This window comes from Rhinopithecus bieti, unplaced genomic scaffold (genome assembly GCF_001698545.2).
Source record: "Rhinopithecus bieti isolate Rb0 unplaced genomic scaffold, ASM169854v2 scaffold_5948, whole genome shotgun sequence".
Classification (NCBI taxonomy): Eukaryota; Metazoa; Chordata; class Mammalia; order Primates; family Cercopithecidae; genus Rhinopithecus; species Rhinopithecus bieti.
The window spans coordinates 1,601,250-1,673,338 of record NW_016805422.1 but is presented as its reverse complement, the minus strand read 5'-3'; the positions used below and the strand labels follow the sequence as shown (position 1 = coordinate 1,673,338).

The following is a 72,089-nucleotide window of genomic DNA, read 5'->3' as shown; positions in this document are numbered from 1 at the left end:
TTATCATTGTCCAAATAATTGATGACCTTTCAAGTGGAAAGCATATGTAAATATAGGGACAGGAAATCAGTATATCAGTATATTTCCTTGTAAGGAAGAAAAAAGAAAAGGCATGCAAAAAAAGAACAGGAGGGTGGGAAAGTTCTGTGAAATGTCAATTACAATTTCGGAATGGTGACTTTTAGTTTACCATGTATTTTCCCATTATATGCACCATCTCATTTGCTCTTCAGAGTGTCACTATGCCACAGACAGCAGCTGACACTGTTACCCACGTCACTGGTATGCCAGTGAGAAGTTAGCCAGTGGGTCAACACTTGGTGAACCAACAGCATTCAACAAATGGAAGGTATTTATATGAAGATCAGGATATGTATATTCTAGTAGAACATTTTGTGCTCCTCATAACAAGGGCATCTAATGCCTGGAAGTAACCTTTCAAGGAAGTATTCAGCTTCTGGGAAACAATGATCTGCTTAAAAACTTAAAAAAAAAAATTCAAGAATCAGTGACTTTTTAGGTTATCAGGCTCCATGCCCTTGTTTATTGATGAGTAAATGGAGGTTCAGAGAGGTTACGTGGCTTACCCAAGGACTGGAAGCTGTGATGCCTGTAGTGTTGTTTTTACTACAACCATATCTTGCCTGGAGAGCCTCAGAAAGCATGTCCACACATTGCTCCTCTTTAGTCAGTGCTAAAGTTACCTTAAACTGTGTCTTATGTTTAATATAAAGATCCAACAATTAGATGATAGTGGCAGACATTAGGTTGACTGACAGGAACCTCAGGGTATGTATCGAAGAAATAATGCACTCCCCACATACTTGGTAAGCCCAATTAAATTGAGGTTTGAGATTGGAGTGGAAATTGGGGTGCAGTATAGGGTAGGGGTGGGGAAGCTGAGGGCAAATGAGCACATTTCTGGAAATGGCAGCTGAAGGCCTTTCACAGAAATTGTTGGGTTGTGTGACCTCAAAGCAACAATTAATAGTTGATTTTTTCAAGAAAACCATAACTCTTGCCGGACCTCTTTACAATAGAACACAAGTTTATGATTTAACTTTTTATCTCAGTTCATAATGTATTGTTAAGACAAGGCAAGGAAAATAATTTATAAAATAATAATATTCCACTAGGAAATGTCTAGACGGCTGTTTTTGCTCTTTTCCTTCTCTCCTTTCCAATCATCCAAGTTTTGAATGTGAGAAAGAGACTGAAGACCTTCAAACAATAGGCCCAATAAATGTCTTTCACATTCTGGAAGGGAAAAAAATGGGTCTCAGGGGCCCAGTAAACTGAGTCTAAGTTGGCCTTGAATAGCCACATACTTTTTGTTCTCTGGACTCCTCATGGTCCCTACCAAATTATTTAACTGGCCTTGAAAACAAGCTCTGTGACATTCTGGAGGCCTTTATCTTTTATAGAGATTTACTGTATCCAATGCAAACCTCCTCCAGGGCTCAGGGAGTCTCAGCAGCAAGGAATATGGAACCGCTCAAATCAGGACTAAATGGGGACTTTGAAGATATGGTAAACTGTGTTTTCTTGTTGACAAAATAATCTGAAGCTTTTGTTGTGTGTTTCCATAAAAGACTTCCCAGGCATAAATCAATATGGCAGCACCAACTCCACGAGAATAAGAAATGATAAGTATAGTTTTCAGCACCCCGTAACCACTCATTACATTTATTTCCCAGTTTTCTTTGTTAGGCCTTTCCTGTTCAAATCCGAGCCAGCACATTTTTGGCTTCCCAGCTGAAGCAGGAGGCACTGCCAATCAGCAGGAAATATAATACAGATAAGATTCATATAAACTCTTTTGAACTGGTAAAATAACTGGATAGGAAATGGATGTTAAATTGTTTACGTTTGGCACGAGAAGAAAACGTTCCATTTTTAAATTCAAAGCCTCTGCACCTTTGTAAATGAAAACAAATCACATAGGTCATGTAGTGTTCCACTCTGTAAAAGCCATCAAGCAACTGATAAAAGCTTTTGCAAATCACTCACTTTATCTGGGACTTGCTCAAAAGAGTCATTGCCCAGATTAACATGATGTGGCCCATATCCTCAGTCTCCAGAAAAACCGCACATCAACAGCTGGCTCCCAGCATACTCTGAGGAGTGTTCTACAAATAGTGGCAAGTTGCTTTCATGGGGTCCAGAAAGCTTTGGGGAGATGCCTATGAATTCTTATTTTTTTACCTTACTTATTTCAAAAATCCTACGAAGGTGTGATAGCATGAAGAATTCAAATATGTGGTCTGAGGACATTAGCATTGAGAAAAAGCTTTCATCTTGGCAAACATTGGTGCACCCGGCTGGGTTCAAGAGATAAAATCAATTTTTGAAAATAGAAACTGATTTAAAAAAATGGACTGTTCAATTTCATGAAACAACCAAGTAGTTATCCCAGAGAATGATAAATTCCTGCTTTGTCTCAATTTCTGTATGTTTCAGCCATTTGATCTTATTTCATCTAAGCATAGTCTAGACTGTAAATGATGTAAAAATGGTTCAGAATGTGTTTAATAGTTAAGTGAAAATAATTACAAAGCTGAATTAGAGGCAGATGACTGGCTGGCAAGTCCTTTGTCATTGGTGGGATGCAAAGCCTGGAATATTTCATCACTGTGGCCACCCATGTGATCCATCTATGTTTTTATATCATGGTTAAGTATATTTTAGAGTCAACCATATGGACCAAGGAAAGGGGACAGACAGCAGGACTATGGTTACATGAAGTTACACACTGGCCTGAATTTTACATTGATAAACCATCTGGTTCTCATTATTAGAACAAAGCTGGCTTCAGAATGAGCCAGATAGAGGAATCTCTGTGCATCTCTGTGCATCGTTTTAGAACCCTTAGGGCTCTTCTGAGACGGGTTTCTTTTATTCATCCATTCATTCCATAGGGAAAATCCTAAGCTGCAATTAGGAATATGAGACTAAAGATAGCTATCTTTGTCAATGTTGACTTCTCATTTATACTCATGTAATTTAATAATTTGTGAATCAGAAGATTCTTTTCCTTCAAATTACAGGGTAGGCCCAGTTTTCTGAGATTTCAAAATGGTGAAGCTTGCACAGGCAGCGGAGGGAGGTGTAAGTGCCTTATATGAAGGTCCTTCCTTTGTAGCCATTCTCCTGCCATGCTGCATCTGATTACTCATGTTTGGAAGATGACTCATTGGCAAGATGATACCCAGTTCCCCTGTCTCAACTTGGTTTTGTAATCATTCCAGAAAGAAGGTTTGAGACCAGACACTTGTCTCTCCTTGCCACCGATTGAGCTTCTTCTAGCCAGGCACCCCACAGATTTCAAACAAGTGCTGAGCATGGAGCAAAGTCAAGGAATCAGAACATGGATGAGTCTCTGGCCTTCTGAGTGATCCTGAAAGGATACTTTGAAGTCAATAGGCTCAATGCGAAAATCAAAAGGAAGCCGGTGAACGCAAGGAAAAATGAGGATCATTTTCTTTAAAGTGAACTTCACTAGCATTCCCCAGGGACTCAAGAGCTGTTGGCAGCCCTCAGGTTTGCTGATACTGCCACGGTCTGGCGCTATCTATTGCTGAGATGAAAGAGCCTAGTGTTACATTAAAATAATGATCATGTGAATGCCCAAATTAGAGAGCGCTGATGGGACATCATTTTGAATATTCAGAGAAGTTACTAACACTCATAAACCAACAGTTTTGTTTGATACTTGAACAACTTTTATACCTGAATTGAACACAAGCTTCCATTAGCACCAATGATTTGTATTGACTGCACATGTACAAAAGTAATAAACAAATCGAACTTCTGCTACTGAAATTCAAGACGAAGGAATCACCAAACATGTTGAGGAGTTATATAAAGGTGTTCTGAAACACTTATTTTTACAAGGATGAGAAATGAAACCATATCTCCATCAAGGTTTGGAGGATTTCATGGAAATAAGGAACTAGGGCTTAGCAAAGCTTGGAAAACGGTGACAGTGGTATTAGGTAGACAGGTGAAATAGTTCCTACCCAGAATTACAGAGGGGTCTCTTGAGAGGAGCAGCAACAAGCAAACACTGGGATTTTAACTAAATTATTAACAGACAAGCCTCAGTTTGAAAGTTCATTAAAAATAATCATCTGGGATCCCCAGCCTTGATGTAATCAAGCCCAATTTATTACTGGAAAGTACTGGGTCAGGGAGAGTACCAGGGATGCATGGCCTCCCCTTTTCATATTTAGTTATGGCATTTTATTGAAACAGAGGCTGTACTCCAGTGATAGACATTTAGCGCATTTGCTGATAGAATGAATAGAACATTATCATAGCGTAGCTGTACTAATGATACTTGGCATTGAGTTTAATAAAGGTGAGTGAATAACAGGTGTTTTCCTGATGAGGTGATGGCTTCTACAAATCAGGCAAAATGTGCTGAGGCTGGGTTTGTAGCCTTTTCCTGGTAATTTTCGTTTATTGCCAGCATTAGAACAATAGCACTTTATAATTTTAATCTGATTTGGATGTTGCTGTAGAATGCTGCCTCTGAAGTTTATTCTCAGAGATTTTTCTTCTTCAAAGTGTATCCCTCCAGGATAGCTGTTAACTGTCTTAGTCTAGGATCCATAAGAAGAGGACCCTGAGGCAAGGATAGGAATACAAGTAGATTATTTGGAAAGCAATCCTAGATAGGATTGCCAGATTTGGCAAATAAAAACACAGGAGTTAAGCTACACTTGAATTTCAGATAAGCAATTTTTGAGTATGTTATACTCCATGCAGTATTTGTGGTATACACTAAAAAACAAACAAACAAACAAACAAAAAACTTGTTGTTTATATGAAATTCAAATTTACTTGAGTATCCTTTATTTTATCTGGCAACTGCAGTCCCATGAAGTTAAGAGAGTACAGATGAGACCAGCAAGGGAAGGACACTGATGCAGGGTAAATTAATGAGCAGGTTACTACTGTGTGCAGTCCCCAATTCCTCTGGGGACTGTGGGAAACTGTATGGAATATAGTTCAGAGATTTCCTATCTGGGGACAATGGAAGTTTGGGGCATGTACCCACCATCTCCGTTCATCATTGGTTAAGGGTTGATCCCAGGGCCGTAAGTCTCCCCACCCTTTCTATTTTCCCTGAGTAAGGTGGGGCCAGGGTGGGGATGGGGAGCACATTCCTGCAGTCACAGAAAGTGCTTGGCAGATAATTGCAGGTACTTGCAGTAGAACAGTTGCAGGTTATAGCACATGTTGGAAACTTGCATAAAAAGGGATATGAGCAAAATCCTGATAGTGTCTTGTTTGGTGACTTTGGACAACTCATGGCATCTCTTTTTGTCTAAATCCTCAACTTCTTGCATGTCTCCCTAGAGGCTCTTTCTTGAGGACAGTGAGTTACTGGTATCTTCTCTAGGAGAAGCTCCCTGTGTTCCCAGCATGGGACAGAGAGGTGGGACTGCTGTTCACCCAGTTTTTCATAATATCATTCCTCCAGCATTTTTTGAAAACCCTGCTTCTGTGAGATGCAGAATAGAATTCTGTGAGCATTTTTTTGAAAACCCTGCTTCTGTGAGATGCAGAATAGACAGCAGAATAGAATTCTGCTGTCAGTTCATTAGAGCCTAATACAAGGTTCATAGTCTTCCATCATGCCTCATGTCTTAAAATCCTCCTAAGCAGTTTCAGCACCTTTGTGGATATCTCCCGTGACACCCAGGACCCCTCGTCCAGAGACGTTTACTTCTATGTCACCTCAGCCATCTGTTCCCCGGGACATACACTGCACTGGGTCATCATCAGGAACTGCTCCCCTATCCAGGGTAAATGTGCATGCTGCCTCCACCAAGTCTTATCTTTCAGTTCTCTCAATGAGTCACTCTTTAGATTTTCTCTTTCACCCCATTGAGACTTGGAATGCAATGAACGCCTCTACAGGCCTCACCCTGACTTCACTGCTTTTCTCATCCAGATGAGACTGCATGCCTCACTTATATCTTCAAATTCGTTTTTCACCTGTGATTCTTCTAACATGCCAGCCTAATAAAACCCCCACCTCAGTTATCCATCTCTCCATTTCCTGTGTTGATGCCTGTGCAATGGAGTCCTGTTGCACAACATCACCGGATTATAGAAATGATGCCTCTAAAAAGTCATGAACTTTTTTTTTTTTTTTTTTTGAGATGGAGTTTTGCTCAGTCGCCCAGGCTGCAGTGCTGTGGCGTGATCCTGACTCACTGCAACCTCCGCCTCCTGGGTTCAAGTAGTTCTCCCACCTGTCTCCCAAGTAGCATGGATTAAAATTCATGATCTTAAATGCACCCTCAATGCTCCTGGCAATCTTCTATTTCCTAATGTGTTCTCTATCTCTGGATCTTTCTACTAACTGTTTCCAACTTTCCTTGCTTTCCTCAAATCTTTTATCTCTTTCATACAACCCTCCCTGTTTGTATATCCTCAGCCCTTCAATTTTCTTCCTCACTCTTACGATGTGATATTACCTTTTGCCTCCTACTTCAGTAAGAAAACAGAAACCACTGGATGAAAATTCTCACGTTCTTGTCATTAAAATCACACATTTTCCATACTCATCTTTTCTTCTTCTGAAACAAATGGAAGAAGGGTTTCTACTTCTTCCTATAGTACATCCTTTCACATATGATATCAATTTCATTACCTTCTATCTCTGGGATCTCAGTTACACCTTTTTTCTTTATCTCAAGCTTTCTTTTTCCACTGGCTTCTATCCATCAACTTCTTTTCTTTTAGGATGCTTTGACCAACATATCCTGTCCTGTCCATCAACTGTTGAAATGCTCAAGTTGTTCCTATTTTATGAAAAATACTTTCTTCATGATTGCTTTCCCAGCTGTACTTTTTGAAAAAGCTGTCTATACTTGATGTCTTTACTTCTTCAACATCCATGTTGCTACTAAACTCACTGAAGTATAGTTTCTGCCTCTACTGATCAATTAAAATAGCCATTGTCCGAAGTCACCAAGGAAATCTTAGGTGCTTCATCAAGTAGACACCTTTTAGTATTATCTTACATGAATTCTTAGGAGCGTTTGCAATGGTTGACCAGCTGCTACCTTTTGAAATGCTCACTTCCCTTGATTTCCTGATCCTGTGTCCTTCTGAGCCTCTTTCTTTGGCCATATTTTCTCAATTTCCTTTGGGGTCTCCTATACCTATAGTTTCCCTGTGAATGTTAAAGCTCCTCAATTCTCAGTCATAGACATTTTTTCACCCCATACTGTGTTTTCCTGGGTATCTTCCATGGTTTTAATTCCTATCTATTAAAAGCTCTCTTTGAAGATTTTAATTATCTGATATATGGATAACTTCTAGATCTTCTTTGTAGGAGTTCCATTTGATTGTCCCATAAATAACTCAAAATTAACATGCCAAAATGGAAATAATCATTTGTCTTCTAGACCTGTTTCTCCTCCTATATTCGCTACATCAGTAAATGACACTATCTTTCAGCTACTTGTTCTAACTAAATATCTGGGTCCCATGTTCAACTTCTCTCTCCTCCATCTCTCCTCTCACAACTTATTAATCACTCATTGTCCCTTACCAGTTTACATCCAGAATATCTCTTAAAGCTCTGAACCATCGTTATCACCATTGCTTTAGTTCTGGTTCACCCTTATCACTAAAGTGTTTTCCTTCCTCTTGTCTTGATCCTCTATATCTATTATTGATTGAATTTATTTAACTACTTGTAATAAAGAATCTGACTCCATAATTTAAGTTTGACTGCGGACAGATTTCAAGCCCCAACACTCCCATTTCCCTTTCTGTTCCACATCTCGGCAGGCTGAAAACAAAGGCAGGTGATCCCTCGTTTGGTGCTGGTGGGAACTTGCACAGAACCCTTGATCTGGCCCCACCTCACAACCACAAAAAAGCCAAACCACTCTCTCTTCCCTGCTCTTTTAAGCCATTTTTGGTCATCCTTGGGAGCCTGCCCTACTCTCCTCAGGAAGCCATGGCAGGTGAATAATAAACCTTTTTCATACCCTCTTGGCGCATGTGTGTTATCATCGGTCTTGACATTGAACCAAATGTCAATGGTCATTCTTTCTCTGCTGGATAAGCACAACATTCCTCAGGTGGGCCACATGCTTCTTGCCTCTTGTTGCTCCCTGAACTTTCATCAATCTCTCCTTATCACCCCTTCTAGTTGCTTTGGTCATTTCCTTTGGGAAGCCTGGTCTGTTCCCTTCTCACCCTTACCCCTGTCTGGTTTAGGTATCCCACCCATGTCCTCTGAGGGTATCCTGTCTCACTCTTAGCCTTGTCATGAGGACACAATAACATGGGAGTCACCCACTACCCCAAGCCATAAGTTCTAGGACAAAAGAGACAATAGGTCTGATCAGTTCAGAGTTGGGGTATAATAAATAGGAACAAGATCCTGTGGAATGCTCAGCAGTGAGACAATACATTGTACATTAATGTTACTCAATGAGCCAGACTGTGGTGGGACAAAGAGTTGGAGTCCTGATGAGCAGGTAAAGCATGAGTAATGAAGAGCTCATCATATTTCTTACTTTTCTTTAATTTTATATCTCCATAGAAATGCCCCCCAACACTGAACAGCTTAAAAACTTGCCAAAGTATTCTTATAGTATTTTTAAAAAGAGGAGGATGCAGATTAAGAACACAGGAGATCATTGTACCTAATGCTTGGGATAAGGAATTCGGCACGGTGTTTAGCTCTGAGCTTCCTGGCAACTAATGCAAAAAGGAGAACTCAGTGTGTCATTCTCATTATTTGAATTATTTAAAATACCAGATGTTCAGATAGTATGTGTTTGTGGCAGTACATTCTGAAAATAAAAAGAAAAAGCAACCAGTAAACGTGTCAGGGATCATGGATTATTACAAAAGGAACATTAACGCCACAGTGGAAAATGCCTCCTCAAGACAGTGAGCACCACAATATTCTTTCAATTGGTTATATTTAGAACTATTTTTCCATTTTGAAGGTTACAAAATTAACAAGTCATAGGTACAGAATCAGAATGAGACAAATACAGACTTCATACCTAATTCCCCTCTGCTGGACATTTCTCTCTGGTACATGGTGGTCCAAAACAACACAGATCCAGATCTCAATAGAGGGATTGGGGGTGCTATCTATCACTTTAGCACACTGCTTTAGTCCATAAAATTCCTGGAGACAGAGCTATCTTTATGAGCCATCACACAGTTTTAGTAGGACATTTGAGGTTGGACTAAGTCCATGTTTGGCTGCTCATATTAAATTGTCATTCCAAAATTGGATGTATTTCAACAGGGCTGGCATGGGACACACTCATCTTTGCTATCACAAAGCCAGTGAACCCAGACCTGTCTCTGCGTTTATGGTGCCATACCCACCCCATTGTTCACCCACGGTTAATGGCACTAAAGGTGGCTCAGTGGAAAAATGAGTACCTGAAGTATTCAGTCACTGTATTCTAAATTCAGATCATTTATACACCAATGTATTTTTCATTCAAAGTTGTTTTACCACATAATTTGTCTTTGGTTTGACTTTATATAAATTTTCATTTTGGTTCTGTAGTTTAGGCTGAAATAGGGGTAGACGTTCCAGGATACCAGGTGAAAGGCCAAGATAAGTATGCTATCATACCAACCAGAAAATAATTAAAACCTCAAAAGAGAATCTTTTCAGCTACATCTTCCCTGCTCTTTCAAAAGCTGACATGAACCGGTCTTAACTTAAGTGACTGATGGAACTATAAACTCTGCTTTATTAAGCATATGCCCCGTGGTTTCTGACGACAAGCCAGACGCTAGACTCTGGCCTGCCAGCCCCTTGCAGAAGACTGCTTTTTAAATCCCATGTCACATCTCCAGATGTGTTTGCAATTCAAAAACCTCGACAGCTGCCCCTCTAATTACGATCCAGCCCAGCTGTGGCCAGAGTTTACCAAAGCCATTTATGCTCCTGTTAGTATGAAATGAGTTTGCACCTTCAAAATGGAGGAAATAGAAACAATTTCATGTAAACAACAGTTGATGTAACTATCGCTAAAAAGCAACAATGACTCCCCTACCCACCTTCAACTATCAGTACTGTGTATGACTCCAAATATGTACATTTCCTGCTAGTGTCCCTCTTCAGCTGGCCAATAAAAAAATTCCTTCAATGTCCTGCTGTGAGTTCCACATCACTGCAACAAAACACAAACTCACCATCCCTCTTGGAAACCAGCTCTAGCTTCTGATATTGACTCCCTCCATTTTTTTTCAAGAACTAAATTACTGTCTTTAGATCTGGGTGAATTCCCTGTACACTCAGCTCTCTGTAAGCAGGAGTGTACAAAATCCTACTTCTACCTGCAATTCTGAGGTAAGTTAGTCCCTTACTAATATAGAAGAAAACATCTAAGCAACTTTCTCACTGGGGCAAAGCCTTCCTCAACATCTTAGTCTGTTCTGGGCTGCTATAACAAAAATATCTGAGAATGGGTAATTTCAAAGAACAGAAATTTATTTTCTCAGAGTTCTGGAGATGGGAAGTCCAAGGTCAATATGCTAGCATCTGGTGAAGGCCTTCTTGTTGCATCATCACATGGCAGAGGAGCAGAAGAGAGCAAACCCACTCCTGCAAGCCCTTTTAATAATAGCATAATCCATTTATGAGAGCACAGCCCTCACAACCCAGACACCTACCAAAAGAACCCCCCACAACACTACTATACTGCGGATCAAGTTCCTAACACATGAATTTTGGGAGATGGATTCAGACCATACCACTCAATATGCAGCAGATACAGATAAGTACATTTAGCCTCACTGACAACTTCATGTTCTGCTTCCATACACGTTTTCTCAATCACACCATAGAGTTAGAAATAAAAACAGTACTAGCCAGTTAAAAAAAAAAAAAAAACCCTATTGTGTAAGGAATCCTATAGCATTGATTTTCCAGTGATATATTAATGTTAAATTTCCACTTTTGTTTTGGTTTTTTTTTTTCTTGTCTTGGTGCTCCTCCAGATGTGCACACTCCCAAAGAAAAGGCTTCATCTGCCTTTGTGAGGATCTCCAGCTGGCAGTATCAATGGCTCCTTACTGCTGGGCATCCACATCTGTTGGTGCTCTCTTAATTGAATTCCAGCTTCCCTGCTCACCAGATGCTTCTTGTTTGCTGCTACTTAGGTTGCAGGTCTGAAGAGTCCATTCCAAACTCTCCATCTTGACCATGATCTGTACCTTTTCCTTTGGTGTCTGAGCCCTCTTGGCCCCTGGTTCTCTGCTGGTTCCACCCACAGTTTTGCCCTGATCTTCAATGACTAGGCTCACCTCAGTTCTAGACTATTTATCTGGACCCTTGATCATTCCTGACTGTGAGCTCCTGAGCCATCCCAGAACCCTCTGGTCTTGGACCATGCCTTTTCCTCTCAGTGTCTCCTTGATCTTCCTGCTATCAGTTCTGGCTCCCATCTCTGATAACCACCCCTGCCTGATGCCTTCTGAAATCCTTATTTGAAACCTAGGAGTCATATTCAATGTTTGTCCAGAATCACTTGCACAACACTCTTGGCTTCTCATAATATCTGTAGAGATCATTGTTTTCATGGGAGACTCCTGTTATAATTTTATTTTTATTTTTATTTTGAGATGGAGTCTCGCTCTGTTGCCCAGTCTGGAGTGAAGTGACTGGTCTCAGCTCACTATAGCTTCTGCCTCCAGTGATGCGATCCTGGGTCAGTGCAACCTCCACCTCCCCTGTTCAAGTGATTCTCCTGCCTCAGCCTCCCAAGTAGCTGGGATTACAGGTGCACACCACCACACCCAGCTAATTTTTGTATTTTTTGTAGAGACAGGTTTCACCATGTTGGCCAGGCTGGTCTCGAACTCCTGATCTCAGGTGATCTGCTCGCCTCGGCCTCCCAAATTGTTGGGATTACCAGCATGAGCAACCACGCCTGGCCCCCTGTTATAATTAATATTAGCCTAGTCCAACCCTGTGTCAGTCCCTACTATTTCCCATACATCTGAGACATAATTACCAGGTTAATCTTCTGGGAAATACTACTTTGATTGTAATAATCCACAATTCAAGTACATATCTATATTCTTTTTTGTTGGCAAAATAAATTGCAAACTCTACACATAGCATTTTAGAAATAAGCCCAAACCTATTTTTCCAACCCATATTTACCTATACTATTTACCCTATTCAACTGGTCAACATGCCATCCCCAAAATACACTTCATGCCTCTGTACCACTCAGCTTGTTCATACTGCTCTCCTTTCCTAAAATACTTCATGCCACTGGCAGCATGGTTTTGAGTAAGTTAGATAGCTCATTAAGAGCTCCAGAGTATTGAATGTAAAATGAAGTTATGAGACAAGATAGTTTCTTTTTATTTTTGGAAATGGTGTCTTGCTCTGCTGCCCAGGCTGGAGTGCAGTGGTGCTATCTCGGCTCACTGCAACCTCCGCCTCCCAGGTTCAGGCAATTCTCCTACTTCAGCCTCCAGAGCAGCTGGGATTACAGGCACGTGCCACTAAGCCTGGCTAATTTTTGTATTTTTAGTAGAGACAGGGTTTTACCATGTTGGCCAGACTGGTCTCGAACTCCTGACCCCAAGTGATCTGCCTGCCTCAGCCTCCCAAATTGCTGGGATTACAGGCATGAGCCACGGCACCCAGCCAGACCAGATGGTTTCTAAAATCCTTTCCAGCTTAGTAGTCCATGATTCTCTCTTCATCTGTATCCTTCAAGACCTCCAAGTTATCACTGAAGCCACCTGTGTCTGCTTTCACCCACACTGAGTAACTCTTTCCTGACAGTATTTTGTTCATCCTTTCTACTGTTCACTTGGCCCATAAACATATTTCTTCTCATATTCCTATTTAACTTGCCATGTGCCTGTATCTTTTCTCTAATTCCTGAATCATGGGACCCAAGTATCCCACCATCACCTTATAGTAGTGAGCACCCTATCATTATCCATGGACAGATGTTGAGCGAATCAAATCATTAGTGAAAGTTGCTGGAAAAATAAATTGGAAACATAGGTACCACAAGGGGACTCATTAAATGTACTCTCACTGGTCTAATTGCATTTAATTAAGTCCCTTGGGGAATAATTGCCCCTTAGGCCATGTCATCCAAGGTCAATGTGATTCATTTTAATCAGAGCTTCTCCTAGGGGTGATGGTGCAATTACACAGCATTTGAGGACTTGCATCTATGATTTGGTTAAGACATCAATTTAATTTTGAGTCTGAAACATCTGAATTCTCAAGTGTAGGAAGAAGACTTCGTAAATTAGGCCAAAGAACAGCCATTAAGGCCTACTTATACAGTCATTCCAGATTGCCTCCCTTGCTGTGGGCTTTCTTCTCAGAAGCCCTGGACTCAGGTCAGATGACATAATGACCTTGGGCAAACTGGGTGTGAGAGGTAACTGAGGTTAAAGTGATATAGTTCTTTTAATAAGTATAGTTGTGCTGTTTTATCTAAGACTGTAAGGTAAAATAAATTACTGTGTGGTACCTCTAAGTCACCACAGTGGCATTAGCCTCTGGACATGTTAACCAAGAAACTCATAAATATAATAGACTGATATTCAGGTTTTACTTTTTGGACACATTTTTTAATCATTACAATTATGGGCTGTGTCTTGAATCCACAGGCATCTGCTCTTTGATGCCAAGTGTATAGATTTCATGATCAAAGAAAATGTTCACAGGAATTGTGGTACAACTCTTGTCCATTTTGTCCCTCAAGTCTCCAGGAAATGTTTAGGTTGATTTAAAGATTTCTCACAGCTTTTTATTATTTACTACAAAATCTGTTTTATGTAGAAGTAAGTGAACATTGTTGTCACTGTGTAGTTATTATAAAGAAGGAACTGGGCCACTCGTTGAATAACAAAATAAAAATACTGAACAGCAATTTTGGAAACTAGGGATATGAATTCTTTTTATCTGGAGTAGATGTGGAAGAGGGTGTTGGGATAGTGATACACAGTTTAGAAAAGATGGGCATAGAGGGAGGGGAAGAATCATGGGGCCCAGGTCAGCATCTGGGGTTTCATCCCAGTTCTGCCCTTAACGTGGTCTTTAACCTTGAGCTCATCATTGATGTTGCTTTACCTTAATTTCTTCAACTATAAAACTGTAATCATAACTATTCTATCTACTTTTACTGAATTATTAAAATATTTTTGAGATAATTTGTAAAGGCAAAGAAAGCAAATTGCTATACATGTTTAACCTACTAATATTAATTCTTTCTAGTTGCATTGAGAGTTGTTCTTTGAGCCACTCGGAAATAGCTCATCTCAACCTCATTTTTATCCACCCAGTTTCAAATTGCTATACATGTTTAACCTACTAATATTAATTCTTTCTAGTTGCATTGAGAGCTGTTCTTTGAGCCACTTGGAAATAGCTCATCTCAACCTCATTTTTATCCACCCAGTTTCAAAACCTAGTCATTTGACATATAAGGATAATAACCAGCAGCTCTAAGGACAGTGTTGAGGCACTGGCTGGCGATTCCATGATTCCTATTATCAAATGCATATGAAACTTCTGACATATACTAAACACTTATAAACAAGACAGAACACATTTAATTCATTTGCTTGTATCAAGAACGAAATATAAAAGGTCTTATCTTCTAGCTGTCTTGATGGTGGTGACCTCAAACTGATTTTAGAATGGGAATAATTCAATTCACATTAAAAGAGTTATTTTCTATGTGCAATTACTATCTCTAGGATGCCTCAACAATACAAAGGGGTAATGAAAACAAACAACAAAACAGAAATGAAGAATAAAGATTAGAGTTTTCAATCCTGGACTAAAATCTGAAAAATATCAGCCACAGCATAGTAAACACCAGAAGTAACTTTAAGGTCTGAACTAATCTAGGGATGGTATTAAAGAACAGCCACCAGCTTCAAATAATAGTATCATGGTTGGTCCTAGTATTAATAGTTTAGCCAAGAGTGTGCTGAGAAAACATGACTGAAAACCCTGGCTCAGTGGTTCGATGGGTGACCCTGGGCGAGTGAATTAGGTTGGCAGAGGTAAGAGAAATCATTATCTCTGTTGTAAATGGTAGAGATTTGTACTAGATGATTTCTAAGAGTCCTTTTGAGATGCTTTGTGGGAAGTAATATGTGTAATATATCAAATAAAGCCATATACCTGAATAAAACCAGGCACTGCTCATCATCCCTCCTCCTTTTCTGAGTTCCCTCCACCAATACCTCTTTACTTTATAGGTGCCATACTACCTTCAAAACCACCTACCTGGATCTTCACATAGGAAGAATTTGTAGCACATATTAGATACTTAGCATGTACTACCTTCTAATAGTGTTCCATTTTATTTTACAGTGTTCCCTGTTTCTCCAGGATTTCTGGCACTTAACTTAAGGTTTTGCATATAGAAGGCATTCAATGACTAATAATGAGCATATAATAAAGTTGGATCTATTTCTTACCAACCTAGAGAGGTAGTCACTATGCCTTGGAAGGATAAAGACTGAGGGAGATGATGGGAAAAGAATGGTTCTTGTCGGTAGACACAAATTGTTTGCCATCCTGGCTTTCCCATATACTACGCGACCATGAGCAAATTACTTGATCACTTGGAGTAATTTTTACTCCACTTGTCAAATGGAACTCTTTTCTATCTCTTCTTAAAAAATATTTTATTTTAGACACAGAGGGTACATGTACATATTTGCTACATGGGAATATTGTGTGATGCTGACGTCTGCAGTATGGATCTTGTCACCCTGGTAGTGAACATAGTACCTGATAGGTAGTTTTTTAACCTACCCTCCCTTCCCTCCATCCTCTAGTAGTCCACAGTGTCTGTTTTTCCCATATTTACGTCCATGTGTTCTGTATCTTTTAAATAACCTTTTGAGGGAGGGGGGACATTGCCAGGGATGAAGGAATGAGAGGTAACCAAAGTGAGCAGGTATTCAAGATATCAGCTTAGTAGTCTTCAAACACTATGGACTTTTGATCACTCTAGAGCTGATAAACTGCATCGTACATGATTGTGAGCAGAAAAGATTACTAATGGCTTTTAAATCAAACTTGGAGGTGAGAAGAAGATGCCAAATTCCGAATACTATCACATCAAACCCACACAAGAAGCTGGAACTCTTTTCTTTCTTTCTTTTCTCCCTGCACCAGCTGCTTTCCTGACCAGGCCTAGGTTTCTACTTTCCTGACCAGGCCTAGGAATATTTATTGGTCCTTCCCTTGGTGGATTTAGGTTTCATGGGGTCTGAAATTAGGAAATTTTGGAGGCTCTATATAAGGAAAATAATGCACAAGTATATATCTAAAACTAGCTATAAACATAAATATGTTTTAGAGTAAGAAAATAAATCACAAATTTTGAAAAGCTAAAAAATTGCACCCACCTTACAAAATCCAGGAAAAAACACTTAAAAAATGCCAGTGAACCACACACACCTCTTCTGTCTTACATTATTTGCCATATATGGTTTCATTACCAATGATATAACTATGATTTTATAATTTTTTAAATAAAATAGAAATAGTTGAGTTTCTTTTGCATAATTAGTCATGCTAAGTCATGTTTTCTTTATTGATAATTTAGCAAAGATTCATTCAAATTCACACGTTTTATTTGCAATTCCACGTAACATTTCAGAATTGTTGTCAATTTGGGAAAACATTCTTCAAATATTTTTCGTATGTGAACAGAAAAATTTTAGGGCATTTTACATTTCTTTGTAACTAAAATTAAATACTTGTCACTTAAGAGTTTGTCATTGGTGTCCTTATAGTAATGGCATATTATTAGTTTTATATTATCTCTGTTGTCATTATTTCATGGGAAACCAACATGTATGCTGGATTATAAGAATGGCTACATTTTTAAAAATCCATGCCTTTTAGTAGAATCCTTCCATGATAACTTAGCCATGGGAACTTACTTTCATAAAATATTACCAAAAACGATTTAAGCTGAGTCTTAAAAAGTGCTTGGATTTGGCACTTGTTCCTGCTTGCCGTCATTGGAAACAGTGCAATTGCCATCATGAGAATAAGTCCTGACCTGTTTTCCAAATAATGAGAGACTATGGCCTAGTCATTGTGTCATGCTAGTTGATGGCGAGCCAACTGCCAAACTTATAAAGGAGGGTAGTCCAATCACCAGCCTTCAGACACCCCCCTTCCCAACCCCAGCTGACTGCAGACATGTGAGTTTGATTGCCCAAGATCAGAAGGAGACTTGCCCAGCCCAAATCACCAAGTGCTGAATAGTGAGCTAAATAAATTGTTGCTTTAAGCCAGGAGTTGGCAAACATTTTCTCTAAAGGATCAGACAATAAATATGTTAGGTTTTTGTATCACGTTTTCTGCTGCCTTTGTTACATTTCTTTTCCTTCTTCTCTTTCTCCTCCTCTAACTTCTCCTCCTCTTCCTCCTCTTCTTTCTCCTACTTCTCTTTAAAAATATAAAAACTATTCTTGGCTTGTGGAACATAAAAATATGGGCTACAGGCCAGATTTGGTCCATAGGGTGTAGGGTAAACCATTAATTTTAGGGGAAATTTGCTACACAGCAGAAGGTAATTGATAGAGCAAATAATTTAAATATTTTCCCAAATGCATCCATATAATTTATTTCTCTTCATTATTGGATTCACAACAATCCCAGGGCCTGATCATTCCTTCTATTCAAAATGCATCTTATCAACTTAGTGATTTTTTGTTTTTGGTATGACATGAAAATACTTGGCATGGTATGAAAATCTATACATGGAGTTGACTGCATCTCATATGAATATATGGGAGTTGACTCAATATATACATGGAGTTGACTGCATCTCACATGAAACCCAACAACTGTTTCCCAAGTTCAACTTCCACTTAGCTGTAACCCAAAAATGCTCATGGCCACTCCAATACCATCCATCAAGGGGGAAGTGTGATAGAGGGAAAATGCGAGTGAAAAGAGACAGCAGACTTAACCAATTATAGTTAAAATATATTCCACCATAAATCAAAATAGTATGTATGAGCATGTTAGGAATCCTTCCAGGGATAGAGCCCATACAAATGATGGGACATGCAACTTCAGTATTATTAGCTTATTTATAAATCTACCTCTGTAACTTTCAGACCATTTAAATCACGTTAGAGGAAGCAAGCATGAGCTCAAGTGGTTGAGAGACACTTACTGCCCAGTTCTGTTAAGAGGTAGAGTTTATCTACAAAAATGGCAGCCTTCCCCCCGAGTTCGCAAGCAGTAAAAGTATTTTTAGCATGAGTAAGTTGACTATATGTGCACCATAGTCTCCATGTGAAACAAGTACAGCTAAATATTTCCATGTGTTTTTCCCCAACTTTAACATATGAGCCACATTTTTAGCTTTAAAACATCTACTTTTAAAATTGCATTTTATAATATATCCTTAGAATTTCATCAAGTCCATCTATCTGCTATCTATTGGTAACATGGGTCACAGATGATACAAAGAATTATGTTTTTGTAAAATTATTCCCACAATTTAAATGTTATTACTTACCAAAAATTCTTTACTGATCAACAATGTGAAAGTGCTTCCCCTTGGCCAGGTTAATTTAAAATAGTGTTGTGGTTTGGGGGAAAAAAAATAGGTTTCCATGAGATTTTCCTTATCTCTGTTTCCCATCTGGCTTGCTGTTATAAACATTTAATCCAGGGTTTGCTGCCAATGTTTCCCAGAAAGCCTTGTAATTGCTTGGAATTTGTATGAACAGTTCCAGTCTGGTGCACAATTAGGGATGCACTATAAAATTTTCATTGCTTGATTTAGTTGAAATCATAAGATGGATAGGGAACAGTAACACCCACGGTTGTAGACTATAAAAATGACTTTGTAAATAATAATACCTATAGATTAAAATTTTGATGGGTAGTTGTGAGCCCCCACAAACAAAGAAATCTTACTTCCAAACATAGATCTAGAATATTTAATTAGAAACTTTATATGGGAAAAAATAAGTTGAAACTTTATATGGGAAAAAATAAGTTGAAATTTAAAATTGTACAAGGTACAAGAGGAAAAGAGGGAAGAAAGACTCATTGCCCTGTGCTTTCTTTAGTGCAAATACGTACTGATTCCTGTAAGAAGCAATCTAGGTCTCTGGTCCTATATATCTAAGGAAACAGAGAGGTAAGTAAATAGTGACAAAAGGTGATTGGTATCAATATACTGCCAATATTTTGCAGATTAATCCAATTGGCTTTTCTTATTTCTGAAATAAGCTAATTGTGCCAAAGTCCTTTCTAAAGGACTTCTTGTCATACTGTGGACTATAATTTCCACTGCTTCTATAGTTCTTGAGGCTCCCAAATTGCTCTACCATTGGCCACACCATTAGAGTATATTCACTAATTTAAGAGAATGGTAGTTGGTCTGGGCCAGTTAGTGTCTGTGAGTGTTTACGTTGCCAACATCTAATTGAATAGTATACGGTCCCACGCTTGCAGTTCAAATGTTTCAGCTCTGTGTGCATATAAAATTAAAAGAATAACACTGCTGGGCTCTTGGCCTAAAAATGCACTTGAGTGGAGGAGCCAGGTGAAATGTAGATAATCCAAACAGAGGTGAACTGGGATTTCCGAAACCTTCTTGGTATGGAAGGCCTGCTGTGAGAGAACTGGTGTTCAAAGTGAGAAAATGCATTAGCTGTTAAGTCTATTGGGGTAGAAAAGCCAATGTCATAGCAACTCACTATCACACATCCAGAAGTGTCATCAATATCTGTATCATCTAATCTATCTATCTATTTATCTATCATCTATCTATCTACTTACCTACTCACCTACTTACTTACCTAATATAGGTAGAAATTGTCAGGGGCTCTACTGGTCCATCTACAGGTGAGAGGACTCAGAAAACTAGCCTCTCTATGGAGTGTAGAGTTTCCAGAGTCATATGAAGCTCACGCCAAATTTGTAATGGAACGTGGAGGAATACAGTAGTCACATTTTGGCTCAAGAGGTCATTTAAACCCCAACTTTCCAAAGCACTGAGGACTAAGGATGTGGAAAATGTTTCTAGAACTCTGTACAAAACTGGATAGTTTTTTCTTTTGTTGTGAAACAGAGTTTCACTCTTGTTGTCCAGGCTGGAGTGCAGTGGTGCGATCTTGGCTCACTGCAACCTCTGCCTCCCCAGTTCAAGTGATTCTCCTGCCTCAGCTTCCCTAGTAGCTGCGATTACAGGCACCCACCACCATGCCTGATTTTTAGTAGAGACAGTGTTTCACCATGTTGACCAGGCTGGTCTTGAACTCCTGACCTCAGGTAATCCACCCACCTCAGCCTCCCAAAGTGCTGGGATTACAGGTGTGAGCACCACACCTGACCCAAAGTTGATAGCTTTCTACCATCTTTCTGTTGAGGTAAAAATGCCACAGCCCTGTGCCATTCTACCCTGATTTTAGTGACTGTGGCCTAAAATTCCACCCTGATTTTAGTGACTATGGTGAGAATGACAAGGTTTTCTCTTCGGATGGATTTTAAGCAATAAAGAAAAGCACATTGTGAGTAGATTCACATAGTCCTGACTCTGCCATTTAATACCTGATAGATATTAAACAATTCACAGTCAACAATTTGCAATCTTGTGAACCTCAGTGTCTTCTTTGTAAAATTCAGCCTAATGGCTCTAGCCCACTATATAGATTATTCTGGCAATCCAATAAATAATGATTTTTCTTTCCTAGTACTTTTCTCTCTCCAGATTAATTGTATGGAGGAGTACAGATAACAACTTGCATCTGTTTCTTTTTTTTATTTTAAATTCAACCTCATGCTTTGATGTCAGGCAATTCTGCCATTATTGTATTATGCTGTATATAAGATCATGAGTTTCATAGACTCTCCTTTTTCTTGTAGATAAAATGAGAATAACAGTAATTACATCAAAGAGTTGTTAGAATTATTAAACAAGATTCTATGTGTTTATGTGTGTATGTATACGTGTGTGTACATTTACATACCTATGGATATACTTTGTATAGTGAGGCAGAAAGTTGCTTAATAATTACTAATAGTACTTGTTATTGTTAATTTTTATATGTATAATGTTATAAACATTCAAGGCAGCAATGTGTTCGAAGAGAATATACATTTTTGAGTGGCTCAGAGAATAAAATGCTTTACATGTTTGGAAAGAGGCTTATGATTTTCCATGTATTATCCAGAAAACTTACGGCTGTAAAGATACATCTCAAATTTGGTTCACACCAAAAGCCAAAACACTTGGAACACAGTGTCACCTACATTGTAAATTACTAGACCAGAAACCTTAGGCTAATTTCTAATCTTCTCTTCCTTCCTTTCACCTGCGAAAATAGATTTAAAAAACTTTAACATACTACTATCCTTTGAAGAAAATGTGGCCACAATCAGAGATATGGGCCTCACCTATGAAAGAGTAACTACACAGTTCCAGATTTCCTTTCCATTCCCTTCCCTCCTTGTGAACCCATTGAACTGCCAGTTAGTATGAAAGTTAAAGTGTGAGAAACCACAAAAATGTCTCAATCCCTTTATATCAAGCTCTAGAAATTTACTTGGAGATGAAGATAACCACAAAATGAGGTCAACATTTTGAAGTTTCTCAAACCCGCTTGTCCACAGAAAGGACTGATTGTGAAGGTATTCTTAATGTTGCCTCTCAAGTTTCCTCTTTAAAGGAAAAGAAACTAAATCTAGCTTGTGGCTTTAGAAAACCCAAGAGTTTTCTTGCTTTGTAATAAATGTCTTCAAGAAGCATTTCTGCACTCTGGGTTTCTGTAGAGAAAGGTGGTGTCTGTGACTTTAAAGGTGAGGCATATCCAGTGTTAGACTAATTCAGTCATTAATTCTGCCCCTTTGAAAATGTAAGAAAAGGATCTAAAGTAACGGCACAGTATCTGTCCCCAAGAGAAAGAACCTGGTCTGTACAATTGCCTCATAGAAGCTTCTTATTAGCACTTTTGAATTCACTGCCCTGGGGAATAACATACAGAAATCCCTGAAAGGATTTTGGAGTGACACTGTTGAGGTATCCTGGGAACTACTGCAGAGTCCCTTCCAGTATGCACTTGATCTCTATTACCAATTTCTGCCCTATTTAACCTCTCTGTATTTAGCTTGAGAAAGCTGAATTACAGGACCCATAATATTTGTAACTTAAGTCCCCAAATAGGATGTTGTAGAGATGAATGAAGCAATGTTTCCAAGATGCTTGGAGGTCTGGGATGAAAATCTGCTGAAACAGAGCACAAAGCTAAGTCCAATCAGCCTTGCAAAGAGCGGAATGTAGATCCTCGTTGTCGGATTTGGACCCAGTGCAGACAGCATCTAAGCATCAGTCAACTCCAGTTCCTAAAGCCTGTGTTTAGGTGGGTAAATCAATGTGAATGCACAGGGTCACCGCAACTGACTGTTTCAGTCTGTGCTGTTCATTCATAGCCTAATTTGTTTTTAAAGATGCAGACTACTGTAACCCCTGCATCCCTCTGCCGTGTATTGTCACTTGCTTTTAAGATATCAAGTACCTTTTCCCTTTCATTCTTGACTTCTGGCACCATTTTATTATAGCTGTCCTCTGATTTGTTTTAAAAAAAAAAATTTAATACTATTAAGTATGTACACCTTTAATGTCATTTAAAAATACAAAGTCAAAAGTGAGAATGAGGGAAATCAATCGGATTAAAACGTATTAAAGGTCAATGCTATTTAACCCATATTATATTAGTTTGATCCTTAGAAGGAATTTTGATGACAATCACTAGATCAAGTTAGGAAGTTATATTAATGCTAATGCCTGTTTATAGGCTTTTAGGATAAAGGTATATTCATTGGCTTCCTGTTTTAGTAACATCCTGAGACAGACCTATTTAAAATCTCCTCTTTAATCAGAAGTAATCATGGTGCCTAATTCTCTTTCCTTAGTGCACATCTCTGCCTCCCTCTTGTCTGCTCATGCCCCAACACAATCACACAGACATGCCCATGGAAATAGTTTCTAGCCAGGGACGGGTTATTAAAATGGAACAGATAGAGGTCCATGTCAAGATGTAGCTGCCAAGAAGTATCCTTACTGGTAGGTCCACCCTTACTGACTGTCCCTAAAATTCTTAGATAACTCAACCCTTATGTAAGAAACTGAAGACTGTCAAAATGCAAACATTTATAAATGTGGCAATACTGATATCTCAGAAGTCAAGGGAATGAAAAGGAATAGAGATCAGGGAACAGGAGAGGTATGTCTGTAGAATGGGATGGTATTAAGCTGGCATGTATGTAAAGAAAAAGGGGGCTTCTGGACAGTAAGCTAATAACAAGACAGCAGTACAAATACAGAAATGATGATGGAAGCCCAAAAACATAGTGGAGAGGTCCACCATCATGGTAACAAGGCCTAATATGTCACATTGGAAAGCTAAGGGAGTACAAATGTTCTAGGTGGTAAAGAGATCCACTCAAATAGATCCTAATAACTTCATCCAAATATGTGTAGGGATCCCTGTCACTGGAATGCTTAACATGAGACTGGTTGATAAGCTGATGTGAATGCTATAGAAGAAATTAAAGCCCTGGGTGCGGTGACTCACGTCTGCAATTCCAGCACTTTTGGAGGCTGAGGCAGGCAAACTACTTGAGGTCAGGAGTTCAAGACCAGCCTGGCTGACATGGTGAAAACCCGTCTCTACTAAAATAAAAATACAAAAATTAGCCAGGCGTGGTGGTGGATGCCTATAATCCCAGCTACTTGGGAGGCTGTGGAGGTTGCAGTGAGCTGAGATTGCACCACTGCACTCCAGCTTGGGGTACAGAGCGAGACTCCATCTCAAAAGAAAGATAAGAGCCTCACCTATGAGAGAGTAATTACACAATAAAAAAAGACATTAAAGCACCACAGACGTTGAGTTGGATTAAAAATATGGGGCCAGTTTTTTGAACTATACTTCTGTGGCTTTATAGAATTTTTGATGGCTGACTTAAATTATGTATACTTACATTGAAATGTGAATGGGAAATAGTATCTATTTCGAATCTATCAAGAGCTTTGTATTCTCGATGTTACCTCATTTAGATGTCTTAAAAATTCTGTGAGGCACTTGTCTTCATTTATCAGATGAAGAAACTGAGCCTTGGAGACAATGAATAAATTGACTGGGACTTTTAACCAGCTGGTAGATGTTATACCCACAATTTAAAACTAGGTTTTTCTGGTTTCCAAAGTCCATGGCCTTTTTATCTAAACATCCCCCAACCAGAGGAACTAAACTCTGTCCCAGGCTCATGGTGCACTGATTCAACAAGTGTTCATAATTTCCAAGCACTGTCAGTGCAAAGCATCCCTGCAGGAGAGGAGGCAAAGTGAAGAAGATAGTGAGCATATACCATCAGTCTTTGAGAAATACTGCCCTATAGTAGCCTGGAGCTCTTCCGTTACTGAATCACTATAATCAAGTGTTTTATTCCAGCCACTGCATCAAAAAGAAAAAGTACCAATGGACATTCTTCACCCTGGTTCAGCATTTCTTCAGCTAGGTGCTTACCCAAGGAACCAAGAATAAGAGATAAAAAAATTTTTAAATATGCAGAAACCCACCAAAATGAAAAGAGAAGATTGGGGGCCTTATAAAATATAAATGTTTCCTCATTGGTGACAGCCCTGTCACTATTAAGCATTGGTATATTAGCCCCCAAGACATTTACTGCCATCTGTTGGAAAATTAGTAGAATGAATACGTTAATCTAAGATGACCACAAACATACATATCATCACATAATTTTGTGTAATGTACAATCTACAACATACGAGGATGCAAACCAGAAGTCTTCAGAAGGGATAATCATGCTTAAAATATGCCTCACAGACAATATTATTACCATTGTTTTTCATTGATAATGTATTCAATTAGATAGTAGAGATTTGAGGAAATGAAAACTAAGAAAGTTAAATGTAACTGTGACATAATTTATTCAATAATTCATTTACACAGAAAATATTTATCAAGTGTCTATAATGAGGCGAGCTTTATTCTGGGATCTAGTTACAGAGCAATGAATAAATAACACAGACAAAATTATCTCCCCTTAACAGAGTTTCTGTGGGGAAAAATAATAAAGTTTAGATAAATATATCATTTATGAGATAGTAACAATTGCTAAAGATAAAAGTCAAGGATAAGAAATACAAAATGTTGGGTGATAGGTAGTTTGAGAAAAAACTCAGGAAGTTCACAGAGTGGGGAATAGTTTGTGTCACTTTAACCATAATGAGAGGCCTTATCATATACAGGCATCAAACAGTCTTCAAAAGAATATTGCTTTAGTACTGGGGCTACATTGACTCTAAACCAAAAGCTGCTCTGACCTGCCCTAACAAATTTCAAAACAAAGACTTGAAAGAATGTAACTAATCCCAAGTAACTTGACTTTATGCCATAACAAAATCCAACATTATTTAAAGAAAAACAACCAAATTCAGCGAACAGCAATAAAAATTTCACAATGCTTGGTATCCAATCAAGTATAATTAGTTTTGCAAAGTAGGAAAATTTATCCAAAACTAATAAAAAATTAATAAAAGCAGATTTTAAAAGATCAGAACTGATAAAATTAGGAGACAAAGACATTAAGACAGCCATGATAAAGTATATCCAATGTGTTTAAGAACATAGATGAACATATAAGAATCAAGAGAAAAGAAATGGTAGATATTTTTTAGATGGTATTAAAAGTAGGTCTGACACTGTAAAAGGAATAATCAATGAACTTAAAAATATAAAAATAAAGAAAGTAGAAGAAGAAAAAAGAAAAATAAAGATCAGAGTATCCGTGTCCTGAGAGAATATCAAATAGTCTAACATTTGTATAATTGGTGTCCTAGAAGGGTATTGTGCAGAAAAAGACACTAATACTATAAATCACCTAGTATTTTCCAAATTTGGTGAAAACTATAAAATTCCCTGTACTGGGTTGAATAGTGTGCTCCCCCCCAAACTCAAGCAACACAGACACCAAATTCATTTCCATCCAGAACCTGTGACAATGACCTTAGTTGGAAATAGGGTTTTTGCAGATGTAAACAAGTTAAGAAGAGTTAATGCTAAATTAAGATGTACCCTAATCTAGCGACTTGTGTCCTTGTAAAAACAGGAAAATCTGTGCACAGAAATAGGTGAAGAGGACATGTGAAGACATAAACAGACATTGGAGTAAGGTACCTACAAGCCAAGGAAGACTAAAAATTACTAGCAACCACCAGAACCAAAAAGAGACAAGGAAGGAGTCTTCCCTAGACCCTTCACAGGGAGCATGGCCCTGCCAACATCTTGATTTCAGACGTCTATGTTTTATAACTATGAAAGAATAAATATTTGTCATTTTTAAGCCATCAGATTGTGGCAATTTGTTATAGTGGCCCTAGGAAAACTAATATACCCACAGACCCAAGAATCTCAATGGACCCCAAGAAGAAGATATAATTAAAAAATCATGCTGAGAACCATCATAACTACTTTTAAAAATAAAATTATGTGTCTATGACCAAGGAACATAGGAATCACCCTGAAAGGGCTCCCAAAATCTCAGAGCTAGAATGAGTAATAACATTAATAATGTAGTTTTAGACTGTAACCCAAAGCAGACATTAAATATCCACAAATGTATACTGATATAAACACATGGTTTGCTAAATAAATTAGATAGAATAGATAAATCTCATGTACAGAAGAATTCCAAATAATTTGTGTACATATTGCCAACTATAAGCATTAACTTAAGTAGTGGCAGTGCCCTCAAGATATTTTTACTGAGTAAAACATTTTGATTACTTCAAAACAAATAAAATATTTTCTTAAGACACATCTGAAAGAATTCATCACCATTATGTCTACACTACAAAAAATGTTGATGATAGTTCTTTAGGCAGAAGAAACTGACACCACAAAGAAACTGAAACCACACCATAAAGGAATGAAGAAAGCCAAAATGGTAACAATTGGGTAGGTGTTAGAGGTATTTTCTTTCTTTTGTTTTTTTGGACAAAGTTTTGCTCTTTTTGCCCAGGCTGGAGTGCAATGGCACAATCTCAGCTCACTGAAATATCTGCCTCCTGGCTTCAAGTGATTCTCCTGCCTCAGCCTCCCGAGTAGCTGGGATTACAGGTGCATGCCACCACACCCGGATAATTTTGTATTTTTAGGAGAGATGGGGTTTCACCATGTTGGCCGGGCTGGTCTTGGACTCCTGACCTCAGGTGATCCACTCACCTCAACCTCCCAAAGTGCTGGGATTACAGGCATGAGCCACCACACCCGGCCATTTTCTTACTTTTAATATTTTTAAAAGATAATACCTGTTTAAGTCAAAATAATAATAAATTTTGGAATTTAAAATATATGTAAAAATGATAATCATAATAACATAAATGATGGGAGGTTGGTGAAACTACTCTTTTGGGTTTCTGATATTATATGTGAAGTGGTTTTAAGGTAGGCCATGATAAATTAAAGAGACATATTTTAAACCCTAGAACAATCCATGCTAAAATAAAACAAATGAAAATAACAAAACAATAAAACCCTAAGAGATCTAACTAATAAGCTAAGAGGGGAGAGAAAATTGAATAATTAAATAAAATTTTCAACTAATTTAAATAAGTTAGAAAAGTAGATAAAATGAAAGAACAGTTGAGAATAGAGCACAAATACCAAGACTGTAGCTTTATGTCAAACCATATCAACAATTAAATTAAATTTGAAATTTTTAAAATTTCAGTTAGTAGTCAAAAACTGTCAGATTGGATAAAAAGCAAGACCCAAATACCTGCTGTATTAGAAGATATATGATGACATAAGTAAGTTCAAAATAAAAGAATAGTAAGACATTCCATGTTAATACTAATCAAAAGAAATTTGGAGTGGCTATAACAACATCAGACAAGGTAGACTACAGAGAAACGAATAGTACTAGATATAAGAAGAATATTGCATAATTACAAAAGGATAAATTTATCAAGAGGAACTAAAAGTTTTCAAACTACATGAAGCATTTGGGTTGGTTCCAAGTCTTTGCTATTGTAAATAGTGCTGCAATAAGCATACATGTGCATGCCTCTTTATAGTAGAATGTTTTATAATCCTTTGAGTATATACCCAGTAATGGGATTGCTGGCTTAAATGGTATTTCTGGTTCTAGATCCTTGAGGAATCACCACACTGTTTTCCACAATGGTTGAACTAATTTACACTCCTACCAACAGTGTAAAAGCATTCCCATTTCTCCACATTCTCACCAGCATCTGTTGTTTCCAGACGTTTTAATGATTGTCATTCTAACTGGCATGAGGTCATATCTCATTGCGGTTTTGATTTGCATTTCTCTAATGACCAGTGATGATGAGCTTTTATTCATATGTTTCTTGGCCACATAAATGTCTTCTTTTGAGAATTGTCTGTTCATAACCTTTGCCCAGTTTTTGGTGGGGCTTTTTTCTTGTAAATTTGTTTAAGCTCCTTGTAGATTCTGAGTATTAGACCTTTGTCATATGGATAGATTGCAAAAATTTTCTCCCATTCTGTATGGGATTGAATTGCCTGTTCATTCTGATGATAGTTTCTTTTGATGAGCAGAAGCTCTTTAATTAGATAGATTGAATAAAGAAAATATGGCACATATACACCCTGGAATACTATGCAACCATAAAAAAGAATGAGTTCATGTCCTTTGCAGGGACCTGGATGAAGCTGGAAACCATCATCCTCAGCAAACTAACACAGGAACAGAAAACCAAACACTGCATGTTCTCACTCATAAGTGGGAGCTGAACAACGAGAACACATGGACACAGGGAGGGGAACATCATACACTGGGACCTGTCAGGAAGTGGGGGAAAAGGAGAGGGAGAGCAATAGGACAAACACCTAATGCATGCAGGGATTAAAACCTAGATGACGGGTTGATAGGTGGAGCAAACCACCAAGGCACATGTATACCTATGTAACAAAACTGCACATTCAGCACATATATCCTAGAACTTAAGGTAAAATAAATAAAGTACACAAAGCAAAACCTGAGAATTTAAAGATGATATAGACAAATTCACAATTATACTTTGCTATTTCAATATTTCTTTATAACTGATAGAATAAGGAGACGTAAAATCAGTTTAGAACACGAAAAACTCTAAAACAACTTGAGCTAATCAACATTTATTAAACATTCCATTAACAGAATACATATAGAACATTCATCAAAGAGACATGCCTCAATAAATTGAAGAGATTTGAAATAATGCTATGTATATTATCTGTTTACAGTGAAGTTAACCTAGAAATCACTACCAGAGAAACCTCTGAAAAACCCCAAACTATGTGGAAACTAACATACTTCTAAGTCAAACCACAATATACCAAAATTTGTAGGATGCAGCTAAATCAGCACCTAAAGGGACATTCATAGCATTAAATGCCCATATTAGAAAACAAGAGTTCTCAAATCAATGATGTAAGCTTCCCTCTTAAGAAACTAGAAAAGATGAGCAATTAAACCAAAAGTAAGCAAGCATAAAGAAATAATAATAAAGTAGAAATTGATTAAGTAGTAAATACCAATTGGATAATCCAGTCAATCACCCAAAGCTCTGCTCAGTGGGAGAGAGAATGATGATTTTCTCATCATTGTCTTTCAGAGCTACCTCTGAGTGGGACTACCATGCATCAGCCTGCACACCCACCATTTGAGAACCAAGCTTGACCACTTTCCTCCTCCACCAACTAAATGTAAGAATCTGCCTCCAAATGTGGTCACAGGTGTGACCTGACAGTCATAACAAAACTGGTTAATTACATGGAATTATGGCCCACCTCTTCATGTGGCTTACTTGTGCCCTCCGGCCCTGTTCCTACCCAGCACCAGATATACCAATATTGGTTTACAAAGGACTGCTGCTGGACATTCTTAATACTATGAATTTGTGGGTCTGATAAAATCCAGCTCATGATGAACAATTTTAGTCACTTTTTCACTTGACATCCTATGGTTAGATGCTCCATTTTTACAAGAGTCCTATTTTACATCAAGAGCTGTTTTTTGAATTATGTATAATTCTCTGCTGCATATGGCATGGCCTTGTGCCAGAACTCTAGCTGTCTATGTTATGATTTTCCCACTGAGATTTGTCATAAACTCCACACAGCTTCTTTTTCCACCATAAATATTTCCAATTTCCTAGGATTTGCCAAGTCCTATGGCTTAAGAAGCAGGGATGCTTGCACCACAGCATGGACCTGCTGCAAAGCCTTCCCTGCTCTGGACCCTACTCAAAACTGGCAGCTTTTTATGTCACCCAGTATATGAAATCAAGGCCATATTGCTAAATGTAAAAAGCACTCTGCCTCCAGAACCAGAGGAGGCTTACCAGGGATGGCACTTTCTTATTAATAGCAGGAAATTTAAGGTGTAATGATTTATCCTTTATAATAAAGGGAAATTTCCACCATGCCTTTGACAACTTCACAGCTCCCAAAACTTCACTGATGGGGGGACTCATATTTATATGGAATATCTCCCACACTGTGGTATTCATGTGCTTTTGTTTCTTACCAAGACTCAATGTCCGATGGTCAGGAGAGAAAGTGGAGGCAGGTCTTGAAGTGGGAATGTTAGACCTTAATAGGGAGGAGTAGACTACTTTTGCAGGCCCAGGGGGTTCGGGGTACCGGGCTTGCAAGATTCTTAAATGCACTGACTCACATGTCTCATCCAAAGCCTCAGGGTTCCACTCCTTTCTACAAGGGTCTCACCTTTGTGGGATCTCCCCAGAAAGATTGCTGGGCCTGGGAATTCAAAATTCTCTGGAGTTCTGTTATTCTTATAATTAAATACTAGGAGCGATCTTTTTCCTTTTCCACTCTCCAGCACCAGGAGAGGATTTTTAAATGTTGCCCTGGAGGTCCTCTAAATTTTCAGACTTTAGCCTTAAATTGGTGGTTAACCACTGCATACATTGCACCCAGCAAGAATGCTGAGTTCCCACCCATCTCCAAGGGAAATAGGTCTCCATCTTGAGAGAGTTCTTTTTACTAATCCACATCCCAGTTATCGTCAAATAAGCTGATGGAGGTGGGGCCTGGAAGATTTATGTGTTAAAAATACTCCAGGTACAACCCTGCTGATATAAAACAAATCTTCACAGGTAAGACTGGGGAGTTGAAGAAACTGTACAATTATGTGGATTTTTTGGTACAGTATGTGTGACAATAAGAACAAAAAGTTAAAAAAAAAACAAAAACAGTCCAGTGATTGAATATATATGGGAGCAGAAAATCATTTCTTATGGAATATTCTATCCCAAATGCCTGTAACTTATTTTTTGCATTAACTTTGCTAAGTCACTAGGTAAAGGCATATATCATATATATCAGAAAAGTGGCTATGAAAATGCTTGATGATAAGATGTCAAAGAATTAAGAGAAAAACACTCTATTTTGAATAACATAGTAAAGAAAAGTAAGTTGACACTTTTTATTTAAACGTACACAGCACCTCAAAATAAAAAGAAACACATTGGAAAACACTTCTTATATTTGCTGAATCTCTTCATTAGCAAATTATTTGATGTACTCAAGTGAACCCACAAAATTGTTTACATGCAGAACAAAATAGACACAATCAGTAAAACACTTTGAATTTTAAAAATTGCTCTTTTGTTTCAGTAAATATTTGTTGATTGAATTTGGTTTGCCTTTATAAGCCCATGTTATGTGCAGTTTTTGCAAAATAAGTCAACACAAATATTTTGTGAGGGCCTATGCTTGTACACAGCACAGATTTTAATACAGTTTCTTGTTTGTTCCAAGCTGAATTTTTCAAACTTCAGCAATTCAGGTACTACCTTTATGACTTTTTACATATCTGCATTAGATTGTAGTATCACTAATATTTTATTTAAGGAAATTAACTTTATTTACTTAAATTTATGTTGAAGGAAAAGTATATATTACTAACAAATGAAAAAAAAAAGTATCACTTGCTGGAAGCAGAAAGTATTGACACATATAATTGTAATAAAAACAACCAAAACATTTGCCTGCTGGTGTTCTGAGGTTGAGGACTGTTCTTTTTGTTGTTGTTAAAGTGGGTAATTGAGGTGCTGGAGGTGCTAAAGATGTACAATCTTTAACTAACTCTTTTTTTCCCCTTGAAGTTAACTAGAAGGATTGAAAGAAAGGTAAAAAGGAAATATTATCACTATGTGGTACAATGTACTTTATTGTCATGTCTGAATGCTGAATAAAATGACTTTGGGAACATCAGAGATTTTGGAAATACCATTTAAAAGCATTTAATTTTGCTTTCTGACTTGGTTTGTGCCATTGTCATATATCAGTGCTACTATCCTGCATAGACTTTTACTCTATCTTAGAGAGAAAGGTATTTATCAAGCACCTATCTTTTACTACTTCAGAAGGCTCATATCTCTACATTTAATTTCTAGCCCCACGTGTGTCATCTAATACAAGGCAACTCAACTCCAGTTCTTCATCTTCGGACAAGACTCGTAGAATAAATTCAAGCTATGGCAGCAGTCAAATATGAGGAATCACTACCGTCTTTCTATTGGCACCTGCCATCATTATTTTATTCAATTTTGTTCTGGTCTTTTTAAGTAACTCTAGCTTGCCCATACAAACTCAAAGTAGTCACTCAGGCATTAGTAGGCTAGGATTCAGTCGGAACCACTCATACTTGTCTACTCTAATTTCTTGCTACTCCAAGTGTGGAAGCATTGCATTTACATGGGAGTTTGTTAGAAATGCAGATTCTCAGTGTCTCCCTCAGTCCTGCTGAATCAGAATCTGCATTTTAACAAGACCCCTCTCATTCCCTTGGTGATTTTTATGCATGTTGAGGTCTGACGGACACTGGTCAGCATCCTCCGTCTCCACTTCTCTGTTCATCCTGGTTTGTCAGCTACCCCTCTCTGCAGGCCCCTCCTTACCCTTGGACTTCTCCACCTCTTACTCAGTGGTCTTCAAACCTGGCTGCATGCTAGAATCACATGGTGAGTTTTATTTGTTTTTTACTTGTGATTGCTGGTCTCCACTTCCAGATGTTTTTTGTTCTGTTTTGTTTTAACTAGAAGTAGTGTCTAAGTTTTAATTGCCCTAGGTGATTCTAATGTGATGTCAATATTGATACATATTGTATGAATGGTTGGTTTGGACCCCTGGCATTGGCTCTCTGGCTTCACAAACCATTCTAATAGTAGGGTGTGTCTAACTTGACGTAACAAGTTAGGCCTAGTTGAACTTCCCTTGATGTCCTATATTAAGGACAAGTGATTCACAAGTCTCCCCCTCTGAACAATGTATGGGAAGAAACTCATGTAGCTAATGCAGCATTGGCAGTAACATTATACTTTTTCACTGCTCATCAAAACCAACTCTAAGAATATGTTTCAGTCTTAACAGATTTAAAATTTGTTTAGGGCTCATTCTCTGTCTAAAATTTTTAGATACATAAATGATATAGCTATCATAGAAACTGTAGACTTCAAGCCAAAAGGAAAGAATTTTGCCATTGTAAATTTTAGACATATCCATAATGTGTTCATATAACCTAAGAGTGGGAAAAAATCTGTTTAGGAGCAAACAAGAAAGTTTATTTTAGAACAATGTGCTTTATGTAAAGTGACTCCTAATATCCCATCTATTTATTTGTCCCCACTGCAGCTTGGATCTGACTATGCACTCAGATGAATTTGGTCTCCATTGGAGGCCTTTATAAAACATGTGCCACAGAAAGTGTCAGCCATGACCAAATGTCATACGTGCTGCTCCTGTCTCCCTCTACCGAATCAGTTACTCGTGCCTCTAGCTAAATTCCCATACATAGTTGTATAGACCCTTAGACTTACGGTTTTTGTCAATTTCTGCTTCGTCCCTCTTCTGGATTCCCGATGCTTTGTTCCACAGATTTTCATCCTGGGCCCCTAGAATAATAACAATGATCACTAATCGCTAGATGCTACTAAGAAAACACTAAATATCCAAATATCATCCTATTTTCTCTTCACAATAACCTTACTCTGATTTTACAGATGAGGAATCTGAGACATAGAGAGATTTATGTAACTTGTTGTATTCGTTCTGGCAGATTACACTGTGGTAACAAACAACTCTAAATTTCAGTTGCTAACAGGACAGGCTCATGATAAACATCAGTTGTAGGTCTATGGTTTGGTCCTGGCACTTCCCACAAAGTGCCTTTACTCTGAGATCTAGGCTGAAGGAGCTGACCCTCTCTGCAACATGCTCTTCTCATAGCAGGGGGAAAAGAACAATGAAAAAAATCATGGATTGGATCTTAAATATTCTTTTTGCACTTTTTTTTTTTTTAATCACTTTTGCTCATATTCACTTGTCTAAGCAAGTCATACGGCCAAGCCTGAAATTAGTGGCTGTAGGGGGAACTCCTGCCACAGGGAGGGACTCTGAAGAGATGACCCAGTAGAGAATAAAAGCTTGTATTTTAAACCAATCATACAGAGTTGCCCAGTCTCATAGTCAAAAAGAGGCAAAACTGGAGTTTGACTACAGCTCCGTTTAATTCTCAACCATTGCAATGATGCTTCCATTTTGCCTTTTTCACTTTGCTGATTTCAAGTATTGAACACCTAGCATGTCTAACTACACAGTCCTTCCATGCTCCTCACTGATTTAGCTGTTCTCCCTGAATATAACTTCTGGTCTGAATGAATTGACAAATATGTAGTCAATGTAGCTGAACTGCAGGTTCCTGCTTTCTGATCAGCTTGGTAAGGCCACGATAAGTGTGAGTCTGTTTTCCAGCTTCTGCTCTGCTCCACATATCAAATAAAGGTGCTCCCATCTTCAACATGATGGATACAGATAGCTTCTTTACTGTTGTAGGGAAATTCACAGGGACCAAATTTTAGCAGCGTGGCCTTAAACCCTGAAGAACCATATTTAAACTTGGACAAGAAACTTTTTAGGATGATTTCTAACCAGAAACAAATTGTGGTGGTTAAACATGCTCTACAGGAAGTCTTGTTTATTGCTGGTCTCAGGGAACTGAATTAGTGAGGTTCTGTCAACACTCTTGGATCATTTCAGAGGGGGTTAGCCCCTCCAAAATCTACCCACTCATATCATCTTTCACCACTCATAAAGAGAGGCCACAGACTTCAAGCTTCCTGTCTTTTTTTGCCAATGTAAGGAAGCTGCAGAATCTTTTATGCTTTATTTCCAAATAGAAAATATATTTTGCTATGACAAGATCCAGTTTTAATCATATATTAATGATCATGTGGGCTGAATTCTTCTCTTGTAGGCAGCAATGTGGACCCGTTTTTTAAATTAGCATTTGCAAAAGCTACCTTATAACTTAAAAGTTGACTTTGTTTTTTAAAGAATATTATTGGAAAAGAAAACAAACAGATAGTATAAAACTATCTTTATTACAATCTCTTTGCAGAGTATGACCTCATTGTATTGCCCTTTAAGAAACTGTGTTTACTTTCTCAAGTGTACACACCCAAACAGTCTCTGAGGGTTCATCTCTACAGTTAGCAATATACTAAGATTTATGGTCTATTAGAGACAGCGAAAGTAAGACAGAATTGTATAAGTAAAAGCATAATTTATAGAGTTTTAAACTTGAAACAAGGCTTCTTTCCAAAAAAGCAGTTATTTCCATGCTAACTTGCCTCCCAGTAAGCTCTTGTGCACACATTGGGATTGGATGGGATTGAATATTTCACAATATATTTTTTTCATTGGATAGTTGGTATATGTGAAATCATGATGAGGCATAAAAAATCACAATGTTTTTCAATGTTCTTTTCTATGCCTTTCAAATCTTAACAAAAAGGACATATTGGGGCCCCAAAACTAGAATAAGACTTTTATCAGAATGCAAGAATCATAATATAGGTGTTCTTCATATGTGCCTTCTATGAATTTTCATCATGTATTTTTGTGTAAATAAAATAGAGAAAATGAAAATTGGAAAATGTGGTTCTGACCAAAGAATTCTCTTCAATTTCCTCCAAATTTAAGGCTTCATTCTTACCCAATACTTAACAAAAAGCAGTGCCCATTTAGACTTGGCAATCGTGGCTTGACTCCTGTTGTAGCTTTATAATTTTCTGTACAAGTAGCAATCACTGCAGTAGTTTTGATTAAATGATTACCCATAGGCCTGCTCTTGAATGAAATGACAAATATTCACCGAAAAAATTCAAGCAGACACTGTAAACTCGGAAAATTTCTAGGATGAATGTGCTCCAAATGGCATTGTGTGTTAGAAATAGCAATGATCTACAACTCAAACTTTAGAATCTACTTTCTATAGAGGGAAGAAACTGGCTTTATTGACTGAAAATGATGGTGGGGGGGAGTTTTTAAAAATGTGATGTAAGGAAACAGTTTGGGGAACTCAACACGTTAAGTACTTGCAGAGAGTATGGTGGATGTGTGTAGGCTGACATGTATGTGTGGATGTGTGTAGGCTGATATGTATACCAGAGGAAAAAAAAAATCTTGAAAAGAGACACAGAAAGTCAGGGAATTGTGTCTTCCTCCTTTTCAGTTCCCATCACTCATTCTATTCGTTGTATAAGAACTTGTTTTCTTTGAACACCAACAAGAAAAAATGATTTAGGCATTCACATAAGAAAAACATCACAAATCTTATTTTAATTTCTATGACCTCATTGCTAAAACAATTGTATCTCTAAAGAGTAATACCCTGTGCCTTAGCTATATCATCTTCATTTCAATTTTTCATCCTTGCATGATGAGACACCAGCGGGGCAGATTCAAAATAGTCAAGCATAAAGAAGCTCTAGGCTACTTTCAAAATACATATTCACAACTTAAAAATAAACTTAACTTTTGCAAGTACTAGGTTTTAGAAACATACTCTATGTTTTACTTGGAAAAACAACAGTATTATTCAAATATCTAAGTATTGGATGGTTCTAGATACTTCTGTTTATTTCTTTTCAGTTGACAAATGAATATTATATATATTTATTGTATACAACATGAGGTTTTGATATATGTGTATGCATATTGTAGAATGACTAAATCAAGCTAATTGTTCTAGAGAGATTTTTGATCTTAGCAAATCCTAAAATGATGCTGATTGTAGATTAAGAGTTCAAAGGAATGCAGTGCATGGGGAATTAATTTATGCCACTGATATTGAAACAAATTATTTGCCTTTGAAGTTTGGGGGCTTTACTAATGCAAAGATAAAATATATGGGTTGCTACTTTATTTGCAAACCATAGAATAAACATTCACTTTGGGTTGAATGTAAAGTTTTCTTTCACTAAAGCATAATAACATTGGAAATTTATATAATGATACTCTATTAATAATTAAAAAAATAAACTCAACAGGTTTTAGGAGAGAAGCACCAAAGGACACAAATTTTCATTTTCACTTTGCCATTAACTTGCTGTGTGATTAAGTGTTGATTTCAGGTGAATGAACCTACCTCAGTTTTATTTCCAATCTACAATGGAAGACAGGGTCTTAAAAATTAGGACTCCCTGGCCGGGCGCGGTGGCTCAAGCCTGTAATCCCAGCACTTTGGGAGGCCGAGATGGGCGGATCACGAGGTCAGGAGATCGAGACCATCCTGGCTAACACGGTGAAACCCCGTCTCTACTAAAAAATACAAAAAAAAACTAGCCAGGCGAGGTGGCAGGCGCCTGTAGTCCCAGCTACTCGGGAGGCTGAGGCAGGAGAATGGCATAAACCCGGGAGGCAGAGCTTGCAGTGAGCTGAGATCCGGCCACTGCACTCCAGCCTGGGTGACAGAGCAAGACTTTTTCCGTCTCAAAAAAAAAAAAAAAAAAAAAAAAAATTAGGACTCCCCATGGTTAATTCTAGATATAATTTGGATTTTGTTACTGTAAGCCCTGTGTAGGCACAGTTGGGAATTAAACAGAGGCCTACAATCTCTATGAAAATAGAGTGTGTTAAATCAGCTAATTAAGAACGAATGGGAGATTTTCAGTACATCTTTTTTTAATGGCAGCAAGAAAGGCAAGGTCAAGAGTGTAGAAGATAAGGTAGGATTGGCAAGGGTCTGGCCAAGAATGGGAAGAAAAGAGAAGAGCTTCTCACAGATGTCACCATAGTCGTAAAGGAATGTCAGCAGAAGGATTTGCTGTAGACAATGGCCTTTCTTTTCTAACACTGGGGATGACTTAGAGCCTCTTGAGAACGGACAGTTTTAGTCCATGCGGCATCCAGCAGAGGATAGAGTACCAAAACTGCATGCTCACATTGACATAACCCTTGGAATTTACAAACCATGACCCCATGTTAGCCTAATGCTTCTTTTCAATATTTTAATGGCTGAAGCAGGGAATGAATGCAGTGGTTAAGCATATGGACTTTAGAGTCAGACAGTCCTAGGCTCAAATCCTGTTCCATCTTCTTGTCTGAACTGACTTTGGACAGTCCATTCCTTTAACAAAGATGTGTTGAATCTGCTATGCTATGCACTGGTAATAAATAAGTAAATGATGATTTTTAGATTGTGACAAGTGCTCTCAAAAATAGAATATGGTTATGAAAAGGACACTAATGGAGCCTGGCTAAATGGGATTGGGTTTTAGGAAAAACTACCCCTAGGAGGCAGCATTTGAGCTTAGACAGTTGAGAAGAAGGAGCCAGCCATGAAATGTCTATTGGAAGAAAGCTCCCAGAAGAAGAAGCAGCACATGCAAATGTCCTGTGGCAGGAAAGTGCTTACCTGGGCCAGGAAAAGCAATTCAGCTAATGTCCCTGAGTACTGTGAAAGAAGGAGAACATAGTGTGTGATGAATTCAAAGACGTAATTAGAGGCTAGGTCCTGTGGGGCTTATAAGACATGAGAGGACATTTAGATTAGACTTTTATCTATGCCATTAAGCCACTTTGTGGCAGGAGGGGTGGGCATTGCAAAGGGCATGACAGTATTTGTTTAACGATTTTAGGAGATCATCATTAATATTCCAACAAAGTAGATCAAAGAACAGTGAGAGTGGAGACAAAGATTCCAGTTCTGAGGCTATTTTAGTTTTTGAGATAAATAGCTTTCTAGTCTCAGTTTCTTACTTGTAAAATGGGAATAATAATAGGTACATCATAGGGTAGCTGTAAAAATAAAATGAGAAAAGATAAAAGAGCAAATACACAACTCTCACAAATAGTGAGCCTTCAATAAACAGAAGTTGTCATTGTCCTCCATATACACACAAGAAAACTGACTCTCTTAGAGGTTAAATGACATTGTCCAGGTCAGATAGTAAAAATACATAGATGGCTGGGGCTTGAATCCAAGTTGTAGAATTCCAAAATTAGTGTAAAAGTCTACATCCACATAGTTAGAAAAGGATAGAGTTCAATTCAACAATTGCTTCTGAGACACACAAAGAATGCAAGAACAGTTCAGGAGAGGTCATGTGATGAGAAGCAGCTTGTCACATGTGGCAAACTCTGAGTGATTTTGAATTATTGGTGTAAACAGCATATGAAGGAAGAAGGAGGAGTTGAGGTTGGGAGAAAAGGATCAGAGGTGAAATAATTACCAACAGGAAAGATACTACAGTTGAAAGTAAAAACTATGACTTCTATAGGCTGAAAATGAGTAGGATATCTAGACTGCCAGGGAGAATGGGGCAATAGTGTCATTGAGTAAGTAGGAATTGACAGACATTAAACATGCTAGTTGACTTATACTGCCTCATATGAGCCTGATAGCATTTGCGTGAGCACTCAGAGCACGTGGTGTACAAATGTGGAGATGGAAGCTTTGCTGGATTAAGTGCCTTGTTTAAGGCCACTCAGATGGCAAATAAAAGAACCAAGAGGAGAGCCCCGATTGTTTTCCTATAGTTCAAGCTCCATTTATTGTCTACATTTACATTATCCTATGTTCCCTGTGTAATAATGAAGATGGTTGAGAAAGAGCTAGAAGCAGAACAAAGCAGAAGAGGTGAATGACAGGACACTGAGGGCATGAAGGAAGATTTAAAGGGAAGGCAGAAAGAGGAGGATAGAAATCAGCATCTATCCAGATAATACTTGGATATAGGTTAATGTTGGGGAATTAGGAAGAGAAGAACATAGTGCCTGGAGGACAGTAGAGACAAAAAGACTTTAAGAAGTAGGAAAGGAGGGAGGGAGGAAGCGTGGGAAAGAAACTGGCAAAGGGGAAGAGGGAGAAGGCATGGGAGAAGAAAGGAGAGAAAAGCAGAAAGAGAAGGGATGATATATTGGCAAACAAGCTGTTGGGGAGATTACGGCTAGTATAAGCAGATGACTATGCCTGGGGAAAACATCTCTCTGAGTGGGAAAACAGGAATATGAAACTCTGAGTGGATAAGTACAAAGAACCGGTGATAATTCATAGCAGTTACAACAGTGGGGCTTACATGGTTTGGAGCTGGAGAAGACTGGAAGAAATTTTCCTCTCCATTGCTTCCTCTCTCTCGCAGCACTCAGGAACATGGGCTGAACTGTATCCTTTCTTGACATGATTATATTTCCTGAACCTCAAATAAGGACACATAACCTGATTTAAAATAAGAGAAAACTTTGCTGCTACCTCCACATAGGAAAGATAACCTTAAAAAATGTACTTAGTTGGCATTTTTAGAGCATTTTCATGATAATATGACTATAGTAATGAAGAATAGTTGAAATTGAGATATCTCAGAAATTCCAGAAAATGTGGTAACAACAATTAATCCTTTCTGAGTGCCAAGCATTGTTCCAAGAGTCATTCAATCCTCTCCACAACCCTGTGAAGTAAATTCTTTTATAAACTTTTATAAACTCCACGTAACAGATAAGAAATCAGTGGCACAGTGGGGTTGAGTAACTTTTCAAGGTCATAAAAATAGCAAATGGCAGAACTGGACCTGCATTTTGTGGTTTCCAACTACTACATGAAATTCCCAAAGGGCTTGATTACATTTCTTTTAGTTCTGTGTGATGGCAATGTTATCTCAAAAGAATTTTGGAACAGACAGGTTATGAGTTTTACAGTTTCTGTTAATTTAATCTACCATTTAAAATATTTATATACAGGTAAATAAAACATTAGGAACCACCAGATAATGTAGGCAAAGAGCTTTGAGATCTTCATAGGTTGCTGACATGAATAGTACTCACTCCCTCTTTCAAAATGAAAAATCTCTTGCCAAACAAAGGTGAAAAGTCCCAAGCCAAACACTAAAGTAGGTTGTATTTCTTTCTATGTTGCTTTATGAAATATTGGCAGCCAGACATATTTCTCAACCCTAGAAGACATAAATCTTTCCAAGGGAAACCAAATTTCTTTGGTTTGGCTGCCAAACTATGACTTCAGCCTTGAATCTCATCTCAGAAAACTGTAAACACCCTTTTCCTCCCCTGTGTTTAATTTCGAGCGTATCTTCCCTTCCCAAAGACCATCTTTCTTCCTTTTCAGTGGCTGTCTCTCACCCTATCTCATCCTGCGTGCCAACCTGTGAGTGCTGACCTGCTGAGAGATGGGCTGTCCAGGCCAGTTCAAGCCCTCTGCACCCCCACCTCATGCTCACACCCCTCTGTTCTTCTTTCCTTTACTTTATACATTTTTCTTTTTACTAACAGTTCTTAGCTTTCAATTCACATTCCATTGAGGGTTGACGATTTCACTCTGTAAGTTTTTTCCCTGGACCTGCTGCTGTCTCCTTTATCACAGTGCACCTTGACTTCCTACTTTGTGCCTATATGGCAAAAGGATTCACAGGTTTCATTTAAAAATAGTCTTAAATCACTTTTCCAGTAACCAAAGGCTAATTGACTAGATTGACTCATGAACAATTAGATCCACATAAATATGCAAACATATCTGAAGCTATATGTGCCTTAGGGTAAAGAGAATTCAGGTTCCTACAAATGGGGAAGGGATGATGTTCATACTCCAGAAATTCAGATCAGCATGATATCTCTGGGCATTCATATGAAGGAGACAGTAGGGTGTAGGGGAATATGCATTGGGCTAGGAGACAGGAGATCAGGTCCTAGTTCAAGTTCTGACTCAAGACAAACCAGCTCTGTGACACTGGGAAGAAAGTTATACCATCATTCACTCTGGGTGTTAATTTTTTTCATACGTAAAATAAAGCACCAGACTAGGTAGATTCGAAATCTGGATAAACTTTAGAATCTCTTGAACACTTCTGGAGTTTCACAATAGAAATAGAAATTAGGGCTTCAATGCAGACATACTTAATGAGCATCCTCAGGAATAAAGCCCTAGAATCTGAATATATGGTTTGATGTAGCCACCCTACTCTAGGTTTAAGGACCAGCATCAGGAGGCCTTTTGATTTGTTAAACTATTATGTCCTTCAAGTTTCATCAGTATTTCCCAGGCAAGGTAAATTATGAAACAGGAACACACACTGCTATCCACTAGAATAATGCTTCAGAAGTGGCTAGTGCTGAAGGGAGCAACAGAGAGCCAGAAAGGCTGAACTTGTTGCTCTGGACTAGTTTATCAGTTGCTTGGATGTTCAGGGGTTCTTGTACAGCAAGTAACAGCAACAATCCCTCCTATATGATTTTTCTGTCCCAATATACTGTAATTACAATCATTTTCAGGGCTACTCCTAAAAATAGACATTACTTTTATATAGCCGTGATATATACTTTTATATAGTTGTGATCTGACCAGGTCTGTTTTCACCTTAAAGATACTTGTCACATCCCTCTCATAAAGATTGTATCCTTGGCTCTTGGTGTCTTATTGGCATATGAAAGTGCCATGAGAGGAACCACCTATAGTTGCAGTTCATAAGAGCCAGGTGAGCACAAGGCCTTTCAGGATCTGCGAATTGGTTGATCTCATTTCTTTCTCCTCCTCTTCCCACCCCAAGAATCCTTTTCATGGTAAAAAACATTATGATTTCTTTTGGAGTAATTATTTCTTTGGTTCTTGGGTAATTGCCCCAATTTAATTTTTGGCTTCCTTTCTTCACACATTCCTCTATCTATTCGTTTTGTCCACTGATTTGGTCATCACTCCCACAAAAAGCAGAGTGTGCTTTGGCCAATGGGGTACTAATACACGTGATGCAAGCAAAGGCTTCAAATGCGCTTGCGCTCTTATACTTTGCCTTGGGAAAAGCCTCTCCCGTGCAGCCGCCACCCTGCTGCCTGGGACCCAGAATGAACTGTGTATGGAGTATATCTTTGCCATCTGTCCCACATCTTTAAGCAGAACCCAGCTTACAACAGCTGATCACCAGCCTATCTGCAGGTAGGAAATACATTAGTATGATTTAAAGCCATTGAGTTTTGAAGTGGTTTGTTACATTCCAATAACTGATTGATTCAGTTTGTCAGTCAAGGTTTTCGGCCTTCCCCTCACCAACAGGGAACATGTGACCCAATCTAGGCCAATTAGATCTTTTTCCCAGAATTACAAAAGGCTAATGAAGAATGGGAACTGCCTCATCCCAGCAATCAGCCACTCCCTAAAAGCTTCATGTATTAGTTCCTGATACATGGATCGCTGAGGCTCTCCCCATACCTATTCCTTCCTTGTTTGTTCACCAAATGTCTCTCATGCTTTGTCGGTTCTTCATATTTTCTAATGAAGGTTTCTTATATCACTTCCTTATGTTCTCACGTATGTTTATATCCCAATCAATTGTTTTCTATTTAAGTTAGAGCCTTTTCTACTGTGTGCAACCATCAACTCTTAACTGTTACTGAGGGCCTCAAAGGGAAACAAAGGGTGTCAAAAGGAAAAGGGTGTTAATCACACAAATGGGGCAAAAGATAAGCTGGATCTTCCTGTACATTATAATTGTATTTATGAATGGGCCAGACACAGAGAGTGTGCACTGATAATTCAGAGATTTCTATGTGTCATCATGGATATTATAACATTTTAGAATGCCAAATATGTGCCATCAAAAATGTATAGAAACATAGGCTCTGGCAGATGTTGAAAAATCTTCTTCATCAGAACTGTAAGTCTTTGCTTATTTTTTTAAAATAATATTTATTATTATTATTTCACTAGTGTTGGGGGAACAGGCGGTGTTTGGTTGCATGAATAAGTTCTTTAGTGGTGATTTCTGAGATTTTGGTGTACCCATCACCCGAGCAGTGTACATTGTACCTAATGTATAGTCCTTTTTCCTCTCACCTCCCTCCCACCCTTCTCCCCGAGTCCCCAAAGCCCACTATATCATTCTTATGCCTTTTTGTCCTCATAGCTTAGCTCCCACTTATAAGTGAGAAAATACAATGTTTGGTTTTTCCATTCCTGAGTTACTTCACTTAGAATAATGGTCCCCAACTTCATCCAGATTGCCGTGAATGCCTTTAGTTTGTTCCTTTTTAGGGCTGAGTGGTATTCCATGGTGTGTGTGTGTGTGTGTGTGTGTGTGTGTGTGTGTGTGTACATATACACATATATATTCTTATACATATTCTTTATTCACTTATTGGTCGATGGGCACTTAGGCTGGCTCCTTGTTTTTGTAATTGTTGACTGTGCTGCCATAAACATGTGTATGCAAGTATCTTTTTCACATAATGACCTTTATTCCTCTGGGTAGATAACCAGTAGCAGGATTGCTGGATCAAATGGTTGTTCTACTTTTAGTTATTTAAGGAATCTCCATACTGTTTCCCATAGTGGTTGTACTAGTTTTACATTCCCACCAGCAGTGTAGAAGTGTTCTCTTTTCACCATACCCATGTCAACATCCATTATTTTTTAATTTTTTAATCATGGCCATTCTTGCAAGAGTAAGGTGGCATCTCATTGTGGTTTTAATTTGCATTTCCTTGAAAATTAGTGATGTTGAGCACTTTTTCATATGTTTGTTGGCCATTTGTATATCTTCTTTTAATAACTGTCTATTCATATCCTTTGCCCACTCTTTGATGGGATGTTTTTTTTCTTCCTGAGTTCCTTGTAGATTCTGGATATCAGTCTTTTGTCAGGTGTATAGATTGAGACTATATTCTCCTACTCTGTGGGTTGTCTGTTTACTCTTCTGATTATTTCTTTTGCTGTGCAGAAGCTTTTTAATTTAACTAGGTCCCATCTCTTTATCTTTGTTTTTGTTGCTCTTGGTTTTGGATTCTTGGTCATGAACTTTTGCCTAAGTCAATGTCTAGAAGAGTTTTCTGATGTTATCTTCTAGAATTTTGTGGTTTCAGGTCTTAGATTTAAGTCTTTGATCCATCTTGAGTTGACTTTCATATAAAGTGAGGAATGAGGATCCAGTTTCATTCTTCTACATGTGGCTTGCCAATTACCCCAGCACTATTTGTTAAATAGGGTGTGTTTTCCTCACTTTATGCTTTTGTTTGCTGTGTCGAAAGTCAGTTGGCTGTTAGTATTTGGTCTTATTTCCGGGTTCTCTATTCTGCTCCATTGATCTATGTGCCTATAATTATGCCAGTACCATGCTGTTTTGGTAACCAAAGTCTTGTGGTATAGTTTGAAGTTGGGTAATGTGATGCCTACAGATTTGTTCTTTGTGTTTAGTCTTACTTTGGCTATGGGGGGGTCTTTGTTGGTTCCATATGAATTTTAGGACTTTTTTTCTAGTTCTATAAAGAATGATGATGGTATTTTAATGAGAATTGCATTGAATTTGTAGATGGCTTTTGGCAGTATGGTCATTTTCACAACATTGATTCTACCCATCCATGAGCATGCAATGTGTGTCCATTTCTTTGTGTCATCTATGATTTCTTTCATCAATGTTTTGTAATTGTTCTTGTACGGATCTTTCACCTCCTTGGTTAGGTATATTTCTAAGTATTTTAGTTTTTTGCAACTGTTGTAAAATGGACTGAGTTCTTGATTTGATTCTCAGGTTGGTCGTTGTTGGTGTATAGCAGAGCTACTAATTTGCGTACATTAATTTTGTCTCCTGAAACTTTACTGAATTCATTTATCAGATCTTGGAGCTTTTTGAATGAGTCTTTAGGGTTTCCTACATATATGATCATATAATTGGCAAACAGTGACAGTTTGACTTTCTCTTTACTGATTTGGATGCCCTCTATTTCTTTCTCTTGTCTGATATCTCTGGCTAGGACTTTCAGTACTACGTTGAATAGAAGTGGTGAAAGTAGGCATCCTTCTCTTGTTCCAGTTCTCAGGTGGAATGCCTGCAAGTTTTCTCCATTCAATAAAATGTTGGCTGTGGATTTGTAATAGATGCCTTTTATTACCAAGAGCTATGTCCCTTCTATGCCAATTTTGCTGAGGATTTTAATCCTAAAGCGATGGTGGATTTTGTCAAATGCTTTTTCTGTATCTATTGAGATGATCATATGATTTTTGTCTTTATTTCTGTTTATGTGGTGTTTCACATTTATTAACTTGTTTTCGTTAAACCAGCCCTGCATCCCTGGTATGAAACCCACTTGATCATGGTGGATTATCTTTTTTATATGCTGTTGGATTCAGTTAGCTAGTATCTTTGTTGAGGATTTTTACATCTATGTTCATCAGGGATGTTGGTTTGTAATTTTCTCTTTCTGTTATGCCATTTCCTGATTTTGGAATTAGAGTGATACTGGCTTCATATAAAGATTTAGGGAGGATTCTCTTTTATCTATCTTTGGCAATAGTTTCAGTAATATTGGTACCAATCCTTCTTTGAATGCCTCACAGAATTCAGCTGTGAATCCATCTCATCTTGAAACTTTTTTGTTGGCAATTTGTTTATTATTGTTTCAATTTCGCTATTTGTTATTGGTCTGTCAGAGTTTATATTTCCTCTTGATTTAATCTAGGAGGGTTGTATATTTCCAGGAATGTATCCATCTCCTCTAGATTTTCTAGTTTGTGCATGTAAAAGTGTTCATAGTAGACTTGAATGATCTTTTGTATTTCTGTGATATTGGTTATAATATCTTCCATTTCACTTCTAATTGCACTTATTTGGATCTTCTCTCTTCTTTTCTTGGTTTATCTTGCTAATGGTCTATCAATTTTGGTTATCTTTTCAAAGAACCACTTTTTGTTTCATTTATCTTTTGTATTTTTTGTTTATTTCATTAGTTCTGCTCTCTTCTTTTTTTTCTTTTTTCTTCCACTGAGTTTGGGTTTGGTTTGCTCTTGTTTCTCCAGTTCCTTGAGGTGTGACCATGGATTGTCTATTTGTGTTTTTTCAGATTTTTCGACGTAAGCATTTAATACTACGAACTTTCCTCTTAGCACTGCTTTTGCTGTGTCCCAGAGGCTTTGATAAATTGTGTCACTATTATTGATCAGTTAAAAGAATTTTTTAATTTCCGTCTTGATTTCACTGTTGACCCAAAGATCATTCAGGAGCAGATTATTTATGTTTCATGTATTTGTATAATTTTGAGAGTTCCTTTTTGAATTAATTTCCAGTTTTGTTCATCTGTGATCCTAGAAGACACTTGATATAATTTTGATTTTCTTATGTTTATTGAGACTTGTTTTGTAACCTATCATATAGTTGGAGAATGTTTCATATGCTGATGAAAAGAATGTTTATTTTGCAGTTGTTGTTGCTATTTATAGTGTTCTGTAAATATTTGCTAAGTCCATTTGTTTTAGGTTACAGTGTAAGTCCATTGTTTCTTTGTTGACTTTCTGTCTCGATGACCTGTCTCGTGCTGTCAGTGGAGTATTGAAGCCCCACATTATTATTGTGTTGCCATCTATCTCATTTCTTAGGTCTAGCAGTAATTGTTTTATAAATTTCAGAGCTCCAGTGTTAGGTGCACATTTATTTAAGATTGTTGGACTAATATTTTTATCATTATATAATGTCCCTCTTGGTCTTTTTTAACTGTTGTTAAAGTATGTTCTGTCTGATATAAGAATAGCTAATAATCCTGCTCTCTTTTGTTATTTGCATAGAATAATGTTTTCCACCCCTTAACCTTAAATTTATGTGAATCCTTATGTGTTGGGTGAGTCTCCTGAAGACAGCAGATATTTAGTTGGTGGATTCTTATCCATTCTGCCACTCTGTATCTTTTAAGTGGAGCATTTAGGCCATTTACATTCAACATTAATATTGAGATGTGAGGTACTATTCCATTCATCATGCTAGTTGTTGCCTGAATACCTTGTTGGTTTTTTTCTTTGTGTTAAGGTTTTATAGACCCTGTGAAATTTATCTTTAAGGAGGTTCTATTTTGGTGCATTTTGAGGTTTTGTTTCAAGATTTAGAATTCCTTTTAGCATTTCTTGTAGTGTTGGCTTGGTAGTGGCAAATTCTCTCAGCATTTATTTGTCTGAAAAAGACTTTATCTCTCCTTCATTTATGAAGCTTAATTCTTTTGGATACAACATTATTTTGTTTGTTTTGTTGTTAATTATTTTGTTTGAAGAGGCTAAAGATAGGACCCCAATCTTTTCTGGCTTGTAGAGTTTCTACTGAGAAATTTGCTGTTAATCTGATAGGTTTTCCTTTTAGAGTACCTGAAACTCTTGCCTCATAGTACTTAAGATTCTTTCCTTTGTTTTGACTTTAGATAACCTGATGACTATATTCCTGGGTAATTAGTTTTTGGCACAAATTTCCCAGGTTTTCTTTGAGCTTCTTGTATTTGGATGTCTAGATCTCTAGCAAGGCCAGGGAAGTTTCCCTCAATGATTCCGTCAAATATGTTTTCCAAACTTACAGATTTTCCTTCTGCCTCAGGAACACCATTTATTCTTAGGTTTGTCCATTTAACATCATCTCAGATTTCTTGGAGGCTTTATTCTTTTTTTATTTTTTGTATTTTTATTTTTTGACAGAGTCTTACTCTGTCATCCAGGCTTTAGTGCAATCGTGTGATCTTGGCTCATTGCAACATCTGCCTCCCAGGTTCAAGCAATTCTCATGCCTCGGCCACCTGAGTAGCTGGGATCCCAGGCTTGTGCCACCACATCCAGCTAAGTTTTGGATTTTTAGTAGACAGTTTCACCATGTTGCTCAGGCTGGTCTTGAACTCCTAAGCTCAAGCGATCTGTCTGCCTTGGCCTCCCAGAATGCTGGGATTACAGGCATGAGCCACCACATCTGGCTTTTTAAAAATATTATTTTTATTTTTGTTTGTCTTTATCTAATTTGGTTAATTCAAAAGTCTCGTCTCCAAGCTCTAAAGTTCTTTTTTCTACTTGTTTGATTCTATTGTTGAAACTTTCCAGTGCATTTTCTATTTCTTTAAGTGTGTCTTTCATTTTCAGAAGTTTTTTTTTTTGGATCTCTATTTCTCTGGAGCATTTTCCATCCATATCGTGTATTGTTTTTAAAATTTCTTTAAGTTCCTTTTCACCTTTCCCTGGTATCTCCTTGAGTAGCTTAATAATCAACATTCTGTATTTTTTTATCTGGCAATTTGGAGATTTCTTCTTGGTTCAGATCCATTGTTGCAGAGCTAGTGTGGTCTTTTGGTGGTGGTACAGAAATTTGTTTTGTTATATACCAATGTTACTCTTCGGATTCCTTCTCATTTATGTAGACTATTTCAGTAGAAAAATCTGGAACTCAAGGGCTGCTGTTCAGACTCTTTGGTCCCACGGGCTGGTCTCTCGATGTAGTATACTCCCACTTCCCCTACAGATGGGGCTTCCTGCAAGCCTGACTACAGTGATTGTTGTTGCTCTTCTGGGTCTAGCCACTCAGCAGGGCTACCAGGCTCTGGGATGGTGCTGAGGAATGTCTGCAAAGAGTTCTGTGATGTGATCCATCTTCAGTTCTCCCAGCCATGGATACCAGCACCTGCTCTGGTGGAGGTGGCAGGAGAGTGAAGTAGACTCTGAGAGTCCTTGTTTGTATATATGTTTAATGTGTTGACTTGGATGCTGATTCTGCTAGCAGTCAAGTTGTCATGTGGACAGATTCAGGGCCACTAGTTAGTCAGGATGTTGCAGACAGTGGAATTATCTGTTGTTTTCTCCTTCCTTGGAGCAGGGTTGTTCTGTCATGAATTGCTGTAATGTCCTGAGTTGGTGGTTAGCCTCCAGTTAGGAGGTAGTGCTTTCAAGAGAGCACCAGAGTTTTTGCGTGTCTCATGGAATTTGTAGTGGCTTGAGGTTTCTTTCAAAGGATCTGTGAAGTATTTTGGTTTCCCTGGTCTGCTCCTGTGGTGCTTCCTAAAACAAAATTCCATGGTTTGAGTCTCCACATGATGTTTTGTCCTGTCCAAGCGGGAGCTGCAGGTCAGCCCCGTCCCTATCCGCTATCTTCCCGGAACTGCCCTACAACTTGCTTCCGTGAATCTTGAGAAAATCTTGGCCTAACTCAAAACATGAAGGGTGTTTGTCACCTACATTTTCCTAGTCCCTTTCTTACGTTAAACATACACTTGTCTTGAAAAGAGATAGAGAGTCTGAATCTGTTTTCTTGTAAATTTTATTAATAAGCAGATCTATTTAGGTAAAATATTCTGAATTTTTATATAGAATGTCAGAAATCAAAAAATTCAGTGTCCTGCTTAGAAGCAACTATTATTTTTTTAAATGATTTTTCTACAGTAACTCCTAAACTCAATAGGTGAACAAGACATGTTCTAGCTTGACAGTCCCATTGGCTGTTGAGATAAGCAAGGTCTTGAATGTCACCTGAAATTATACTCTACGTTTGTTAATATTAGGAAACCATTGTTTCCTCAATTTATATTTTTCCCTTTTTGCAACAGCCTCATGTTAAAGAAGTAACATAAGTTTAATTATTCTAAGTGAAATAAGCCAGTCACAGAAGGACAAATACTGTATGATTCCATGTATATATATGAGGTTGGTAAAACAGTCAAACTCATAGAAACAGAGGGTGGAATGTTGGTTGCCAGGGAATGAGGTGGAAGGAGAAACAGGGAGTTGCTGTTCAACGGTAAAGTTTTAGTTGTGCAAGATGACTAAGTTCTAGAGATCTGCTGTACATTGTGGCCTTAGTAAACCACACAGTATTATACCCTAAATAGTTTGCTGAGGTTAGATCTCATGTTACATGTTCTTACCATAAATCAATCAATCACAGATTGGGGCAGAAGGTGATTTGGATCTTCCTGTACATTTTAACTTTACTTATGAATGGGGCAGACACTGAGATTGAGCATTGATAATTCAGAGATGTATTTGTGTCATCATGGATTACATAACTTTTTAGAATGTCAAATACGTACACATCAAAAATGTGCAGGAACATAAGCCCTGACAGATGTTGAACACTCTTTTTCATCAGAATCATGAATCTTTGTTTCCATGAATTTTGAAAAAAAGATTGCCTAAGATCTTCGAAATGAATACATACAACATAAAACAAATCCATCACCATTAAAAAGTGACTCAAAGGAAATAAAATTCTAGAAGTGAAAAAATAAAAGCAGCCGCTAGACCCCACGCCACACCCATAAACTGTTGCATAACTGTTACCACCTCCAGTGATATATTGCCAAATCAAAGACCAAGGTATTCCCAGGATGATATGCTAAATTCCTTACCCAGGCATCCCTGTAGATCCTGTGCATTACAAAAGAGAGGAAAATTGGTTTCTCTCCAAGGACAAAGAGTTGGTAGAAAAGAAAAAATTTTAACGCATGTGTCTGCTGGCAGAGCTCTAGGCAGAGGTAGTATCCTTGGGAATTCCTGCCCTTCCAAAAGATTCTCTGGGGTTGTGTTGACAGCTTATCTTCAGAACACAAAGAGAGTGTTGGGAAAATACTAAGACCATCAATAAGCAGCTATCATTTTATTGAGAAAATGGAAAATGTGGTAACAAAATGGAGTAATTTTGTTCAGAAGCCCTAAAGTTTGCTTTGACTCCATACAGTATAAAAAATATGCAAATTAAATTCTCAAGCAATCACTAGGACAGTTCTTTTTGCTTTCTGTGCACCAATTGTGAATTTCAGATATAGTAAGTACCAGTAAGTCCCACAGTTTGGATCAGAATTATTTGATGAATATTCTTATTACCTTGTGAAGCTTGCTAAGAGATAATTTCTATTTCAGTTACAAACAAGTGTGCAGGAATGGATGGATGCTACAGTAATACCACAATCATGGATATTCAAGCTACCTCACTGAACTAATCTTTATTAAGCCTAATATCTGTTATGTGACATATCCTGTGCTAAACAATGGGTGCCCATAGATAAATAAAATATTATCCCTTCTTTATGGGACTTATTCCCTAATGAGGAGGAATTCCAGAGTTTAAACTTAATAAATGGGTTGTTTTCAATTCTATAATGGAGATATAGAGGTTTCTGACTCATATACCCAACTGCTTTCTTGGAAGTATAATACAATGGTTATGAGCATAGTCTTGAGATTCGTACTGACTTGGACTTGCATCTAAACTCTACCTCTTACAAACTGTTATGTAGTTTCTATGAGCTTCTGTTTCACTGACTTTAAAATGAGGACAAAATCATAGCTATTTCACAGGCTGTTATGAGAAGTAATTGAGATCATACACATAAAAAACCTTGCACAGAGTAAATCTCCAATAAATATTAGCTTGGATTATTAGTATATTCCAGGCTAACACTTGGGTGGGCAGAGATGAATAATTTACTGTCACTGCCATTAAGGATCTTGCAAGACAGTGTAAGAGACATCCCCCTCTGTAAATAGTTCCATTCACAGAGATTCCACTGTTCTCTCCCTTAAGAAAACATGAATATTTCCGCTTTGCCACATCATGATCTTTGATCTAGATTGGAAATATTCATTTTCGTTTTACAGGACTCTTACAAAACATATAAGTCATATAACTAATAAATTATGTCTTATATTAATAAAAGTATAAAGATAAAACACATATAGAACCTTATATAAAATGACCCTAAAATTAGCTGAGAGGAGAGGAATAATAGGAATTCATAAATTTTCCCTTTGGTTATAAGGTTTCAATTATTTCTGTGTTTACTTTAGTAGTGAGATGTAGCATGCATACTATAAAGTATGCAAGTCTTTTATGTACAGTTCAGTAAGTTTTACTTATGTGCATACCTATTGACCACTCCCAGATCAAACACCCTTTCTCATGTACCCTTCCAATAATTACTTCCTCACCAAATGTAACCACCCTTTTGATTTCTATATATATATGTTTTGCCTGTTTCAGAACTTTACGTATGTAGAATCAAATATTATGTACACATTTACCTCTGTTCTATCATTCAACATTAAGTGATACTCATTCAGGTTGCATGTTGTAGTGCTCTGTTTTTTTCATTAGGTTTGATTCTTTTGGTAGTTTTCTATGGGCATGTTAATTTTATCTACCAATAATGGCATCTGTAGTTTTTTCTACATTTCTGATCCTTGTTTCTTTTGTTCATTTTCTTATCTTATTGCACTGGATAGAACATTACGTATAATATCAAATAGAAGAGTCAAAAGCAAGACATTCTTATGTCATTCTCAGTTGCAGAAAGAAAGTTTTAGTTATTTATTTTAACATTTATTGCCATTAAATATTATTTTGGTAGAGATTTTTGGTAGGTATTCTGGCACATTAAGAATACTAGGTATTTTATTCTGAAGGATTGTTATCCTAAGCAAATGCTTTTTAAAAATCTGTTGTGATGGTCGTATTAGACTTTCCTCCCCTTTTTTAGTAAACAAATAACATTTATTTCTTCTTCTATCATTACACCAATTTTGTATAACTGGAATAAAGCCTACCTGGACACAATGTATTACTCTTTTTTTGTACTCCTGGGTAGAATTTACTAATTTTTTTTATTTTAAAATTTTGCATCTATTTTAATGAGAGATTTGGCCATTACCACCAAGAAATTTTAATAATGTTCCCTGGTGTTAAGGTCATGCTGACCTTATAAAATGAACCGCAGCAGTTCTTAGAGGGAAATTTATAGGTCAAAATGCATGTATGCATATATTACAAAAGGATAAAGCCTGAAAATCAAAGATTAAATGACCATATAAAGGAACTAGTAAACAGCAATTTAAAGTCATAGAAGTAATAAAATATTTAAGAGATGCAATCTATGAAATAGAAAACAAAATGAAGTAGAAAATAAAGAAGGCCAAAGTTTATTCTTCAAAATAATAAAATTGATAAACCTCTATAAAGATTTGACAGGCACAAAATTGAAAAAAGCCACAAATTAATATGCAAATAAAAGAGAATATTCCTACAAAGTATACTTTAAAAAATAATAGGAATATATAATTTTAAATATTACATCAATAATTTTAAAATTTAGAAGAAATGGACAAATTCCTTTTAAAAGTTAACTATCAAAATTGATGAAATAATCTAATTTTTCTTATATTGTTGATGAATTGAATATAAGTCTGAAATTTTCTTGCACAGAGTGTTTCATGCCTAGATAAATCCTCTGGTCAATTTTTGCAAACATATAAGAAAGAAATCACACTATTGAAAAGTCAACCATAACTTCAGTGTTGCTCCTTTAAAAGTAATGTATCTTTTTTCTTATAGATGCTTTTAGGATTTGCTCTTTATTTTGAGCTTTCAAGAGTTTTACTAAGATGTATCTAGGTGTGATGTTCTTTGATTTGCCCTGATTTTGATTCATAGATATGCTTGAATCAGTAGACTTCCAACAATTTTAGATAATTCTAGGCTATGATCTCTTCAGAGAATCTTGTCTCCCTTTCTATCTCACTTCTTTTTCTGGACTCCAGTAACACATAAGTTTAATCTTTACACTGTGTACCTTATGTCTTATGGTTTTAAAGCATCTCTCTTCATCTTTCTTGTCTCTCTTTTTCTCTGTCCCTTTCTTTCTCTCCTTCAATCTAAATATTTTCTAACCTATCTTCTTATATATGAATCCTTTTGTGTGAGTCTAATCTGCTGTTAAATACATTAATTATAAAGATTCCTATTTTGTTATTTTTATAGTTTCTTAATTTGCTGTGCAATTATCCACCTTTCCTATTTTCCTTGAACACAATAATCATAGTTATTTTACTGTTCATATCATTGTCCCAACAGCTGCATGACTTACAGATCTGCTTCTATTTTCTCCTGATTTTTGTAGATTGGGTTATTTTTCCTGGCATCCTGGCAGTCTTTGAATGAATGATAAATAATGTGTATGAAAATCCTAGTGGCCCTAGGTAATGTTATCTACCCTAGAGAGAATTTCATTTTTATTTGTCAGACATTAGAATACAAGTATTTCTCCTTGATCCAGTAAAGACTAGTCTATTTCCAGTTTTCTAGCACTCCTAGGGAGTAAGCTTTCAGTGTTTGCCACTAAAATCCAAGAGTGTTTATTAAGGCCTTTAGCAAATCCCAAAGCTGTGATAATCTCTGCTTAGCTTTTTAATAGTTGCTTTATACTTATTTTCTTAGAATCTTGCTCTGCTTAATTACTGATTAGTGGTCACAAAATGTCTTGAGGGAAATTTCCTACAGAATGTAGGTCTCACTTTTCTATGATTCCCTTTTCTCTAAATCTTGGTTCCTCATGTTCTGGCTGTTTAGGTTGGTCTCCAGTGCCTTCAAAAACAGCATTGGTTTTAGTGTTTGTTTGGTTTTTATTTTGATTGTTTTTGTAGATGGTTTTGCGCTGTAGCCAACTTTCAAAATTCTCTTATAGAACAGTGGGTCTGACACCAGCTACTCCATCACAACTGGAAGCAGGCTGGTCTTTAAATATGTTTTCATATTACCTTATCTAGACAAACCATGAGAAAATCGGGGCAGCTGTAACAAGGACTGTTTTCCAGATGAAGAAATAGAAACTCAGAAGCATTAATGATTCCCCCAGATGGTCAGTAAGCTGCAGCGCCAAGTCAGTCCTAAAATCCTTGTCATCAGTTCTTCATCATTGGCACTTTCTACCTTACTAGTGTTTACCAAAATTCTGTCACTGATAGACCACTTAATGGTCTTTTGGAGTAGCTGTGATGACTAATTTTTGTGAAAAATTATTGTAATCTAAATAGCAAGTATAAAGCATGATACAAAATATAATTTTCATTAATATTATCATCTCTTACCAAGGATTGGGATGGTTTTGTTTGGCATCCTCCACAGAAATAAAAATCACTCTTTTAGCTCAAACTATAAGCTCTGTGTCTTTTCTTTGCTTAGTATTTGTATCAACTATGCTACACTCTACCTTTGCAATACTATTCAACAGTGAGAATGCTAGCATGCATTAGGAGACTTCATCGGAGAATGAGAGATATTTCTATTGTACATGAAACCAAAACTTGTGGACAGAATACACTGAATATAACATTCAGCTCTCTTTCACCAATGATGTCAGTGAGAAAACTGTAAACAAATAACAAAGGTTTCAAAGTTTCAAACTGGAAGATGCAGTAAATGAAGTATTACCACTACTCTTTAGTTATACAAACAAATAGAAAATATTTGCTCATGTTTCATTGATTATGTGAATGTAATCTTGAAATCAAGTCAAGAAAATATTAATTGATTTATCTGATGAATTAAGCAAATATACTGTTAGTTATATGACTTGAATGAATGATTTCAAGTAATAGAAAAGGTCTTTACTGGAATTATCAATATTATGAAGACATTTTAATTTTATTTATTATTTCAAGTATTCATGTACACAATTTCCATCTTGAAATGCAAATTAAAACTATAGTGATGTCCTTCTACAAATCCATGAGATTGAGTAAATTTAAAAGTCTGACAATACCAAGTGTTGATGAAGATATGAAGCAAGAAGCTGTTATGCAGGGTTGGTATGAGTGAAAATTGGCTTATGATTACTGTATTAATTTACATTCCAAACAACAGTATATGAGGTACCTTTTCTCCACATTCTCACCAACACTTATCTTTAAACCACTTTAGAAAAGTGTTCTTACCCATACAATATTCTATGACCAAAAAATAACAATTCCATTGCTGGGTATATAACTAGAAAAATGTGTATACATGTATTCAACATACCTGTGAGAAAATAATATTCTATGGCCAAACAATAACAATTCCATTTCTGGGTATATACCTAGAAAAATGTATTCATATACCTAGATCATGTAAAAGAAAGTTCACGGCAGCAATTTTTGCAATAGCTGAAAATAATTCTAACATTCATCAAGATATCAGAATGTTAAGATGGATAAATAAATTGTGGTTATTAAGATGGTGAAATTTTATGCTACAGGAAAAGTGAACTCACTAGAGCTAGGTACAATAAACCTAATTTAATCTTATAAATATATTATTCATTGAAAGACTTTTTAAAATTATGAATTTATATAAAGTTTAAAACCAGTTAATATTAGCCATTTTATTTAGGGCCACATATAAAAGCAATCAAAGTACAAAGAATCTCAAGAATGAAAGTAACGTGCATATCAAGATAATGTCTTAATCTAAGAGGGATAAAGAGAATGTGATTGAAAAGGTATACCCTGGGGCAAGGGGTTGCTTCTATAGTGTAGACAACAGTCTATTTCCTTATTTAGGTAGTAGTGTAAAAGGATATTTACTTTCTGATTATTCATTACACTGTACATTTATGGCCTATGCACCTTTCTCTTCATGTGTTATATTTTACCATTTAAAAGTTCTAAAAGTTTCTTTTGGAAAACAGCATATTCCACTTTGGAAAAGAAGAATCTCATTTTCAGGGGAGTAGGCTAAAAGGACAAGTACTGCCATCTGATTTTATCCACAAATTTCTGTACTGCATTTCCTTCAACACCAAATCAAGATTAGTAGGCAGACTCATGTGTGGAGACTCATGTGTGGAAACTCACATTACGAACTTTTGCTCCAGGAACTAACACAGGAGTATACCAGGAAAGCCAAAAGAATCCACAGACCCTTTGAAGGAAGGGCATTGCTCTCATAGACTCCAAGAAACTTGAAAAACTGAGAGCGCTCAAAGTGTAAACGTGTGAAAGAGGGATGATCCATCCCCAAACACACACCCTCAGTGGGGAACCTGAAGGTCCAAATCACAGGAGAAAGATCCAACCTTAACCGGAGCTGAGACAAATTTAGAGAGCCGAGTGAATACAAGGGTAGAAGAAGCAGCGGGAAGAGCCCTGTGAGTTCTCTTGGGCTCCAGGGAAGTCATTTCTGACTTTGTCTCACAGAGGTCCTTGAGGAGGGCTGCCAGAGGAACTGGGAAAAGACCCACAGATAGAAAGAAACGTCCAAATGAACTTTGTAACAGTTTCAACCAAATGCAAAGATTCCTGCACAGAACTTGTAGGAGGGGGTGAATTGGGTGTGCTGACATGGCACAGAAGCTGGGGCAGGTGGGGAGGTATGAAACCTGAAAGCTCTGCTTGCTTTATCAGCCATGAGGTTGGTAGTCTGAGGCAAGTTCTCATTCCTGTGCACCACTGCCTGGAAATGAACTCAGTGCTGTTGGTGGGTGCACAGTTGGAGTGGGACTGGCCTTTTGGGCTGAATGGGACCTAGTGAGGCCTGTAACTGCTGGGTTGCCCCTACTTCCCTGGCAGCCTTCATGACATAGCAGAGGCGGCCATAATTCCCCTGGGAACATTACTCCATTGGCCTGGGAACCACGCCTCCATTCCTCAAAGGAGCCATAGCAAACCTCATCTAAGGAGAGTTTAGACAAACCTAACCCTGCCCCGACTTCATGATCTTTCTATGCTTGCCCTGGTAGCCGGAAGCCAAAAGACATAATCTCTTGGGAGCTCTAGGGCCCTGCCCACTGCCTGATCCTTCCTATACTACTGCAGCTGATGCTCTCTTAAAAGCCCCACCTCAGCCAGGCCCTGTGGCTCATGCCTATAATCCCAGCACTTGGGAGGCCAAGGCAGGCAGATTGCCTGAGGTTGGGAGTTCAAGACCAGCCTGGGCAGCATGGTGAAACCCCATCTCTACTAAAAATACAAAAATTAGCCGGGCGTGGTGGCAGGCACCTGTAATCCCAGCTACTTGGGAAGCTGAGGCAGGAGAATCACTTGAACCTGGGAGACAGAGGTTGCAGTGAGCTGAGATCTCACCATTGCACTCTAGCCTGGACAAGAGAGTGAGACTCTGTCTCAAAAAATAAATAAATAAAGGCCCCACCTCCCGGCAGGAGGCCAACCAGCACAAAACTAGTACAGTAAGCAAAACTACAAACTAAGTACCCTCACAGAGTCCATTTAACTCCCTTGCCACCTCCACTGGAGGAGTTACTGGTATCCATGGCTGAGAGACATGAAGATTGTTCACATCACAGGACTCTGTGCAGACATCCACCAGTACCAGCCTGGAGCTCAGCAACTCTGCTGGGTGGATAGATCCAGAAAAGAAATAACAATTACTACAGTTCAGCTCTCAGGAAGCCACATCCCTAGGGAAAGGGGGAGAACACTACATCAAGGGAGCATCCTGTGGGACAAAAGAATCTGAACAGTGGATCTTGAATCCCAGATCTTCCCTCTGACATAGTTTACCCAAATTAAAAGGAAGCAGAAAAAATGATTCTGGTAATATGACAAGTCAAGGTTCTTGAACACCCCTAAAAGATCACACTAGCTCACCAGCAATGGATCTAAATCAAGAAGAAATCCCTGAATTACCAAAGTATTCAGAAGGTCAATTATTAAGCTAATCAATGAGGCATCAGAGAAAGGTGAAGTCCAATTTAATAAAATCAGAAAAAGATGCAATATACAAAGGGAAAATCTTCAGTGAAATAGATAGCATAAATAAAAAACAATCACAACTTCTGGAAATCAAGGACACACTTAGAGAAATGCAAAAGGCACCGAAACATCTCAGCAATAGAATCGAACAAGCAGAAGAAAGAACCTCAGGGCTCGAAGACAAGGTTTTTTAATCCATCAAAAATAAAGAAAAAAGAATTTTTTAAAAAAGTCTCCAAGAAGTTTGGGACTATATTAAGTGTTCAAACCTAAGAATAATTGGTGTTCTGGAGGAATAAGAGAAATCTAAAAGTCTGGAAAACATATTTGAGGAAATAATTAAGGAAAACTTCCCCAGCCTTGCTAGAGATCTGGACATCCAAACACAAGCAGCTCAACAAACACCTGGGAAATTCATTGCAAAAAGAATATCATTGCCTAGGCACATACTCATCAGGTTATCTAAAGTCAAGACAAAGGAAAGAATCTTAAGAGCTATGAGGCAAAAGCATCAGGTAACCTATAAAGGAAAGCCTATCAGATTAACAGCAGATTTCTCAGCAGAAATTGTACAAGCTAGAAGGGATTGAGGCTCTATCTTCAGCCTCCTTAAACAAAACACTTAGCCAAGAATTTTGCATCCAGTAAAACTAAGCTTCATAAGTGAAGGAAAGATACAGCCTTTTTCAGAAAATAAACGCTGAGAGAATTTGCTACTACCAAGCCAGCATTACAAGAACTGCTAAAAGGAGCTCTAAATCTTGAAACGAATCCTCAAATACACCAAAATAGAAACTCCTTAAAGCATACATCTCACCTATAAAACAAAAACACAAAAATTAAAAAATCAAGGCATTCAGGCAACACACAGCACAATGAATAGAACAGTACTTCACATCTCAATACTAATGTTGAATATAAGTGGTCCAAATGCTCCACTTATAAGACACAGAATGGCAGGATGGATAAGAATCCACCAACCAAGTATCTGCTGCCTCACCTAACAAATAAGGACTCACATAAACTTAGGGTACAGGGATGGAAGAAGATATTATATGCAAATGGACACCAAAAGCAAGCAGGAGTAGCTATTCTTATATCAGACAAAACAAATTTTAAAGCAGCAGCAGATAAAAATGACAAACAGGGACATTCTATAATGATAAAAGGACTTGTCCAATGGGAATGTATCACAGTCCTAAATATATATGCACCTAACACTGGAGCTCTCAATTTTATAAAACAATTATTACTAGACCTAAGAAATGAGATAGATAGCAACACAATAATAGTGGGGACTTCAATACCCCACTGACAGCACTAGACAGGTAATCAAGACAGAAAGTCAACAAAGAAACAATGGATTTAAACTATATCCTAGAACAAATGGACTTAACAGATTTTTACAGAACATTTTACCCAACAACTACAGAATACACATTCTATTCATCAGCACATAAAACATACTCCAAGATAGACCAGACAGACCATATGATAGGCCATAAAACAAGTCTCAAAATTTAAGAAAATTGAAATTATATCGAGTACTCTTTTAGACCACCATGGAATAAAACTGGAAATCAACTACAGAAGGAATCCTCAAAACCATACAAATACATGGAAATTAAATAACCTGCTCCTGAATGATTGTTGGGTCAACATTGAAATCAAGATGGAAATTAAAAAATTCTTTGAACTTAATGACGATAGTGACACAGTCTATCAAAACCTCTTGGATACAGCAAAGGTGGTGCTAAGAGGAAAGTTCACAGCATTAAATGCCTACATCAAAAAGTCTGAAAGAGTACAAATAGACAATCTAAGCTCACACCTCAAGGAACTAGAGAAACAAAAACAAATGAAACCCAAACCCAGGAGAAAAAAAAAGAAATAACAAAGATCAAAGCAGAGCGAAATGAAATTGAAACAGAAAAAAAAATTAAAATTATAAATGAAATAATAAGTTGGTTCTTTGAAAAGATAAATAAAATTGATAGACCATTAGTGAGATTAACCATGAAAAGAAGAGAGAAAATCCAAATAAGTTCGATTAGAAATGAAAAGGGAGATATTATAACTGATATCGTAGCAATACAAAAGATCATTCAAGGCTACTATGAACACCTTTACACACATAAACTAGAAAACGTAGAGGAGATGGATAAATTCCTGGAAACATAAAATCCTCCTACAATAAACCAGGAAGAAATAGAAACTCTGAACAGACCAAGCAATGATACTGAAGCAGTATTTTAAAAATTGCCAACAAAAAGGTCCAAAACACTTCCAAAAGAAATCATAAAAAACACAAACAAATGGAAACACATCTCATGTTCATGGATGGGTAGAATCAATATTGTGCAAATGACCATACTGCCAAAAGCAATCTACAAATTCAATGCAATTCCCATCAAAATACCATCATTATTCTTCACAGAATTAGAAAAAAACAATCCCAAAATTCATATGGAACCAAAATGAGCCCATATAGCCAAAGCAAGACTAAGCAGAAAGAACAAATCTGGAGGCATCAACTATACTGTAAGGCCAAGTTATACTATACGGTCATCGTCACCAAAACAGCATGGTACCGGTATAACAATTAGCACATAGACAGATGGAACAGAATAAATAACCCAGAAATAAAGCCAAATACTTACAATCAACTGATTTTTTGACATAGGAAACAAAAATATAAAGTGGGGAAAGGAAACCCTGTTCAATAAATGGTGCTGGGATAACTGGCAAGCCACATGTAGAAGAATAAAACTGGATCCTCATCTCTCACCTTATACAAAAATCAACTCAAGCTGAATCAAGAACTTAAATCTAAGACCTAAAACCATAAAAATTCTAGAAGATAACATCAGAAAACCCTTCTAGACATTGGCTTAGACAAAGACTTCATGACTAAAGACCAAAAGAAAATGCAACAAAACAAAGATATATACATGAGACTTAAGTAAACTAAAAAGATTCTGCACAGCAAAAGAAACAGCAGAGTAAACAGATGTCTGACAGAGTGGGAGAAAATATTCACACTCTACACATTTGACAAAGGACTAATATCCAGAATCTACAAAGAACTCAAATAAATAAGCAAGAAAAATACAAACAATCCCATCAAAGAGTGGGCTAAAGACATAAATAGACAATTTTCAAAAGAAGATATACAAATGACCAACAAACATATGAAAAAATGCTCAACATCACTAATGATAAGGGAAATGCAAATCAAAACCACGATGCAATACCACCTCACTCTTGCAAGAATGGTCATACTTAAAAAGTTAAAAGATAATAGATGTTGGCATGGATGTGGTAAAAATGGAACATTTTATCACTGCTGGTGGGAATGGAAACCAGTACAACTACTACGGAAAACAGTGTGGAGATTCCTTAAAGAACTAAAAGTAGAACTATCATTTGGTCCAGCAATCCCACTACTGGGTATCTATGCAGAGGATAATGAGTCATTATTAAAAGAAGTAACAAAGATCAGAGCAGAACTAAACAAAATTGAAATAGAAAACAAAATACAAAAGATACATGAAACAAAAAGCTGGTTCTTGGAAAAGATAAATAAAATTGATAGACCATTAGCAAGATTAACCATGAAAAGAAGAAAGAAGACCCAAATAAGCTTAATTAGAAATGAAACGGGAGATATTGTAACCGACACCACAGAAATACAAAAGATACTCACACATGCATGTTTATAGCAGTACCATTCACAATTGCAAAAATAATGGAAACAGCCCAAATGCCCATTAATCAATGGGTGGGTAAAGAAATTGTAATTGTGGATATGTATACCACGGATACGACTCAGCCATAAAACAGAACAAAATAAAGGCATTCGCAGCAACTTGGATGGAACCGAAGATTACTATTCTAAGTGAAGTAACTCAGGAATGGAAAACCAAACATCATGTGTTCTCACTAATAAGTGGAAACTAAGCTCCGAGGATGCAAAGGCATAAGAATGAGACATTGGACTTTGCAGACTGCAGGGAAAGGGTAGGAGGGGCGTAAGGGATAAAAGACTACAGAATGGGTTCAGTGTAGAATGGGTTCACTACAGAATGGCTCAAGTGATGGGTGCACCAAAATCTCAGTAACCACCATATTTATTCATGTAAGCAAACACCACCTGTTCACCAAAAATTGAATGAAATAAAAGTAAATAAATAAATAATTGTAAAAATTGGTAGACATATTGCTCATCACCAGCCATTCTCGGTTACAGCAAAGTATGTAGAGTGGCAATCTGTTGCAAAGTCCTTTACTGTGTGGCAGTGCTTCTCCTTGCTCTATACATGCCTAATGCCCCATTAGTAACAGTAATACTAACAGTAATGTTGTTAATACTCTTTTCCTAATATACATCATGCTGCAGGAAAACACCAATGACAGACTGAAAATTTCCTCTAGCGTGGATTTTGAATAATTAGCAGGAAAATATCATTAATCACTTTTCATCAATGTATATACCACATATTAGTGAAGACCTGATTCAGAGCTAACATACCAGTGATTTTGCCAGCTGAAAAGCAAAATACTTCCCAGAACACACACATCGTATGCCTTTAATATTCCATGACATAAAACTGTCCTATGATAGGGAAGTTTAGCCAATGCTTATTATGCTTTCATTCTAAGCTCATTATTTATTATTAACTTTGAAGCTAGTTTTACCAGCTACCTAGAAAAAGTATAACTTGCACCTATACAGTAGTATCCCCTAATCTGAGATTTGGCTTTCTGCAGTTTCAGTAACCTGTGATCAATCATGGTCCAAAAATAACCAATGGAAAATTCCAGAAATAAACAATTCATGAGCTGTAAATTGCATGGCATTCTGAGTTATGTAATGAATCTTGCATCATTTTGTTCTGTCTTACCTGGTACATGGATCATCCCTTGTTCCAGTGTATCCACACTGTCTATGCTACTCACCCATTAGTCACCTAGAAACCATCTCAGTTATCAGACTAAGGAAAAACATAGTATTTGTAGAGTTCCATAGTCTCTGGTGTTAGACATCCACTGGGCATCTTGGAACGTATTCCTTAGGATAAGGGGATTCCTAAGGGGGACTGTAAGGAGGGGGCTCCTTTTTGTTACAAGGAATGTAACTTCTAAACCATGCCTCTGTAGTTGTATATTCCCACTTTTGTTGGCAATAAAATCCAGCAATTAATTATTTTAAAGTATTTTATAGAAAAAATCATTTCTATAGAAAAAATCATTTTTAAAGCCTGAGAAGTACATAGTACGTGCATGCAAAGCTCTGATGACCTCATGCCACTATTTAATCAAGTTTTCTAAAAGGCAATTTACTATACACTAGGGTCAAAATGATCGCTGGCCTTATTAAATCAAATTTTCCTTTGTTTATTTTTGGATTTCCTATTTTCACTTTTATATCCAGATGCTTCTAGCTGTTTTTCCCTTGTCTAAGCACATACATAATCACATTTTATGTTCATTCTGAATCCTGGTCACTAAAGATGATTATAGTGGTGGTATATTTTTGTCAATACTTTTATAACTGTCTTTATGTTTTCATAAACTGCTTTTGTGTGATTGCTTTTTATAAAATTAGAAATTGAATAATAAATTCCAATATTGACGACGCAAAAAAGTCAAATGTAACAAATGCAAATAGTAACATGCTAATAATATGAAAATAAGTTAACCTAAGTGCGCTGCATTCAATTAACCAAATGGAAGCTGAGACCTGATCAGCAGAGTTCTTGCATCATGTGGGCCACTTTTAGGATGCTAATGACTATTAAAACCAGAGCACACTTCAGTGAGAATTACATTTAATCTTATGTTTTAAATGTGTTAAATATTTGTGAATGAAAGGTTTTAAGTTTTCTTTTTCCTCTGAAGTTCATAAACTATTTGCCCCAAAGCCACCAGAGGACAGGAGTGATTTAGGGAACACACTTTAAGAAACACTGCTTTGTGTTCTGCTGTGATCTCCGAAACCAAACCCAAAACTTTCAAAACCCATCCAGACAGTTTTAGGACCCTGAAAATCTAATTAGCAATTCAGTTCAAAGTGCCTCATTTCTTAGCTTGCTCTGTGACCAATTTAAAAAGAAGTTTTGCCCAATACAATTATGAAAGTTATGGCTAGCATTTTCCGAGACTCAAATTTAGATCTCAGAGCTCCCCTTTATTTTCTGCTACGGTCTTGGGCTTACAATCACCCCATGTACTAACAACACTTTCAGACAGAGGAACCTAGTGAAGGGAGACAGCCTCACTAAAAGATTTTTGGATGCTGAAGTTCTGGGAACACCTTCTCTGCAATGCAGAGCCTTTAGTGAGAGAATATGTGAAAAGTCAGAATACTTACTTCAGGAGCACAGCTACAAGCTGGGAAGCTCTATGAGTTGGGACCCAGACACCAGATCTTGTTTTCCTGACATTTGCGAAATTTTTCAATTTTATCATATTGCCTGAAATGAACAAATGAAATGAAAAGACTCTTTGGGGCTGATTTCCATGTTACTTTAAGGTGCAAATAGCCTGGAATGATTATGAGCTCATTCATACCTCACTGCATATTATTTTGATCATCAGGAATTGCTTTTGATGACAACAATGTATTTTGAGTAAGATGAGTGAAGTATCTTTTACTTGACAGCAGAAAAGGAGGGTTTTATAATAAAACAGTTTAGGGAAACATGACCCACAAGTGAGTTTGTGAATAAACACAAGTGAGTATGAGAAAGTAAGAAAAAAATTATAGATGAGTTTCTGAAAGAGGGTACAAAACCAGTTTTCTTTCTTTCAGGTTGTTGTTTGGGATAACCTTACCAGTAATGTGAGAAGAAACTCTTTTTTCCCCTTCTCATTCCTTCACTCTTTGGGCTCATATTCCTAGACTCCCACATAAATGGCAGACAAATTTGCATCTTATAATACAGGGTTTTTTTATTTTTTCCTAATATAGTACTTTATATTATGGGTTACATTATGGGTCGAAAAGTTTTTGGGAGGGCCGGGCGCGGTGGCTCATGCTTGTAATCCCAGCACTTTGGGAGGCCGAGGCAGGTAGATCACGTGAGGTCAGGAGTTTGAGACCAGCCTGGCCAACATGGTGAAACCCTGTCTCTACTAAAAATACAAAAACTTAGCCGGGCGTGGTGGCAGACATCTGTAATCCCAGCTACTGGGAGGCTGAGGCAGGAGAATGGCTTGAACCTGGGACGTGGAGGTTGCAGTGAGCCAAGATTGCGCCATTGCACTCCAGCCTGGGGAACAAGAGTGAAACTGCATCTCACACACACAAAAAAAGTTTCTGTGAGAACTTATCATATCCCCCATTTATAATATTCCTTCTACCAGAAATCACAAACTGAATTCCAAAAAACTGTATCGTAAATACATATTTGAAACACAACTCACTTTTATTTTATGTTTTCTTTTTCAGTCGGAGTCTTGCTCTGTCGCCAGGCTGGAGTGCAGTGGTGTGATCTCGACTCACTGCAACCTCTGCCTCCCAGATTCAAGCAATTCTCCTGCCTCAACCTCCTGAGTAGCTGGGATTACAGGTGCCCACCACCACACCTGGCTTATTTTTTTTTTTTTTTTGTATTTTTAGTAGAGATGGGGTTTCACCATGTTGGCCAGGCTGGTTTCGAACTCCTGACCTCAAGTGATCCACCTGCCTCGGTCTTCCAAAGTGCTAGGATTACAGGCGTGAGTTACGGCACCTGGCCACAACCCACTTTTAAATAGAATATGCTGTTTGCCAAAGTGACTAGCGTCTCATTACATCTCTTATCTGTCCCCCTTTCCTGAGAACATTCTGATGCTACATGGAAATAAGATAATGGAACATTGCTATTAGGAGGGGTCATACAATGAAAAAAGGATTGCCAGAAGAATAAAACTGTTTATTTTTTTTTCTAACTGAAAAACCCAAGTGACCTCATTCCCTAGGGATGTCTTTTAGAGAACTAGGAACATATTTTGAAACTATATCCCAGCTGGGAAAGACGAAACAACAGTGGAGTGAATGAGGGTAAGGTTTCTGGATTTCACAAGAAACAATAGAGTCAAATCAATCAGTAAAAACTCTTCTTCCAAGGAGAATAGCTCAATTAAGGAGAACGGAATGAAGCAGCCTGGGGGGACTCGTTTGCTCATCATTAGCTCACATGAAGTTCTTGGCACTCTGCTGCCTTTTTCTTTAGTTTTAGCCACAACTTCAGTGTGTAACTATTTAAAGGTATCTGTGTGTTGGAGAGCTCTGCTCACTCCAGTGGTGCTATATGGGAATTAGGGAAGCTGGCACAGTGGTTTTGTGGTTATGACTGAGACCAATTAAAGCAATGAAGGTGATGTCTTGCCTCTGATTTATTGCTTCCTAAAAGGTGTAATACAGAATGTATCCTTGTGCTCCCAATCCTTGCTGCTAGGAGGAGGATTGGAAAGAAAAAGAGGAAGATAAAAAATTGTCCTAAGTTTTTCAGTTTTTTAAAAAAGTGTGTGGGGGGTGCGTGTGTGCATGTGCGTGTGTGCGTGTGTGTGTGTGTGTGTGTTGCCCAGCCTTGGTTAATTATTTGGAACTTCACAATTCATTCTAGAATCAAGTGTGTATAAAGACACAGGTTGGTAAAATTGGCCTCTCAACTTAATTCAACAAATTCCTACTGCATGCGCTTGTATTCTCCTAGGCAGTTGGACGTATTAGGAATGAGCGTCATTGCCAATAGCTTGAACAATAACCTGGCATAACATCATGTATCTGCTGGACTAGCTGAAATCCAAGTGACACAAAGGAAACTAGGCTGAAGTATGGGGCTCGCTATACAAAAATAAATTCTGTTGAAGGAAAACAAAAGGGAAACATTAAGACCTTCGGAACAGCCAGTTTTCTACGGGGACAGGGTAAAAATCTCAACTTATTAGTCAAAAGAATTTTTCCTCTGGCAGGAAGGAAATGGCCTGCTTGTGTGAGGCATACAATGAGCTGAGTGGGAAAGGCATGGGATCTTTGTCATGAGTTACACTAACCAACCTCAATCAAATTAGGAAACCACAAATGAGAGGAATTAACTTCTAAGTGAGAGGGTCATCCCTTTATATAAAGGAATGATCTCTTACGCTAACTAAAGGTCTTGGTTTGGAAGACTCATTCAAACAGAAAGTACAGCCCGCCCTGTGGGTACTGTTTCGACTGACTGATTTAAATGCAGTCATAGAAGTACAATGTCATAACTTTCCCTCTAGACAAACAGGTTCTTTATGCCACTGTTTCAGTCGAGGGAGTCAAATAATACCTTTTTTATTGCAGTATTTTTAGACATTGGATACATCTGGAAAAATATTCAAGCAGATAATTAGATTGCATTAGCAATGTGTCTGTTGTGGTTTCCCTGATCCCAGAGAAGGCAGCCCTTTATGAAGCACTTGGCCACAGTATCCACGAAATCTACTGTGTAAATTGGCCCATACTAAAGCATGTGGAAAACATTTTTTGGCTGAAACTCGAAACCATTCATGTGGCTTTGAGACTGGGAAGCTTGGGCTGCCAACATCAATAGAACTTTGTACTACAAACCCAAATGGTCATTTAGACATGTGTACTTCTCTGCTCACAAATGCACTGAGGTCAAATATTTTTTAATCTTGGGATTTTTTCCTCTTTATACAGCCTCATATTTCATGCAGGAAATGAGACTGAGTACAACAAACACAAATCATTGAGACTGACAGAGCATGTTGGGTTCAAAACCCAAGCCTTGACTCTAATTGCTCTCCAAAGGCCCCTGGCTCAAGGTAACTGTTGATTTAGTTCAGCTGTTTTCAATCAGCACCGTAAGGTCTCACTAAGACAAACTGGTGAGGCCGCGTTACATTTGTACCCGGGGATCCCTTGAGTATAAGTATAACACAGTTAGCATTTTAAAAATTGCATTTGTCTGTACGCTGCAGGCAGTAATTACAAGCAGGCAAATCTTTTGTGAAAGATGGTGTGACCTTCCTTCTGGTGAAAGAGTGATGATGGCTTCTACAGGAGGAAAAATAATGTTTCCATTCAGAGTTCAGAGAGGAGACCCGCCTCTTTTCAAATGGTTGCCAAACTTGACAGCCAGTTTGTTGTTATATTTTGGTGAATATCAGAGTAACTTATTGCTTGAGGGAGCCAATTTCTTGGTATTACTTAACTGTTGAAGGATTTTAGAAAGCATACTATTCTGAACTCCCAGAGAAGTGATTGCTACCTTCTTAGTTTTTCTATGCAGCCTACAAGTCATAGTAAAAAGTTTAAAGATCTGAATATGTATATCTCTGTCTGGAATAATGTTCTCAATGTGTTGTTGACTTTGAAGTTGCAGAGTGGACTTCAAAATGAATATATTAGATTATCTGGATATGGGCTTGAATTTGCATATGGGAATCAAATGTAAATGTCTGCTCTAGACTAAAAGGCTGAGATTAAGGACAGACTATGTGCTAATAGTGCCCAGGAGAGCTCAGTTTCATATGCAGTTAACAGCTTCCCAAGGACAGACAGGCTGCTGGGAGATCAAATAATTTTTGTTTCAATAAGTTTGTTGTTACAATTTTATTTCTTCATTCTCTCTGCACATACGCACAGACACACACACACACACACACACACACACACACAAACGGATTCTCCAACACCTGGAAAAGTGTTAGGGACATAGTAGGTGCTAAATAAATATTTGCGACTGACTTTGATGGAACAAATGTTTTTTATATATATAAATATATATATACACACACACATATATATACACACATATATTTAATGGTACCTTACTTTGAGAAGACTAAACATATACTTTTATTTTATAAATTGTATGAATTGTCCAAAGAGTCTTAACTTTTCAAAAAAAGCTATTCAATTAAATATTGGCTCATCCAGTTAATTAAAACCAATTTGAAAATTCATTTTACATTCAATTTTTCCAGACTGTTCTTCGGAGAAAGAAGCATTTGTGTGCATCTCTAGACATATGGGTGCATGTGTTTATGCCTATGATAATGTGTAAATTTATTTATCTAGGGGCATTTTATATCCATTACCTTTTACAAAGTTCAAATGGTTCCTGCAAGTGCATATGTGTATGTAGTTATGTGTATACATCTATATACACATGGACACTCCTACACATAAACACATGTGTACATGCATGTGTATATGATGATGTAGCCACTTTCCAACAATCACTTTCTATTATAAGTTCTCTTCTGTGGCTATCAAGTTTTACAGAATTCTGTTACTCAATGAAACAAATACTCCCTGTAGTTAAGCATGCTTTTGTTATAAGCAGGAAACTTTTAAGAAGTTACATTGAACTCCTATAACCATAAGAGTAATAAATATCAGCTTCAATTAAATTAATTTGTCCAAAATCATTTCTTGCAATTTCCAAATATACATAAACCAGGATGAATATTGCACATTGAGAGAAGCTGGCACATTGAAATATATTTATACCTTTTCTAGGTAAGAAATCATAATAACCCTTCGTGTATGATGACTTGAACAATGTCAGTAAACTGGCTGGAAGTAAACTGGCCGGAAATCACATAAGTAACTTGGCTCTAAGAGAAAGCTCCTGAAAGGAGTGGTTGCTAGGTAGATTGCAGAAGCCATTACCATTTTCTCTAATGCATTCAAAATGTCTGAAGGTGACTATAGAACTCTTACCTACATTGCTTTCAGGAGCAGCAATTATGGAAAGCACATCTAAAAGCATTCTTTCACGTGTGGAGTCGTGGCATCTTGTATTCAGAGAAAAAATTAGGAATAGAGGCTTTCTACCTGCTAAACATTGAATTAATACTCAAGCAGGTGTGGGTTTAAGTTCTTTTGTTGTCACTAACCAGCTATAGAACCTTGGGCAAATAATTTACTTCTCTGGTATTATAATAAATATTAAATGAGGTAACATGCACAAGCCTTTATGGACTTAATATGGACTATGGGAAGCACTTAATGTATTTCCCAGATTCTATGACACTCATTTATCTCATTTCAATACTTCTGAAAGCAGGAGGTATCTTACAATTGACACTATTTTTTTCTTTCCCTGAAAAATGATTAAGTTAATAAGTCCCACAATTGTGGAAGTGTGTCCTATTGGTTCTATCCACTTCTTTCTTTTCACTCCCGCCACCCTCACCCTTGCCACTATCAACACTCCCAAACCCTCATTTTTAGCTCCCAGTGGAGAGCATAGTGATCAAGAGTTCAGGCTTGGAACAAGTGATCTTTGTTTGATTCCTAGTTTCACCACTTAGTAGCTGTTGATCTTGGACCATTTATTTAACCTTTTAAGGTCTCAGATTCCTCATCACCAAAAAGAGGTTTGTAACGTGAAACTCAATGTTAGCCTAAGGATTATAAAGTGTTAGCACTGTATGT

General features: G+C 37.5%; 1 long non-coding RNA gene across 1 annotated transcript; it reads right to left on the bottom strand.

Annotated features, from left to right (window-relative positions):
- Positions 1 to 32,029: 32,029 nt before the first annotated feature.
- Positions 32,030 to 40,633, bottom strand: LOC108529843 (uncharacterized). The gene is made up of 3 exons (XR_001885695.1): positions 40,500 to 40,633; positions 33,957 to 34,031; positions 32,030 to 32,247 (listed from the first exon to the last, which is right to left on the bottom strand). It is a non-coding gene; the product is annotated as an uncharacterized LOC108529843 (long non-coding RNA).
- Positions 40,634 to 72,089: the final 31,456 nt, after the last annotated feature.